General features: G+C 37.6%; 5 protein-coding genes across 5 annotated transcripts; 2 read left to right on the plus strand and 3 right to left on the minus strand.

The window, feature by feature from the left end:
* The first annotated feature begins 17,645 nt into the window (after positions 1 to 17,645).
* On the plus strand, positions 17,646 to 22,081 carry LOC145045752 (heat shock 70 kDa protein 14-like). The gene is made up of 10 exons (XM_078994076.1): positions 17,646 to 17,810; positions 18,484 to 19,715; positions 19,796 to 20,023; positions 20,110 to 20,208; positions 20,292 to 20,477; positions 20,560 to 20,754; positions 20,842 to 20,988; positions 21,067 to 21,216; positions 21,320 to 21,450; positions 21,550 to 22,081. Exons 2-10 carry the CDS (start codon positions 18,546 to 18,548, stop codon positions 21,746 to 21,748), a joined length of 2,505 nt encoding a protein of 834 aa, XP_078850202.1. The 5' UTR covers positions 17,646 to 17,810; positions 18,484 to 18,545; the 3' UTR covers positions 21,749 to 22,081.
* A 9,124-nt stretch (positions 22,082 to 31,205) lies between these two features.
* Positions 31,206 to 33,072, minus strand: LOC144997037 (ras-related protein Rab7-like). Its single transcript, XM_078956856.1, has 7 exons — positions 32,849 to 33,072; positions 32,595 to 32,621; positions 32,407 to 32,506; positions 32,154 to 32,300; positions 31,961 to 32,041; positions 31,744 to 31,889; positions 31,206 to 31,600 (listed from the first exon to the last, which is right to left on the minus strand). The coding sequence occupies exons 1-7, from the start codon at positions 32,899 to 32,901 to the stop codon at positions 31,531 to 31,533; spliced, it is 624 nt and encodes a 207-aa protein (XP_078812982.1). The 5' UTR covers positions 32,902 to 33,072; the 3' UTR covers positions 31,206 to 31,530.
* Positions 33,073 to 34,646: 1,574 nt separating this feature from the next.
* PERK15 (Protein kinase superfamily protein) lies at positions 34,647 to 38,177 on the minus strand. Its single transcript, XM_078994078.1, has 8 exons — positions 37,688 to 38,177; positions 36,313 to 36,849; positions 36,013 to 36,099; positions 35,862 to 35,932; positions 35,707 to 35,783; positions 35,465 to 35,609; positions 35,232 to 35,393; positions 34,647 to 35,159 (listed from the first exon to the last, which is right to left on the minus strand). Exons 1-8 carry the CDS (start codon positions 38,001 to 38,003, stop codon positions 34,890 to 34,892), a joined length of 1,665 nt encoding a protein of 554 aa, XP_078850204.1. The 5' UTR covers positions 38,004 to 38,177; the 3' UTR covers positions 34,647 to 34,889.
* Positions 38,178 to 65,423: 27,246 nt separating this feature from the next.
* LOC145045757 (beta-amyrin 6-beta-monooxygenase-like) lies at positions 65,424 to 67,215 on the plus strand. The gene is made up of 3 exons (XM_078994080.1): positions 65,424 to 66,375; positions 66,533 to 66,720; positions 66,814 to 67,215. The coding sequence occupies exons 1-3, from the start codon at positions 65,424 to 65,426 to the stop codon at positions 67,114 to 67,116; spliced, it is 1,443 nt and encodes a 480-aa protein (XP_078850206.1). The 3' UTR covers positions 67,117 to 67,215.
* A 49-nt stretch (positions 67,216 to 67,264) lies between these two features.
* Positions 67,265 to 68,127, minus strand: LOC145045756 (large ribosomal subunit protein eL37z-like). Its single transcript, XM_078994079.1, has 4 exons — positions 68,026 to 68,127; positions 67,801 to 67,936; positions 67,624 to 67,725; positions 67,265 to 67,522 (listed from the first exon to the last, which is right to left on the minus strand). The coding sequence occupies exons 1-4, from the start codon at positions 68,026 to 68,028 to the stop codon at positions 67,476 to 67,478; spliced, it is 288 nt and encodes a 95-aa protein (XP_078850205.1). The 5' UTR covers positions 68,029 to 68,127; the 3' UTR covers positions 67,265 to 67,475.
* Positions 68,128 to 72,089: the final 3,962 nt, after the last annotated feature.

Raw genomic sequence — 72,089 nt, forward strand, 5'->3', positions numbered from 1 at the left:
CTGGGTTCTTCAGTCACTTCCTGAGTCGTATAGTGAGTTCATTAAAAACTACTATGTGACAGATCACGACATGACCATAATAGATCTATCTTACGTGCCTGTTGCTGCTAAATCAGAAATGATTTGGCGCAATGGTCAAGCAAATATGGGTGGAAGGCCTATTTCTCAACCTTCCATGGACATTGACAATGGTAACATTGGAAGTCCATAAAAGTTTTCTCTTCCCAATGGAAAGGGATCGGCCTTGGTCAACCCGGTTGACCAAAAGGTAAAGGGAAAGGCTAAGTCTGTGATAGCCTCGTGTACCATTCCCAAAGAGTCTATATGTTTTCATTGTCAAGATAAGGGGCATTGGTTGTGAAGCTGCCCTAGCTACCTGAAAGATCTGAGAGAAGGAAGAATCAAAAAGTTTGACTCTACTTCAGGTAAGTGCACTATCTAACTCTGTTAAGTTCCTAATTGATTATTCTTAGTACATGATGTGACTAGGTTGCATTTTGATGTTTGACAGGATCAAGAAAAGGGAAGGAAACTTAAAGGAAGAGTATGTTGAATCTAATCATGAAGATAGATTTCAATTGCATGGTTCGAATATCGGATTTTTGAGCTACCACTTAGGAGTTATGATAGATTGCTAGGAAATATGTAATATCATAGTTTTCATTTAAAGTTGCATTGTAAGAAAAAAGAATTTCCGCATTTTACAAATAAATAAAATTTTGTTTTACTTTATTTTATATCGCATTGCAATGTCATTTATGGAAAATTGATGTTTGTATGTTTCTAGCAATATTGGAAATATGAATTTGATTCTTTCATTTATGGTAGTGTCTAAATTTACCAAATAAATGAAAGATTCTCATCATCCAAGTTTCAATTGGACCGAAACTTGGAATCATGCAAGTTATATTGTATGATGAATGAGAATTTCATCTTTGGAAAATTAAGACTAATTCCTTAATCACATGTATATATGAGTCAAGTGAAGGACTAAGGGGTCGAGTACACCTTCTTGTGCACTGGTCAAAGTCCACCATAAAAGATCGATAAGACTATTCGTCATGATTTACTAAAGTTTAGTAAATATGGTTATACTTACAAGCATAAGTATAATTCTGAAACATTGGAAATTTTTCAATGAATGGCAGAACGAATGAGAAGAATCAAATTAGGCAGAAAGATAGAAGGTTCTCAAATCTGAAAAGATAGGAGAGTACTTTAGTATCATGTTTTATGATCATCTTAATGATTAAGAAACCATATCACAATTAGTCCTATAAGGACATCTTAGTGCATTCTTATGGCTAAGAAGAGGAGTCATGAATTGCTGCAATGGTTTAATCAAGAAGATGAGTCATACTTCGTTCCAAAACAAGTCTTAGAGTCATGCTTTAAGATTGTAACTTGAGTGACACATCTTAAAGAAGGTTTATAGCACTTGTCAAATGTAAGAGTAAAATGTGTTCTACTCTTGTACATTTAAAATTGGTAAGCTGTGATGTCTTGGATAAAACAAAGACCAACTAAGGTCAATTGTGTGAAGTGTTTGTCTTGATAAGAATCTGCACTGTCTCTTGAATATTTGTTTGTCAATGAATGGTTCTTGGCAAGAGAGTCTTATATGTCAAAAGGACAGTGGGAGTCTTAAAGATTCTGCAAGAGTTTCAAGAACTAATCAATAATAAAACATGTTGTTTATCACTAGCGCACAACTTGAGGTTTGTAACCTATCGTGTTGATATATTCTTATTTCTGTGCCCATTCCAGTTAGAGTTGACTGTGCATCTGAGTTCTACAAGTTCTCAATTGTTTGCATAACAACCTAGAAGCAATGGTAGGCCTTGTGTTGCCAAGTGGTGAGGAAACGCTTTCACTGAGTAGATTTGAAGTAGATGGTGAGGAAACGCTTTCATTAAGTAGATTGTAAGTATATTGCAATTGTAATATTTGCATTCTCAAATTTGTTAGTGGAGTGTGAGTGGTTAACTGACACACTAACATGGACTTGTGAGAAATGGCAAAGGTCTAAACAATTGAGACTATGATTACGACATCCCTTTTCATAGTTCTAAAATTGTTTAGACACACATATGAACTATCTAAGAAAAGATGTATGATTTTGATAAAGTCTTATCAAAGCATCTCATATCAGAAATCTGAACTTTGGTAAGAAAGTCAATAAAGTATTGATTTCTAGAAGTCCAGCTGATTTCTAGATACATGTCAAAGATAATGGGAGCATAAGTGTTATGCTAATTATCATCATGTTAGTGGGAGCATTATAATTATTATAAATGTTGCAAGTTAGCAATGTTAATTATGGAAAACAAAAGTTTCAATTGGGAAAAGTTGTTTTGTTATAATTAAAGGAGAGGAAACTATTCTTCATTTCAATTCTAAAAGCTTAGATTGAGATTTTAATCATCTTTAGTCAAGGATATATATATATATATATATATATATATATATATATATATATATATATATATATATATATATATATATATATATATATGAATTTTATGTTGGAATGGCTCAACTTAAGGAAAGTCTATATATATTGCGTTCTCAAAATTCGATTATGATTACGACATCCCTCTCCATAGTCGAATTATGAAACATGACAAATAAAAAATATTGTAGCAAAATACTGGTCTAGGATCATGTATTTATGTAAGACATCATGAATCGTGTCCCACATGCTTCGGGTATAGGATTGATTACATGTGCTATAATATTTATCCTTTCTAAATTTTCCAAATGCCTAGGGAATTAAGAGGGGAAAAGGTCTAGAATTGGACATGACTAGAAATGATTAAGCAATTGTCGAGGATAATCTAAGGCTTTCCAAATATTGGTTACTCATGGACAGTTGAAAGTATAGTCTAAAATTTTGAAGGACCATATTGACATATTCTGAAAAGAGGCAACTCTTGTTCAGAAGTGATAGTCAAAATAAGAATCTGGTAATGTCTCCGTAGGTGGAAGTTATTCAATCTGTGTAAGATTAGAAAACTTGATGCAAGAAGGATGTTCAAAGCAATGTACTTTGAAGATGAGATTTCGTTTCCATGGAATTGATCTCCATTGGAATACTCTGTAATGTCTGTTGACAAGTCTTTGTGACTTTGTGCATAATCATTACCAGAGGATCAGTGCATATAAATTTAAAATCTAACAGATTTCGGTAAATGGCAGGAATTTGGAATTCTTACATTTATGGTAAGGATTTGGGATTGTGAAATGAGAATCATTGGAATTATGTTCAACCGATCTATTCCACAAAGTAAAGATCATAGACAAACATAGTGTGCATACTTGGTGTATGACATAACTATTGTTTGGACAAACATAGTGTGCATGCTTAGAGCATGGGATGACTATTGTTTTGATTCAAGTATAAAATTGATTAATTGAAACATTATACAATGAATAATGTGTAATCAATATGGTGATAAATAAAATGTATTTTATTAATATTCATAAGTTCTAAGACCATATTGGATTCAATTATTCTTGTGTTTCACTTTGCATGTTTTGAATTCCAGAATAACTAGGTCATTCTTCCCGAATGACTAAGTATTCAAACCATTCACAACCGATAATACGTTGGATTTAGGTATTAAGGCAAGATTGTCATGAAGTTGGCTTGTAGATGTCTAAGGTGTTGAACATAGCGACAGTTGCTACAACATTCATGAGTGCTCATAAGTTCTAAGTATTGGATTAAACCCATGCTCATTTGAATCACTTCAAGGATTTTATCACGTGTGATCATGAGACTATAATATCTTATATTCTTCAAACCTAGAGATATGAGTTGTTGACTATGAGTTGGTTATACATTGATTGTATGAAAACGCATTGGTAACTCGATGTTATAAAACGTGCCTTTATGTATGATTCAACGAGTAGTAGAACAAGCATATGAGTCAAAGTTTATCCATTCCTTTTACACTTGGAGGGATAAAAGAGATATATGTGGGCCCCTCGATGATTTAGTGATGACACCCCTAAGTGTTTGGCCAAGCTTGGACTGGTTTGATTTGCTTAGTTAGTCAGTCGTCATAAATCGAAAATCGGGAAATAACAAATGGACAGAGAGAATGATTATAATCCATGTCTCAGTCGATATGATATCTAGAATGGATGAATATATGATCGCTTATCTAATGGACACGTCATTTGACTAGGTTAGAGTTCGACATCAAATTTAAGAAATGTTTCAATGAATGACAACAACTTTAAGAGCTACGATTGCTAGTTGGGATCTTGGAGTCGTATGCAATAATAGTTTTAGACTTATCCATGTGAGATACTATTGGATTAGATATCTAATCCAATAACTATTATTGGTATGTACTCGACCCGAGAGTAGCATGGTCCATTTGGGTTGCATGGCATCGGAACAATTGGATAGACTAAATGAGAAAAAGGATAATTACGATTTATATTAATATATTATAAGTTCTAATATATTAATATGAAATCATATTATTTAATTAGTATTGATCAATAATTAATTTAGTGATAAAAAAAGGAACTAATTAAATATGGACTCTTATATATATATGGTGGGCCAAGTTCATTTAGGTTGGGCTAAGCTTACATGGATAGTCCATGAAGTTTTTAACCCATGTATCCTATGGAAATGAAAGGTCATGGGTATTAGGGTTTACATGAATGTAACCATAATCCTCCACACTATATAAAGAGGACTTTGGTTCATGAAATTGACAGTAGTGTGTGAGAAAATAAGAGTGGGTTAATTTCAAGTGTGAACCTAAGTATCCTTATTCTCAAGTTATTCCATGTTGTTTTGGTGTTGTGTGATTCCATTTGAGGTGCAACACTTGGGGCACTAAGCTCTTAAAGGTTCAAGACTTCAAGCTCCATCAAAAGGTATGTCATCTAACTAGGCTTTGTAGTATAGTTGCTTCATATTATGGTAGTTAGGATTAAAACCTTGGAATATCAAATATTTTCATGTATAATAGATAAAACATAGATCAAAGGTTTATAGGGTTGCATGTACACCATAGAAGTGTTAGAATGCTTAAAATCAATCAGCAAGAACAAAGGAAACAGAAAATTCGCAGGAGACAGTATTGGAAGAGTCGCATTCCCATATTAATTATTCTTGGAAGTCACGATCTCATCATGGCACGAACTCGCCGGTAATTAATCACTCACCATGTGAAGAAAGTAGGGCGGCAGATAACACCAATTATAAACAAATAAGAGGTGGGTCATCCCCTTTATTATTTCCAATGTCATCCAAGACATCCATTGCATAAAAGGGCCCAATTCTTACCCCATATTACCCAAAACTTTGGAGCCCAGGTTTATTATTCGACCCATCATATGAGAACCCAAAGTTAACCCATTCACAAACTCGCAGCTTCTCAGGAGGATAACCAATCTAAGCAAGACCCAATTTTACACACTGATAAGGATAAAACCCAAAAAAATATAGATCTCAATTTCGCTCCCATCTGCTCAAATTCTTCTCAACCGCATACAAAATCGCTACCTTCCAATCATCTTAATAAAGAACCAAACAAGAATTTAACTTTGATGGATACAAATGAGGAGGTGTTGCAAACAATGGTCATTGGTGAGAAGATTGGGTTCCAAATCAATGGCTATGAAGAGCACCTCAGGGATATCATCAAGAAAATGAGAGTTATCATCGATAATCAATGAAAATTCTTACCATTAACAGTAGAGGGGTTGGGTGTGAAATAAAATGGGATTGGATAAAAGAACTAAGGATCAAAAATCAAGTATCTTTTCTAGGAATTCAAGAGGTGAAAACTAGTGAGTTTGTTGGCAAGCACGATAAAGCAATTCGGGGCTCATCTTCTTTTCTATGTGAAATTGTAGATTCGGTTGGTCAATCAGGTGGAATAGCCTCTCTATGGGATCCATCTCTCTTCAGAACCTCTGCTATCATCAAAGAATGCAACTTTCTCGCAATTAAAGGCACGTTGGTCGCATCAGATGTACCGTATGGTTTTATAAATGTTTATGCACCAAACGACCATAATCGCTGGAAAATATTATGGCGTAAGTGTGACAACCTGTAATTTTTTTGCTTTGAAAGCTCAGTCAGTTAACTCAACTCAGTGACAGACTCACTCCTGCTATCATTTAGCACAATGTGGAGTCTGTTTGAGTGTTCTGAGCCTAGTACACTTAAGGAATAAGTGTTGGGATTTATCTGCTAAAGCCAAAGTATAAGATTCAAGTCCTAAACTCCAACATGTGGAGTTTACGACCGTAAACATGGAGTTTACTCCCGTAAACTCAACCCTGGCCGAACCCCCCCCCCCGCCCCTATAAGACTCAAACCCTTCATTCTTCTTTCATTTCTCACTTCCACCTCAAGAACACTTGAGTTTGCTCTCAAGTATCATCGACTTTTCATCCTAGATTCATAAAAACGTAAGTGTTCTTCCCTTGATTTGTTGATACATCTCATTATCTAGTATCAATACATGATTCCATCCATGAAATCATTCCATTTTCTAGATCTTTAAGTTTCACCAAGAACACCAAGAACACATACTAGTGTTCTTGGCCAAAATCAACCATTTCAAGCTTCAATACCGTAAGTATCTCCTCATTATACTTCGTATCTACTAGGAAGCCTTGAAATACATCATCTAAACATGCTTTCCCCATGAAGATCATGAGTTTACGGCCCAAGATCTCCCTTGGCCGTGAACTCCATATTGATGCAATTTTGGACCTTAAACCCTTCCTAGAGTCCAAGCCCTTGACCTAGAACACTTCCTTGATGCAAAAAGGACCTTAAACTACTCTCATTTCAATATTCCCATGGGTTTGTATTCGTAAACTCCTAGTTTCGCTGTAAACTCATCAAGAGCCTTCCTTATGATGGTCTTTTATCATCCTTGTGTAGAGCAATAGTCTCTCAGGCTTCCCTAACCTTCAAACACCCACTTATGCATGTTTAACCATAAGTTCACGGCTGTAAACTCCTTTATCCGTAAACCCATGGCCATAAACTCATGTTAGTGCCATTCCACATTCCTTTAATCAATCACATGTGATTCGACACTTCATTCCAAGTGTTTCCTAGTCCCGTGAGGTGTTTCCTTGCCTTTGGTTACCTCTAAACCCTATATATATATATATATATATATATATATATATATATATATATATATATATATATATATATATCATTTAGGACTTGTTAAGTCTCGGGACTTCATTCGTGGAGCTTCTCATCCTTACACGTGTATTCGTTTGATTCACCCACATCAGGTGAGTTCATACCCCATAATCTGTAACATCCCAAAATACGACCCATTTTTTTTGTTTAATCATTACTAATATCATTAGATCAATACCATAGAATAAAACCCATACGTCAATGTATCAAAAGTCAAAACCATAACAAGGCATCACAAGAAAACTGTAACAAGATTGTATCAAATCATGTCAATGAAAAGCTAATCAACTCCCAGGAAAAAAACTGAAGCTGTGGTGTGTGCGATGCCATAATCCCGAGCTCTTCCCTTTACTTGCGGAAGTACCTGAAACCAAAAATGAAACTGTAAGCACGAAGCTTAGTGAGCTCCTCCAAACTACCACATACCATACAATAACATATAAACATATACTGGGCCTTACCCATTGCATCAGACCGAAGTTCGGAAACTGCATCGGACCACAGTCCGGAACTAACTAGGGCCTTGCCCACTGCATCGGACCGAAGCCCAGAACTAACTGGGACCTTGTCCCCTGCATCAGACCAAAGTCCAGAACTAGCTGCATCGGATCAAAATCCGGAACTGACTGGGACCTTGTCCCCTGCGTCGGACCAAAGTCCGGAAACTGACTCAGCATAACATGGCATAGCATAAACATATCAACTAACATAAGCAAATATACTGCATACTGCATCGGACCGAAGTCTGAAACACATAATACAAAACACACTTGAATCACAAAGACATCAAGCAATCTAACTACTGCATCGGACCGAGGTCCGGAACTACTGTTAACTAAACGGGCCGGCATTGTGGTCGTAGACCCGTTCCTAATGGAAGGAAGACTCACCTCGTAGTCTAGCTGCTGAATGAACTGCTCTAGAATCTGTCTGCTGCTGCTCCGGCTTCACCCGACTACATTTTTTTATAAGTACACTCAATCAAATACCGATAACTATATTGAGGGTAAAATGACTATTTTACCCCTGATCAAAGTCAACCTCTTGGTCAAAGTCAACATACAGTTGACCTGACTCGTCGAGTTGGGCCACCAACTCGTCGAGTCCCTACTCTCATTTCTTAATTCTGCTTGCTACTACTCGTCGAGTTTGGCATTGACTCGACGAGTTCCTCTTTGATTCAAACACTTAGTCAATCTGCATCCGACTCGCCGAGTTGTATGAACAACTCGTCGAGTTCTCCTTCATCATATGAACACTCCTACTGGGACTCGCCGAGTTGTATGAACAACTCGTCGAGTCTGTTCTTGAGATATGAAGATTGCCTTGGACTCTCCGAGTCAGGGCATTGACTCGCCAAGTCCCTCCATGGATGAGTCCGATCTCCGACTCACTGAGTCCCCCTAAAACTCACTAGTTCCACTCGACATAATACATAGAAGGGGAAAACTCGAGGGCTCGCGACCCGACTCACCGAGTCCGAAGAATGACTCGCCGAGTCGCATGCATGCAATCACTATATACTCGATTCTGCTTGAACCCAATGCATTCCATCCATAGATCTGGGTTCTTAGGGCTCGATTAACACGTAAAGTTTCCAACTATACATGTAGATAAACACCAATGACAAATTTAAGGCTCAAAACACACTAAAAGAGTAGATCTAGGGCTTTCATGCAATATGGCTCCATAAAGGCAGTAGATTTGGGCTCCTGAAGCTCAAACCTAACTAGATTCAAAGGCCATTACACTCAATATGATCTCTATATTACAATCAAGCTAGGAAATGGGTAAAGATGGCTTAACTGGGGTTTTCTAAAGAAAATCATCATGGCAACAAAAAGGATAGGAAATATACCTTAATGGACTTTGGATTGAGTTCTAGATCCTTTCTTTTCTCCTTCTCTTTGGTCCTTCCTTCCTTCTCTTCTTCAAACTTCAAGGAAAAACACACAAACACTCAAATCACAAAGGGGAGGGTTATGGTTTGATAAAGGGTGCTCTGAGAGTGAAGGGGGAGAGCTTGGGGAGCATAAGGGGGTTTAAATAGGGTGCAAACCCTTGAAGTTAGGGTTTCATCTAGACAAGCGGCCTCGCCGAGTCCAGGATATGGACTCGTCGAGTCGCCAACTCAAACGTGCTTGATATCTCGCCTCTACTCGGAGAGTCGGGACTGCAACTCGCCGAGTTCCAGCTAAAAATGCAAAAATACTTAGGTTAAAATACATACCAGAAACCAGGTGTTACATAATCAATCTTTTAAACTGTTTTAAATGCCTTTAGGGGGGATACAAGTTGAACACAATTGTTAATTGTGTAATTACTTGTTAACACATCTTTCAAAGGTCACTTATATCTTTGATAAGTGATCAAAACATTTCAAAAACTCTTTTAAAGTTATCTTACTTTTTAGTGTAACAAAACTCCATTTTTAAAAGTACCAACATAACTTAGTAGTAAAATGAGTCTTTTCAATAATAGTTAAAGTAAAACATTAGTAAACTATAAGGGATATAGTTTAGAGGTTCACTTCATACTAGATACAATACACGATAACATAAGAGAACATACAATAAAGAGAAATGGGGAGGAAGATACAATACACGATAACAGAAAGAACATACTAAGATACTATAACAAAACAAACATAATAAGGTGCTATATCAAGAAACAACTACAGGATCTAATTATACCAATGAATCACTAACGCATTGTTCTAAACAAAAGGTGATAGTTATATTGGGTATACATGATTTTAGTGTGAAGTTACACGGCCTAGCAACTCGTTTGTTGAAGTCGCGTTTGGTTCCCAGAATCTTTTGACAGGGAGAGCGTATATTATGAGATCTAGCCTTCACATTATGACCTTAATAAAACAAATATGTTTTAAGGTAATTAGTACGTTTAGTGTGTCAATTTATAAGACAACTGAGTACTTATATTTTCCCATTACTTTCATAAAGTGACAGTTCCACTTGAGAGTTAATGCAAAATATTTTCGAGTCAAGATAGTTATAAACTAGGGAAAAACTTACATCTTTTCAAAGTGACAAACAGAACTTTCGGGTCTAGTACATTTAGTATCAATGGACCATATTGCTAACCTTATGATTCCCTGATGTATACATCAAAGGATATATATATATATATATATATATATATATATATATATATATATATATATATATATATATATATATCAATAGGATTTGACAAGTAATAGGATGTGTGCTCTCCGCTTCATTTCATGTTCCTTGTTTGGTTGTGGGCTTGGAACATATTCACACAGTCTATTATCTATTCGATTATATATATATATATATATATACACACACACACACACACACAATATGCATTAAGTCATCATAAGGGTACTAGGTATGGGTCAGGTCATAGGACACTAATTCAATGCACAGTTTCTAGTACAAAACATACTTTTCAAATCAGAACTTTGGATATACAAAACTGGAAACTTACCAGTAAAGGGTTTAGTCCATGTTATTAAACCATCGTTTTTAAAGGACCTTAGGTAGTTAACTCTATGATACCTTAGTTTATACATCGAAGGTTATATATAATTAATATCGAATAGGTAGTTGGATGTGTGCCTTCAGCCGCATTCCATGTTCATTGTTTGGTTGTTGGCTTAGGGCAGATTCACACAATTAACTATCTGTTCGATATTAGATTATATATAGCTAGTATAAACTAAGTGATGATAGAAGGAACCACTGTGGTTACTATTTTATTATAAGAAATAAGGGTTTTCTTAAAGAATATTTTCATTAAATATAATGGAACTATTACAATTAACTCCATGAGTAACATGTGAGTACACCGTGGTTATATACAATAAGGATCTAACAACCAACGGGATGTGTGTCATCCGCCTCATCTCCTGTTCCTTGTTTGGTTGTGGGATTAGGGAAAATACACACAATCGATTGTTTATTTACTCTGGGTTTTATATAACTAGTATCCATTTAGTACTCATAGAAAGGATTGCAGAGTCATTTTTACTTATCATTCATCAAAGCAGGAACTATAGAATTTTCTAGAGGAACATGCAAACTTTTCTAAACATAACTTATAACTTACAACTTACTACATTTTTTTAACTACACTTTACAACAACTTTCTACAACTTACTTACATCACTAAAATCTTATGAACTCACCAGCTTAAGTGCTGATAAACTCTTTCAAACAACTTGTATTCTCAGGAAACTAGTAGACATATACTCGCGATGGGAATTCAGAAGATGGAGCTTAATAACTCCAAGTATTGTTTTGTTATTTGATTATGTATTCTATATTTTGTGAACACACACTTTGTAAATACTTTCTTTATAATGAAATTGTTGTTCATTACTTTGATTACTATGATGCATGTCTTGTGATACTAAACATGATGTCCTCCACCCCCGACGTTTCCGCCATTCCGGTTTTGGGGTGTGACAGTAAGTTAGAGAATGTCATTGGCTCAGACAACAATACCCGTTGGGTGATATTCGGTGATTTCAATGCCGTTAGGACGGTTGATGAGAGAACTGGTTCTATGTTCTGCTCTTCAACCGCATTCTATCTCAACAAATTTATAGCTAATGCGGGCCTTATTGACTTACCCATTGGTGGGCGGAAATTCACATACATGAGCTCAAACTACTCGAAACATAGTAAACTCGATCGTTTTTGATTTCATTAAATCTCTCCATTGACTGGCCCCAATTGACAGTAACAACTTTACCTAGATTACACTCTGATCATTGCCCTCCGCTTCTTTCTTCAAACATAGCAGATTTTGGTGCCCCTCCCTTCAGATTTTTCAATTCTTGGTTGTTGGATGAAGAACTTGAAGACGTAATCAAAGATGGATGGGTATATGACACATCCTCAGGTAATTTATATTCTTTGAATCCTCGACATGCAGTGGCTGGAAAATTGAAAAACACAAAAGAAAAAATAAAAAAGTGGAGAAGACGTAAAAATGAGATGGCTAGAGAAAGAGTGGTGGAGATACAAAAGGAAGTTGACTCGATTGATATCATGGCTGAAACACACCCAATAGACTCTAACACACTAGAAAACAAAAGGGAACTTTACAAGGAGTTGATGGACCTGGAGTATATCTGTATTCTTGATCAGAAACAGAAATCGTGACGTAGATAGGATTTAGAAGGAGATGAAAACTCAAGATTCTACCATGGTTTGATAAATAGAAACCTTCGCTCGCAAAAAATGACTGGTATTAATATTAATGGATTTTGGAACTCTGACCCAAAAGTAATAAAATTGGAAGCCTTTAACCATTTCTCCAAAAAAATTCACTGAACAATCGCATCCCATACCACAATTTCTCAGCCACAAGTTCAGTAAACTTACTTCTGATCAGAGTCGAAACCTAGAAACCTCAATCTCACTCGAGGAAATCAAGTCAACGGTTTGGTTATGTGGAAGTGACAAGGCTCCGAGACCCGATGGTTTCACTTTTGCATTCTTAAAGAAGCACTGGAGCACGGTGGAGAAAGACATATATTTAGCGATTAAAGACTTTAAACGTACAAGTGTAATCGAACGAGGATGCAATTCATCCTTCATCATTCTAATTCTAAAAACATCTGATCCAATATCTTTCAGCGAATACCGTCCGATCATCCTTATCAGATGTGTATACACAATTATAGCAAAAGTCTTGGCTGAAAGATTAAAATCAGTCATCTCACATGTAATTAATCATACTCAAACGGATTTCACCAAGGATCGCAACATCCTGGACAGACCCTGATCATCAATGAAATCATCTATTGGACTTGAAAAAACAAAGCTAAAGCATTCATGTTCATGGTCGACTTCGAAAAGGCATTTGACTATCTTAACTGGGGATATCTCAACTCAATCATGACACAAATGAATTTTGGGCAAAAGTGGTGTAACTGGATCATGGGGTGCCTCTCCTCGGCTCGAGCCTCGGTAATAATCAACGATGCGACATCCAAGGAATTTCTACCAAAGAGGGGAGTGCGGCAGGGAAACCCTCCATCCCCTTTCCTGTTCATTTTAGCTGCGGAAGGTCTTAGCATCTTCATCAAAGAGGCCAAGGAGAAAGGTATATTCTAGGGGATCCAATTGCCCAATAATGCTCCCATCATATCGCATCTACAATATGCAGATGATTCCATATTTCTTGGTTCTTGGTCAATGCCAAATGCCAAAAACCTTATAAGAATTCTACGTTGCTTCGAATTGGCCTCAGGTCTGAAAGTTAATATTGCTAAAAGTAGGATTTTTAGGCTGGGAGTTAGCAATGTTGATATTGAATGGCTATCGAGAAGCGTGTATTGTTCAATCGGTAATTTCCCCTTCATATATTTAGGAATGCCAGTATGTGCGAGCATGTCTAGAACGGTACGTTGGAACCATATTATAGAGAAATTCCAATCAAAATTGTCAAAGTGGAAGGCTTCTACTCTGTCATTCGGGGGCAGATTGACATTGTGCAAATCAGTCCTAGGAAGTTTAGGATCATTTCTATTTTCATTATATAAAGCACCCGTCAAGATAACGAAGACTCTTGAAAAATTGAGATGTAAGTTCTTTTGGGGTGGTTCAACCGATAAAAGAAAGACGTCATGGATCGCTTGGGATAAAGTTTTGTCTAAGAAAGAGGATGGGGGACTTGACATTAGCAGTTTAAAGGCAAACAACTTTGCACTCCTAGGTAAATGGTGGTGGAGATTCAATTATAGGAAGTAAGAGCTTTGGAAGGATGTTATCAAAGCAATATACAGGAGGGATGGGGATTTCAATGCCCCATCCAGAGCCAAAAGAAAAGGGCCTTGCTGGGGAAGTATAGTCAACTTGGGTAACACCCTCGCTAAAGATAACATAGACCTCTATAGTCTTTTCTTTGTCTCACAGGATGATAAAGATTACTCATTGAGGTGGAGGTTAGAATCTTCGGGGATATATATAGTAACCTCACTAAGGAGACACATCTACGAAAAAATATTACCAAAATTCGTAGCAGGTGTATGGGAATGGAATAATCTAGTTCCAAGAAAAGTGAACATCTTGGCTTGGCGGATTTGTCACAGGAGGGTACCAACCAGAATGAACCTAACCAAGATTGGAATTGGAATCGTGACTACCTGCCCATTAAGCAACAACGCTGATGAATCAGAATCTCATTTTCTATCAGAATGCACAGTTACACTAGAAATCTGGAAATAAGTTAAGAAGTGGTGGTACCTATTTCCCTCTTCCTTTAGATCCTTATCAGATGTGCTTCAATGCAAGAAACTAACCACAAACAATAATCTTGGCCAAATACAAGAAGCAATTATGTTGGTATTTATCTGAGTAGTATGGAAATTCCGAAATGAAAGGATACATTCCATTCAAACAAATCGCATTGTAACCTGGCAAATGAAATTCAAGTTCTGGGTCACATGTGGATTAATTCCATATGCAAGGCCAAAAAAATCAGGTGGTGGGAATGGTGTTGTAATCTAGTAAGCGAATGCAATATTTGAGGCAGTGTATTGATGATGGTAGGGGTTATGGGTTGGTGTGGGTAAAACTTGGTGTCATTGGTATCGAGCCTAATTATAGTAGTGTGTGTTTGGTGTGAGTATCTTTGACTGGGTAGACATATTGTAGGTGTTACTATAATTAGGCTCTCTTTCGTGTTCTCTTTCGCGATGGTTAGAGGGGGGGGGGGAGGAGGGGGGATGAGTATAATTTCAGTGTGTGTTCTCTTTGTTTTTCACCATATATTTATATATAGGATACATATGTTCCTATTTCTATAGGTCTTATAACGTTTGGTGCAAATGTCCAGCTTCAAAGGTTCATGCTCTCAAAAGATGTCTACGTAGTTGCATTGCAGAGGCTCTGATGAACATATGACCTTTTTCTCTTGACCAGTCGGGAAATCGAAACATAAGGTGTACTCGACACATGGCAAGATAACATGCTTGACAAGTTGGTGAATTATTCGTAATTGATACTACCTGATGTTGGTGCGGTTGCAGTCGCACAAGTAGAGGGGAGCCAAAACCTGATCGTCTCTGAAACTCAACACACTCTGAAGTAGTTGCTGATCTGGTGAAAATTATTGGGCCAAAACTGATCGTCTCGTATGTGGCTTGACCTCTTGGTGTCTGCTGCTTAATCTTTTTTTTTTGGTTGTTTGTTGATTCCTTTTCTTAGTTGATTTAATTATTCATGGCTCCATGCTGGATCCTTGCTGTTTTGTAATCTGTTCAGCTTCACGCTTGATGTTTTTGTTTTTTTTGTTTTTTTTTTTTTTTTTTTAATTTCAATATTATCTTGCCGTTTAAAAAAAATACTATTGGAGCACAGAGAATGTGTGATACCTTTAATTAATGATATGTCATAGTCTCATTTTCAACAAAATTTTGTCTATAGGTGCTGTATGTTAATTTTTTTTTTTTTTTTTTTTTTTTTTTTTTTTTTTTTTTTTGCATAATACGGTGTTCTACTTTCAAGTTTTTTTTTTTCTTATTATAGCATTATACTTGTTTTATTTATTTGTCTTCAAGAAACGACACTTTTAAGTTTTAAGCATTATTCTCTTGCAATATAGGCATTGTCGCAGCTTATATTCATTTGTTTCCATCGTTGTTCTTGAAGTTTAACTATTGCTTTGATGACATTTATTGGTGTTTGATACCATAAAAGAGGAATTGAGCTGTAGGTATTTGTTAAAAGTTCTATTATTTCCTTATTTTTTAAATGCATAGATTTAAGTCTTTCTTTTTTTTTTTTTTTTTTTTTTTTTTTTTTTTTTTTTTTAAATATTACTTCAAGTTAACATCATTTAATGCGAAGTAAAAGTGTAAAACATCATGGCATTTTTTTTCGTTAGGCACCGAAGAACATTTCAACCATTGGGATTACTTGCAGCTTCGGTTGATATGCAAGAGTGTCTACCCGTATGATATCTTTGATACTAAATTGTATCTTAGGACTTACAATTATTGTTATCTTTTTATGTATTCATTGAGCTTTTACCTTTTATTTATTTATTTATTTATTTATTTAATACAGGGGCTACATAGGAGAGGATCGTATATGGGAGGGTTGGGTATATATTGGCATATTGGTAGCATAGTTAACTTTGGTTTTACTCACCGACCTAACTAGGAGAATTACCAAATTGCCCATCACTTATCTTTTTATTACATCTCCTTACTCCTACTTATTTGCCTTGAAGCTACTAAGAAGTGCAACACATTTGTGAATGAAAATGTAATTATATTGCTTAAATGTTTGTTATGTTTAAGTTTCATTTCTGTTTATTAAAAATGGTATTTAATATTATTGTTATTGTTATTGATTTTTATGGTAATTTTTGTCTACCTACAAAAATGGTATTTGATAAAGTATAGTCACCAAAATAGACATTTTCCAAAAAAAAAAAAAGCAAATGGTTTGTAAGAAAAAATGTAGTGGAATCGGTCATGAACCGGGAGAATCATAATAACTTTCAGCAAACACGTATAAACCCGCGACAACACGCGAACCTTTTTACTAGTTAAACTTATGTTGGTAAAATTGAAATTTAGACTTTTTCTTTACGCACATGTCTTTATATAAAAAAAAAAAATCTCCGATTGCTTGTTGGGGGTCCTCGGTCCCAATCGAAGGGGGTGGGGGGTTAGGGATGAGGATTGAGGTTCATGATATCCTACGACCCGATTTCAATCTTTAACGATGTCCAACATATTGATGGTAATTCCTAATAGACGTGAAGCTTCTAACATTAAGCTACTTTCATACCATATTTTGTAATGAAAATCTTACTTTAATAAAGATTTTTTTAGGGAACAAAGATAGATTGAACTAAATGAGATAAATTGCATGAACAAAAAGATTGGTCTCTCATTGGTTCGAAAAAAAATCAGGACCAAACTGGTCTAAAATGAGACTGGACTGAGAAAAAACCAACCCTAAAAATGACCGGCCCAAGATAGTCCGAGAAAAACCAAATTGTTTAGAGACCGGTCCAAAAAAGATTGGATCATTTCGAGACCGCACATGACCGGTCAGATAAATCCAAAACTTAAAACCGAAAAAAAAACAATATCAAACCTAATCAGAAAAATCCTGAAACCGAACTGAAAAAACGCTAAACCAACTGCAAAAACCGACTCAAGACTTGATCAGAAAAACACAAACCATTTTGAGACGACACTAATGTGTACCTCTAGATAGCTCTTGCGGAAAAAAAATGTATATCTCTAAGATAGAAGATTCATGAATATTTATAATTTCAGTGGGCCGATGAGTCATTTAGCGAGGGCAAGGCACTGAGCTATCTTAGGTCATGAAAACGAAACCCAATTAACTTTGGCCCCTAGCCCAAATTAGGTCAAAATGTAGAAGATATTTCTAGAAGCTGATTTCTGGACGAATCTAGTTCTGAAAAGAGCCTTCTATTAATTGTGAAAAATTCAACATAAACCCCTCCCTCTCGCCCCCATCCTTTTACCAGTCCACAGCTCGGCTTTACCAAAGTATTTGGAGAATTCAAAGGTTTTTTCTCTCACGCCGCAGCCTTACTCGATCTTCGTCTTCCCTAGGTTCGATCTCCATCTATAATTTATCAGATCGGGTATCGCTTTATAACTCTTTGTTACAATTAGCTTCCTAGATTTAATCTAAGTATGTTTACTGTTTTGTTAGTTGTGTTTGATTTGCTTTTTGATTTAGTAAATGCTTTTTCAGCCGTTTAATTTTACAGATTTAGTAGGTTTTGTGGTCGATTATTCTTGCAGTAGGAAAAGGTTAGGGATGTATACAGAATCGGACCAATGTCTTCTCGTGATGATTACCGTGTTGTGTTAGTTTGATAGAAACTGAAAGGGATCCCATTACTTGTTTCTCAAGTTTTTTTTTTTTTTTTTTTTTTTTTTTTAAAGCTGTACGATATTAAAAACTTTGACATGAATGTATTGTTATATTTCCAAGGATTGAAGCTTCCTGCTTTATACATATGAACTGCACACATCACAGTCTGTTTACATGTTAAAATTGCAGCAGTAAATCTGTTTGTTCGTATAGTCTCCGTCTAGAAAGAAAGGTAAACGTGTGAGGGTTGTAGTTCAAAGTCAAATCAATAATTAATAATGTGAAAGCTAATACTAGTACTATTGCTTACGTAAAGGAACTTCAAATTTCATCACATGGTGTGTACATATATAGATGAGTAATCGAACAATTGTTGACAAATCTAATTACCTTTCATCTGTGCAGATTGATTCCTGTGAGGCAGAGTAACTTCTCATTAATTAAACGAGTTACTCTACTCAGCAAAGATGAGCGTAGTTGGATTTGATCTTGGGAATGAGAGTTGTGTTGTGGCAGTTGCCAGACAAAGGGGAATTGATGTTGTTCTTAATGACGAGTCAAAACGTGAGACTCCTGCTCTTGTCTGTTTTGGTGATAAACAGCGTTTTCTTGGAACAGCTGGTGCTGCAACCAGTATGATGAATCCAAAAAACACCATTTCCCAAATTAAGCGGTTAATTGGGCGTCCTTTTTCTGATCCTGAATTGCAACAAGATCTCAAGGCATTGCCTTTTTCAGTTACTGAGGGACCCGATGGTTTCCCATTGATCAATGCAAGGTATCTTGGTGAAACAAAGTCATTCACCCCAACACAAGTTATGGGAATGGTTTTCTCAAACATGAAGACAATAGCTGAAAAGAATTTGAATGCAGCAGTTGTGGATTGCTGCATTGGGGTACCTATTTACTTCACTGATCTTCAAAGAAGAGCTGTAATGGATGCGGCTACTATAGCCGGTTTGCATCCTCTACGGTTGATGCACGAGACAACAGCCACTGCTTTAGCTTATGGAATATACAAAACTGATTTACCTGAAAATGAGCAGCTCAATGTAGCCTTCATTGACATTGGACATGCTAGCATGCAGGTATGCATAGCAGGTTTCAAGAAAGGTCAACTGAAGGTATTGGCACATTCATTTGACCGGTGTCTTGGAGGGAGGGATTTCGATGAGGTTTTATTCCAACATTTTGCTGAAAAGTTCAAGGCAGACTACAAAATTGATGTTTTCCAGAATGCAAGGGCTTGCCTTAGACTCCGTGCTGCTTGTGAGAAGCTAAAGAAGGTGCTCAGTGCAAATCCAGAGGCACCTATGAACATAGAGTGCTTGATGGATGACAAGGATGTTAGAGGGTTTATTAAAAGAGATGAATTTGAACAAATCAGCGCCCCAATATTCGAACGTGTGAAGAAGCCTTTAGAGAAGGCTCTTTCGGAGGCTCAACTCACAGTTGATAATATTTATGCTGTGGAGGTTGTTGGGTCGGGTTCAAGGGTGCCAGCTGTCATCAAGATTTTGACAGAATTCTTTGGGAAGGAGCCGAGGCGTACAATGAATGCAAGTGAATGTGTCTCTAAAGGTTGTGCTTTGGAATGTGCTATTCTCAGTCCTACATTTAAAGTTAAAGAATTCACGGTATGAATCTTTTTGTTTATACATGGCCTAATTTGTACTGTATTAAACGCTAATTTTGATTTTGTTTATTTGGTCTGAAGGTCCAAGAAAGCTTCCCTTTTTCAATTGCATTGACATGGCAAGGTTCTTCCCAAGAATCTCAGAATGGAAATGTGGAGAATCAACAAAGCACTATTGTTTTCCCCAAGGGAAATCCAATCCCAAGTGTCAAAGCTTTGACTTTTTACAGGGCTGGCACTTTCACAGTAGATGTGCAGTATGCTGATGTCAGCGAATTGCAGGCACCAGCAAAGATCAGTACCTATACGGTAAACATTGGTCACAGATTCAAAAAACTTTATAAAAATTATGCTGCTGATTGGTTATTGACTTTTACATTGACAATGGTGTCCAGATTGGTCCCTTCCAAGCAACAACAAAAGGTGAACGTGCCAAGGTGAAGGTGAAAGCCCGTTTGAATTTGCATGGAATTGTGTCTGTGGAGTCTGCACAGGTGGGTGTTTGGAGCTCCACATCCTTCAGATCTTGATAGTTAATATGAAGATTGTATTTTTAATATCTTTTTTGTGATTCCAGCTTATTGAGGAAGAGGAGGTTGAGGTTCCAGTGACAAAAGAAGCAACAAAGATGGATACAGATAAGGCTACAGCTGATGTGGCATCTGGTAACGAAACAGATGTAAATATGCAGGATGCCAATGTGGCTGAAAATGGTGCTACAGATACTGGAGATAACCCTGTTCAGATGGAGACTGATACTAAGGTTGGTATAATAATAGATCATGTGTGTGTGGGTTTAAACTTTAAAGTATAGATATAGTAAGATCTGTTATGTTGTTGTACAGGTGGAGGCTCCAAAGAAGAAGGTGAAAAAGTCAAACATACCCGTTTCTGAGGTGGTTTATGGAGCAATGCTAGCTACAGATGTGCAGAAAGCAGTGGAAAAAGAGTTTGAAATGGCATTACAGGACCGAGTCATGGAAGAAACCAAAGACAAAAAGAACGCAGTGGAAGCCTATGTTTATGACATGAGGAACAAGGTAATTAATTAATTACTAATAGTTTATTTTTTACATCTGAAAACTATATACATGATGATGAATGACAAATGGTCTTGTTTGATTCAGCTGCATGATAAACTGCAAGAGTTTGTAACGGATTCAGATAGAGAAGCATTAATCGGTAAGCTCCAAGAAACCGAAGATTGGTTGTATGAAGATGGTGAAGATGAAACTAAAGGCGTATATGTTGCCAAACTTGATGAGCTGAAAAAGGTGTGTTTTTGTTTTGTTTTCTGCACTTTTTTATTATTCATTTTCAGATGAAAATTAATACATAGAACACACGTGCAGCAAGGTGATCCAATTGAGCAACGTTACAAGGAGCACTCAGAAAGAGGATCAGCTGTAGAACAACTGTTTGGTGTTATTAATGCTTACAGACAGGCTGCAGCATCCGGTGATTCAAAATATGAGCACATTGACTTGAATGAGAAACAAAAGGTTTTAATCGTAAATTCTGTATTTTTCTATGCACCATTTTTTTTTTTTTTTTTTTTTTTTGTATTCTATTCTGACGTGGGTCCTCTCCTTCCTTCCTCCTTAGGTGTTGAATGATTGTTCAGAAGCTGAAAACTGGCTAAGAGAGAAAACACAACAGCAGGAGTCCCTTCCAAAACATGCTGATCCGGTTCTTTTGTCATCTGATATCAAAAGAAAAGCCGAGGCACTTGACAGGTAATTAATTGATCATTGGGTTTTTTTCTTTGTAAAATTTTTATTTGTGAAGAATATATTTTGAAAAAAAAAAATAGTTATTTATTTATTTGTTTACAGGGGATGCAGGCCAATAATGTCGAAACCGAAGCCGGCCCCACCGAAGGCCGCCAGCCCACCGGAGGCACCACCTTCACCAGCACCAGCCCAGGAAGGTGAGCCGCAAGCCACCACGAGCCCAGACCCAAACGCAAATGTAGACAGCAATGGGAACCCTGATGAAGCTGCAGTAGCCATGGAAACAGAGAAGCCTGAATAGAGCCAAAAGGTTTTGTAGTTTTGTTGATGGTGTGTGTGTGGGGGGGTTTCAATGGTTGTTTTATTTGTATACTATGGATTTTGGTGGGTGAAAACTGGAAAGGTGTCACTGGTATTTTTGGTGATGTCACGTATGTCTTGCTGTGGTCTATTTTGTTTTCAATTTTCATGGTTTAGTAGGTCTATGATGGTGATGGTAATGGTAATGGTGATGGTGATGATGAGTGTCTGTTGAAGTTAAAAAGTGCAGGAGTTTTGGTGTTTCTTTGGACGCAAATGAGGCCTGTATCTATTGTCCGAATTACTTTTTATTCAATGCTACTTTCATGTGTAATGAGATTGCCTAATGCAAGAGGGTTCATGTTACCACCAATTTAAAACGTTTTATTAACAGCACATAAATGGTGGAAATATTACTTACTAAGGTAACCAAATAGTGGAATTGATAGGTTAATTAAAGGGAAGGTTTGGCTATTGCATAATGCTTTTCAAAATGGTTTATTTTGACATGCTTTATAAATGAGGTTTCTAAATTTAAAATGGCAACACTACCATTAATGAACTCCTAGCGCTCTCATTTTTTTCCCTTCTTTCTTTTCATGCGTTTTTAGTCATTTTACAAGACTCATTTTGCTACTACCATAAAATCAATAAACGTTTTTGCCCAAAAAACACTTTTGAAGTTTAAAAAGCTATCCAAAACAACCCCTAAAAGAGGATGTGTTAGGGTTGTTTCTGATGTAATTAAAGTTGGCAATTATTTCATTCTCCTGTTTTTGCACATTATCTATTTGCCACGTAAGTTCCTTAAATTTTGTTATTTATTAAAAAAGCTACACTTGCCATTATTAATAAACAACTTTTTAAAAAAAAACCACTTAAATTACATGTTCCAACTCAATTATATGGCTAGACGTTAGTCAAAATGTGCCAATGAATACTGAATGGTACCCACTAATCTACCACCTTTTTTTCAAGTCAAAATGTGCTATTGAACACTTTATTTATTTATTTATTTTAACATTATGTACACATAATGTATTCATTTTTTTTGTCCCAAATCAGAATATATTTGACGAGAATAACCGATGCAAGCAATAATACAACGACAAAGATTCCGATTTTTTCTGAGAAAAGTAAACTTTGCTTAGTTCCTCAATTCTCACTAATTAGTGATTATTATCAAGACACTTTCCACAAATTAATGATGGTTAATGTATAACATCCCAAAATACTAATGTGAAAATTTCATTTTTAGTTCAACCATAAGCACTATTTAGTATCACCAATCATTCAAAAATATAAATTAATGATGGTTAATGTATAACATCCCAAAATACTAATGTGAAAATTTCATTTTTAGTTCAACCATAAATCACTATTTAGTATCACCAATCATTCAAAAATATATTAATGTAAAAACAATTATCAGAGTACAATCTATAAATCATAAAATTGCGAAAACATGGATGGATGCAGTGCAGTCATGTCGGGCCCTTTCCTTTTGTACCGAAAAAATTTGAAACCATAGAAATAAACTGTAAGCATAAAGCTTAGTGAGTTTCTCCAAAATACCACATACCAAAACATACAAGTGTCATGGGCTACCCCCGTGATCTTTCCTTGCAATGCCGAGGGCCAGATCCTGGTCTTACATATAAGAGCCATGGGCCAGATCCTGGTCTTTTATATAACTGCCAGGGGTCAGATCTTGGTCTTCTATATAATTGCCAGAGGCCAGATCCTAGTATTTCATGCAAGCATCACAGAAACAACTAGCATTCCACCTAACAAGTAATGGGTCGATATTAGTGCCTTCGACCCATGGATACAGTGAGAAGACTCACCTGAATCACAAAACCGACTTCAACTAACTGCTTCCCTGCCAAAAGACAAGTGTTCGGTACCTTTTATCAAACCACACAAGGCAAACGCTAAGTCTACCTTCTATAAATAGAATTTTGACCCAAAAGTCAAACCAAGTCCAAAAGTCAACCGTCAACGACAAAGTCAACAACCTAAAGTCAACTTGCCCATTCTCACATCATGTCCAATCCTTGGTAACATCGAGAGATCCCACTCAATCTGCTTCCAACTCATCGTGACTTACCCTGGCCAACCTAGTCAAGAAAAGTCAACGAAGCCGCCCTCACGTCGTGAGCTCCAATAAGATAACCCGAAACGAGGTCACTCATCCCTCACGTCATGAAACCCCCATGTCTCACGTTATAAGAATAGTCTGAAGAAAAAAGTCCATCTTTTAAGTCCTTAATCCATTAAGCCATGCACTCCAACTTTTCAAAGGGTCTTATAACTTCTTAATACACTAGAAAGTCGATACTTTTAAGACATATATGTCTAATATATGTCTAGATCTCATTTAGGTCAAAAGTTGAAGAAAATACATCCAACTTTCATGCAACGCTCTAAAAACTCAACCATTTTCTAGATCTAAACTCCAAGACACCCCTAAGGTCCTCATAACTCATAAAGTTGCCAACTTCATGGTTTCTATTCACTCAACATGTAACGACCCAATTTTCACGTCCAAAAATTTCGTTTTTAAAACATTACTTTAGAAAACGTTAATAATTAAAAACACTGTTTGATCAACCACATCACAACGTAAACCATGTCTAAAAGCCAAATCATACAACCAATCAAAATATCAGAGTATAAATCCCAGAGAAATCCAATAGATGTGGAAAACAGTGTGTGTGCATGATGTACCGCTACCGCGCCAGCTCCTTCCCCTTCGATGAAGAGGTACCTGAAACCAAAACTGTAAAATGTAAGCAAAAAGCTTACTGAGTTCCCCCATTGTACCACATACCATATAATCACATAACATACATAAATTTTCAGGCATATCTGGGTGCCCGACCTACCCCTTCGGTCCTCTCGACCGGATACTGCCTAGCATATCTGGGTGTTGGCCTCCCCTTCGGTCCTTTCGAGTGGATACTGCTTAGCATATCTGGGTGCTGGCTCCCCTTCGACCCTCTCGACCGAATACTGGGGACTATTTCACCCCCTACTACTACCACATAACACATATATCACATAGTCTATCTAGCATGGCTGGGCATGACCGCCCCTTCGGCCCTATCGACCGGTGTTCTGGGGGGACTATCTCCCCCTACTGTCACTAACACATAAACATAACACATGTAGTAGCAACCCTAGATGAATATCACAAAGACAATCATCTAATCACACATCTCCTACCGGTGGGCCGGTATTGTGGCCTTAGACCCACCGCTACTGGAAGGTAACTCACCTCGTAGTAGCTACTGATCTGTGTGGGAATAGTCTGTCTGCTGCTGCTGCTGCTTCGGAAATCCTCCGGCTGTAATTCCCACCAAACACTTAGTCAAATACTGCTAACTGTCCTTTGGGTAAAATGACCATTTTACCCCAGATCATGACCTAAGTCAAAGTCAGAGTCAACTTTCAGTTGACCCGGCTCGCCGAGTTCCTGTCCAATCGATTGACCTGGATTCTGTTTCTACTCGTCGAGTTAGGCGTTGACTCGACGAGTTCTCCTTCCAAACTGATGTTCAAGTCCTTCATCCTACTCGCCGAGTTGTATGAACAACTCGCCGAGTTCATCTTCATCCGATGAATAATATATACTGTGACTCGCCGAGTTGTATGAACAACTCGCCGAGTCTGTTCTTGATTCTAAGAAGATTGCCTTGAACTCGCCGAGTCTGAGCATCGACTCGCCGAGTTCCCTTATGGGTGAGTTTTGGCTTCCAACTCACCGAGTCCACCCTGGACTCACTACACAACTCGGCACAACGAAAAAGGGGACAACTCGGAGACTCGCGACTAGACTCGCCGAGTCAGATGAGCGACTCGCTGAGTCTGCTTCATGCAAGAGCCATAAACGCGATTTTGCTCGAATCCAGTCCATGCCATTCATAGATCTAGGTTCCTAGAGCATGAATAACACGTAAAGTTTCCAACTTTACGTGTAAATATCCATCCATGAGGTTTTAGGGTTCAAAATGCACCAAAAGAGTAGATCTAAGGTCTTCGTGCAACATGGGTCCATAAAGGTAGTAGATCTGAGCTCTTGGAGCTCAACCATGCCTAGATCTAGAGGTTACTCAGCTTATTACGAACCCCCAACCATACACAAGCTTGGAAATGGTTCAAGAAAGACTTTAATGGAGCTATAAGGGACTATAAGCATGAAAACAAGGGGAAAATCGAGTCATACCTTAGGGAACACACTGGGATAGCTCAAAGAAGCTTGACCTCCTCTTCTTCTTCTTGATCTACTCTTTTTCCCACTCCAAAACTTCAAGAAGGCACACCAAATGCTTCAAACTCACAAAGAAACAACTCTTGAACAAGGTATAGAGCTCTGAGGGTGAATGGGGGCGAGATTGGGGCGGAATGAGAGTTTAAATAGGGTGCAAACCCCTGAAACTTAGGGTTTCATCCAACAGTGGTGACTCGCCGAGTCCAGGATACGGACTCGCCGAGTCGCCAACTTAAAACTTATCCCGGGTCCCGGCTCTACTCGGCGAGTCGGACCTATGACTCGCCGAGTCCAAGGCTAAAAAAAGAAAATACTCAAATAAGATTTACATACCAGGAACCAGGTGCTACACAACATGCTTAATCAAGAAGAAAAGTAGGACAAAACTTAGATCTAGACTTATATAACCATAAAGGTAAGAGCTTTATCACTTACAATGGTCCAAAAACAATGTAAGGTCATATTGATGATGATTCCTTGCAAGCCACAACACAAGACCACCTTCTTCTTCTTTCCTCCTTCTTTCGATCCAAGAAAAGCTCCAAAACCACCAAAGATCAAGCAAGGATGTGAATTAGGGTTTCTATGAGGTGAAAGAGGGTTTTGGGCTGATAGGATACCTTAAAATGAGGTTAGAGATGCTTAAATACGAAGGAAACCCTAAAAGAGCATGGGCTTGGGCTGCAGCGCTCCTCACATCGTGAGCACTTTGTGTTGGATTAGGTGTCTAAGCCCATAACTATAATTAATATATACTTGAATTGATAGTAGCACAACCCTTTTGGGTTGTCCTCATAACTAGCAACTAGATAGGATGACTTTTGAAGAGAAAGGTTGAATTTATTATTTGATTAATAAATTTGATAAATGATTTATTAATGTATTATGAAAATAATATATTAATTAGAAATCATATTATTTAATTAATAATTAATCAGAAATTAATTGGAATTAATTTCAGGAATAAAAGAATTAATTAGAAGTACAGGGATTAAAGCGTAATTATTCAATTGTTGAATAGGAGGTTCCAAAACCTTCCTAGGAAGATGGTGAGCAAAATTCAGATAATTAGGGCTTCTAGATTATCCAATGTGGATAATTATGGAGGTGGATAATTACAAATTTGAATTAATAATATTTTTATTCAAATTAGGGTTATCCAATGTAAATAGACCTATAGGGCTTCATATTTTCAGCCACTCAAAACCCTAGAAGGATAGCCCAAAATCTCAAGCCTCCTCCCCTCTCTCCTCTCTTATCCTCTTGCTTAGTTTGGGTGTGAACCATTAGAGGCGTGACACTTGTAACGCTTGCTTGCAAGGTTGAAGAAGACTTGGATTTTGATTGTTATTACAACATAAAAATCAAATGTATGTTTACTAACCCTAGTTATTATTTTCAAAATTATAATAGTGTAATTAGGGTTTTCCTTTTGATGTTTAATACTTGTATGTTTAATTAGAGAAAACAAAGATCTACAGATATTAGGGTTGCATGCACACAGAGAGATTGTTTGTTTTCTATTGAATTTGATGCAATTGGTTGGACTTGATCAATTAGGGTTTATCGCAATTAAACCCTTTGGACTTAGGGTTTTCGCAATTTAGGGTTTGCTAAACCTAGATTTTGAAAATTTGGAAAAGGGTTTTAACCCTTTCCTTTTTCCTTTAATTTTCGAAAATTAGGGTTTCCTAACCCTCTAGATTTTCGAAAATATGATAAGGATTGAAATCTTTGCCTTCCTCAGAAGACATCCTCAGGGATTCTCCCTGTGGCATTGTATCGGCCAAAAACTTACACCAACTTAAAACTCTGGTATTTAGTTGTCTGACTACAAAGTCTATTTTTTGCTTATTGCTGTAATTGCAACTTTCAAATACCATCTTCATCTCGGAGATCTAGTCCATGATCTCTACTGGCTTTAGGCTTCCAGACAGACTTGGTAGATTGACACCCAAGAAGCTCTTGTACATACACCTATCTCTGTCAATCCCTCTGTCCATATCATTCCTCCTTACCACTCAGGGTTCAACTTGACTCACGATACGACTGTAATTTCCCTCCTTCGATAGTTCTTCATTCAGTTCGAGCTGCACCATAGGTATAGTAGGTTCATCCCTATTAATAACATTTGTCTAATCTTTTCCCTTTTTTCGGCCATCATAGCCCGAATCATTGCTTGGACTCCTGCCATTGTGATTGGATCGGGTGTAGCTGCTACCTCTGGTGCACGTTCAATCCGTCCTGGCTCAGGCTGTTGGTTTCCATTAGTGTTTCCTAATCCGCTGCGTGTTCTCACCATGTCGATGTATACACCCAAGCAGATGTTTGGTGTACAACGACAAGAATAGGGAAAGTTTTATTTATGATAGGCGCATACATCTTCTTATTACTCCGAAAGGTTACATGCGAGTTCTAATATCGAAATTAAACGTTTAGATATGTGAACATCTAAGGTTTCTAGATTCAGTCGACAGTAGACCATAGATCCGATCAAATAATAGCATCCTGAAGCATATAAATCATTTTATAGCTATACATAAATCATTTAGCACATAAAAGCAATTTAGACATCTTTTCTAAAATAAGCTAGTGCTTGTGTCTGTTCAAGTTTATTTCCAAAATATAGTAGACACTCATCTCACAATCATCGCTTAGCAATCTATGTTAACTCTAGAAATCCTACATATTCCTAGTTCATTTAAAATAATGCTCTGATATCAACTGTGACATCCTCAATTTCACAGCCATAAAAGACTGATTTGTTTATGCTTTATTTAAAAATCAGAGTATCGTTTTAAAGAACAATATTGTGGAATTTGTTCCCAAAAATATGATAAAGATATTATCAAAGCATTTCTGAAGAAATATATTTTAATTATATTAAAAACGTTAGGATGCCATTGTCATTACAGTACATAAGCGTAAACGGAAATAGTATTGGGCTTACACACATCTATTATTCTATTGGCCTATAATCCATAATTCTCTCAACTGTCTTTTCCTTTGACGTCACATAGTATCATTATCACAAAGTCTCAGTCTAATATTTATTGTGACTAATTATTAGTATAGATTCATCGTTAATTCAAAGTCTAATTCAAGATCTATCAAGTAAGGAACAATCTGGTAGGAGCATATCAAAGGTAGAGTCCGTTTGGTATACAAAGTATACTATTTGGAAATCTCACTTTAAACACCTCACTAAATCCAACGTAGACGTCATCCACGTAAGTAGATCAATCAATATAACGACTTGAAATCAATGATAAATCTTGTTTATAGGTTCATAATAATGATAATGCACTTAAACATAAGTTATACTTGAAGTACATAAGTTATACTTGAAGTACGATAAGCATAACTCAACTTACAGGTAGTTTAGCGAGAAACCAGACTCTATACGGGCAGAACTTCTAAACCGAAAGCTCTACTTCTCGGGGATTTATGGCGCTCAGGGGCTTCACTACTAACACCTAGGAAGGGCTAGAGAAAGGCATTGGGGCATTAGGGGGGGGGGGGAGTTGGATAGAAAAGTGTGAGGAATTGAGTTATTTTCGTCATGTATTTATAGGCTGGAAAGGGCCCGTACGCTGCGCGTACTCCATCATTACATTGGATGTAATGTGCCACGTGTCACAATCAAGTGGCTGGAAAGGGCCCGTACGCTGGGCGTACTCCATCATTACGACTTCCTTTTAGATCACTAAGGCTAAAAAATATTTTGTCAAAAATCTACGTTTTACAATACGCATAGCCGTGTCGGTTTAATCGCGAAACTCCGACGGATTATAACTTCTTTGTTATAAGTCGGATTTTAGCGTTCTTTATATCTTCAGAATCTTTGTTATAACTACTTCAACTTTCTTCAAAGATATTGGGTTTAATTATTATTTTATTTTAGGCGCGTATTTTATCCCTATTTTATTATATTGTTATAAGCATGTATATTGCACATAATTTACACGTAATCACATAATATTCAAATAATTCTTCCTCATTACTTCAATATAGGTTACAATTGTTGACCTTAACTATTACATCATTATAATAATGCTTAGCTGGAAACGCGGACATTACATTATCCACTATTGATGAAGAGTTACTGAGAAGCGGCGCTCTGAGCACTACGCTTGTCGTTCTGGGGAGCAATTTGGTACCATTTTGGCCTGTTATGGGCCTTAGTGTTAGGACATCGGGGCCTAAGCACGAGGCCACGATGGCGAGGGTCTGGGCCTAACACTTACACCGGGTAACGACTGTTAGCTATGTCGTCCTTTGGATAGTCGTCTCGTTATCTTTGGCGTATTCCCAGATGGATATGTTAACAATCACGTATTTATTTAAATCAACGATTATAATTTTATATAACTAAAAAATATCTCTTAATTAATAACTTATTTGAATTAATTGGTTTAATAATTATGAGTTTTTACTATGAAAGTTTAATTAATTTTGTAATCATGGTTTTCACGGGTTATAAACTAGTTTATACAATCAATATAGGATCTTATTTTTGAAATTAAATAATAAACTAATTTAGATTTAGATTATTTAATTAATTAGTCAATAAAGATTACTATAATGTCCTTATCATTTGGGTTTATTGTTACCCAAAGAGGCTTTATTTTAAAGTTTAGAGATACAAAATGTCGACTTTCCATAATTTGGGGGCAGAGGACCTTAAAGCATTCAGATGTTTAATTTGATGCTTCTTTTGAGATTGATGATATTTGCTATTATAGGAGAATGATGGAGCGTTATACTGAGACACTACATGTTTCCTTCCTATACCTTTGTGTGAGTTATCTGATGAAAGATTATTTTATAAATCTTTAACACTTAGGTTGAATATTATTGAAAGTTCTCTAACTTGGCACATTTGTTGTAGGTTATTTGGATAAACAAGTAGTACCCAAATGGACATTTGCGTAAAAGAAAGACAATAAATGGATTGTTTTATTTGTTTATTTTGTTACGATCCTTATCAAAATAATCTTTTAATTTATTGTATGAGTATTTTATTCATTGTATGGACTCGATAGAGTAGTTGTAATAGAGGTTAGACTAGATAAGAAAAATATTATATTACAATTTGTAAACAAGTGATTACCATAGTCAACCAGGAAAGTACAACAAAGACTAGAATCTTGGAGGCTTCCCGACATCTGGTGTGGATGGCGAATCAAGTGGGATCCATGAGGTATGTTTCCTTGTTGTCATGTTGCCTTGATATTGTTAGGATCATATTATCATGTTTACTATTTTTATTTAATAAACTACGACCTATAGGTCTTTGTAAAACACTTTAAAAGGCATTTCTAATACTATAATAGTTACATGTATCGTTGCCTAACTATGTCACCAGAAGGATTGGAACATTATTATCTTTGTCAAATAAAATAATGACAGCTGTAAAAAAGTAAAAAAAAAATCCAAAAATTCAGGGTAACATTGATATCAATGAAGGGATAGCATGAAAGCTTCATAAACTCCATATACGATGTGGTTTAACATTCACATCCATAAGACCTATGTTGACGCCCTTCTCCAGTAACATCAATCGTCTCAGGAAAATACCTATAACAATAACCAAGTTACTCACATGTAAAAATTAAAATGGTATTTTTTTTTTCTCATTCAAAAAGGTGGAACAAGGCGTTAATGCCCTCCTTGTAATCATCAAAATGAACCCTAGAAAGCTTCTTATGAGTAAAACTTACGTTTCTTCCTCTGGTTCGTTCTTAACAGCATTTGTTGCTATACATTGGAAAGCAGCTTCCACATTAATTCCTTCTTTTGCAGAAGTCTCAAAGTAAGGTATGTTTCCCTTGGATGCACACCATGCTTTTGCTTTCTTCTTAGAAACCTGCAATCAGTAGTTATGTTACTTCTTAATGCCTTTTAAACATATGGTATAAAAGAATTCCATTAACCTACCACTCGACCATTGGCTCCATCAATGTCTATTTTGTTCCCCAATAGAACAAAGGGAAAGTTATCAGGATCAGATGGACTTGCCTGAAGAAGAATGAAGACACATTTTTTTTTTCTTCAGAAATTTGGTGAAGGAAATCGGATACAGAATATCAGAAATAAATATATAACATGGTTGGATTGAATCAATAATCACCTGAATTAAAAATTCCTCACGCCAGTTGTTAAGACTATCGAATGATTTCATGACATTTACATCATATACAAGAACACAACAATCAGCACCCCTGTAGAAAGCTACACCAAGGCTTTGAAACCTTTCTTGTCCAGCAGTGTCCCATATCTTATAATCAAAAGACTATAATCAATGGTAACATAAACACGCAAACAAAAATTTATACAGACACACAGTGATAACAAATGGAATTGTATTGGAAGCTTCATCTCACCTGCATTGTGAAGAGCTTGTTTTCAAATTGAACCTCTTTTGTTAGGAAATCAGCTCCAATGGTTGCCTTGTACTGATTGCTAAACTTACGATTCACATACCTATCAAAATTATTCAATGTGAAACGAAATCAGAATCCAGAAAACATCAACATACTTGAAAATAAGGAGATCGGTAATTAGAATTTACTGGTTCATCAGAGACGTCTTCCCAACCCTACAACAGATTATTAAATAAACGTAGATTAGCACAGATATTGAGGAAAGCTTCTATCAGATACGTATTAATCTCCAAAGTCCAATCAGAGATCAGACAGATTCAATCATAAGTTTTCTGCAATAAACATGATTTGAATCTCGAAAATGATCAAACAGAAACCTCAGATTCCAAACATTTATTCGGTTTTTTATTTGTTTTGCATTTGATCGCATTTTATTATTTACCCGCTGTCTCCGAGGATGATGACCTTGAGAAGCATTCTCCTTCGAGAAGCCATACTAACACTGATCTATCTTCACGACCAGCAATATCTGTGTGTGTTTATGGTGTAGAGACGTAGAGAGAACGAGAGAATCTGCAGTTTCGTTTGTAAAAATGCAGATGATGAACAAGAACACGCGGCAAAATAACTGTAGAAATTAGAAAATTAATAAATGAACCAGCGATAACAAATATGTTATTGCACTTTAGGGCATACATGATTAATCTGATGGGGTTCTTCAGACTTCAGAGGTCTAATAAAGTAATAAAGTAACAATCAATGGGTGCTATAGTTTTCGTACTCCTTAAATCCTTAATTAACCTTTAATTACCTTCTAATATCACTCACATAAAAAATGATTGACTTTTTTTTTTTTTTTTTTTTTTTTTGTTTATTATTATTATTATTATTATTATTATTATTATTATTCCTAAAAAAATAACAAAGTACGATTTTCTATATTAGCGGGTAATTAGCATAACTCCTATTAATATTTGTCTTGATCCACCCAATCTCTTTTCCATATATGTTCTCTTACTCTTTTTTCATACAAATACAAACGAACACATGGGCTATTTTATATCACACACAATTAATATGAATGCCATTTGATTCCTCACGAGTTCATAATTGACAAACAAATTTCGGGTTATAAAATAAAATGAATCGAATGATAATACAAATCAAAAGTTTTCACCGTCATCAAACTAGGATAAGAAGTATCAAATCAAAGGCTTTCACCATTCTATACACATCCAAAACCTTATAGAGACAATGAATAGTTTTCTCATTGACCGGATATTATTTTTTATTGATAGCTTTAATATATATTTTTTGATGTCTTATCAAATATTATATTTTGATTTTTTTTTTATCTGTTAGATGTTTAACAATCGTGAAAGTTTAATAGAGAGTGGGTGCAGAATGTTGCACGCTCTCTTAGGTATGTGGTTGTTATTAAAAGAAAAAAAGACAAAACCAAGTGATAGTGTCGAAAATTATTTTAATGTGTGATCGGAGTGATGTGTTTGGAAGTATAGATATGGGACAAGAAAAACAAATTGTCTGCTTGTTAACATAATCATGAAAAATGAATTACAAGTTAACGTAAATTTGAGAAAGAATAGTCTCCATTGAATTTTTCTTTACCTGATCATCTTGGCCCAAATTGACTTGGTTTATGATTTTAATTTGTGACAAACATTATTTAAAGTTGGCCGAAAATAATGACACAATTCCGGGAGATCGTTTGTGATTGATGGATTTTCTTGTGACATAAAATGACAAGGTGATTTTTAGTCAATGACATTTTCTTTATTTTATTCATTCTATAATACAAAATAAATTTTCAACAATCTTAGATAAATACCACCAAAAGGTTAACAGCCATCGTAAAGTACTTAGATTTAATTCAATCGTTGAGAAAATAAATCTTTAGATAAATAGCACCAAAAGGTTAACCCTTTGTATCATTCCATATACTATACTATGAGTTGGTGTAACCAACAAACATCTTTTTTTTTTGCTATTTTCTGAATAATATAAATATGTAACGCATTATTACAAATTTATATATACGTATTTGATTACAGTTTTTAGCGACCTTGGATTGATTCATTCAGTTTGGCTTATTTCGTTTTACCTACGACTGATTGTAGACAATACAATACAATACAATCGAAATTGAATGGCACAGAATTGCAAAATAATTTTACATGAAAATGAAAATGATTTTTATACCAATCTTATCTATACCTTCGTTTGAGTTCATTTCTTTTAATTCTGATTATCATAACTTGAAATAACATAAAGTCACAAACGCATCCAAATATTGTCCTAGAAAACCTCCCACAGCTAATATCACACCAAAACATTGGGGTCCTCAACTAATCAAAAACCAAAATCCCGAGTCTGTTTCTGTTTCTGTTTCTGTACAACGATAAAGCTCTATATAAACACAATCATATCTTATCTCATCCAAATAAACTCTAAAATAATTATAATTATTGTTTAACTAGTTTGGTCGAGCCTAGATCATGTGTCGAACTACTAGATCCAGATGGCTGCTGACCAAAACTTGTGGTGGGTGCACTCCATACACTCGAGTTATTTTGACTCTCAAATGCCATTTTCTGAAACTTTTTTAACTCTTCTCTATACTGTGCAGTATCAAAATCAGAGCTCTCATGAGAAGCGTTAAATTTTATGTGCCCAGGTTTCAAACCCTCGTCTAAATCCTCTAGTGGCAGGTTCCCTTCTAACGCTCTTGCTATCTGCAACATACTCTTTGTGTTTCAGTTATATTGTTATAGTCAGGCAGGTTTTTAGAAATAAATAAAACATACCTGGGTCATTGATGGCCTACGCCTTGCCAAATGACGTACACAAACAGCAGCACAAGCAATCATCCGAGACATTTCACCAGAATCATAATCATTATTTAGCCCCGAATCCACTAAAGAGCTGAAGTCACCATTTTCTAATGCTTCATTTAGCAATGGTCTTGCCTGTATCAAGCACAATTTTCAGAAAACCTTTACAAAAAAAAAAAAAGGATAACTCATTAGTCGTTATTTACCCAGTCGACAATGTTATCATCCAAGAATTGGGCTTTGTCGATAGGTCGGCGTCCAGTAATCAATTCCAGAAGCATCACACCAAAGGAAAAGACATCTGATTTTTCTGTTAGTTTTCCGGTAAGAGCATACTCTGGAGCTAAATAACTGCAAAACAAAAATGTGTTTTGTGTGTTTAAGAATATATTTTAGTATTAATTATGTATTTCATTTTTTAAACTGGGAGAAATTATAATTATCTGACCCAAAAGTTCCCATCACGCGAGTCGAAACATGGGTATCGGTTTCAGAAGTGAATCGAGCAAGTCCAAAATCGGCAACCTGAATAAATTAAAATAAAAAATGTTCATTTCACTAAAACATATTATTATTATTATTATTATAAAAAGAAGTTTCTACCTTTGGCTCAAAATTGATATCCAGAAGTATATTTGCAGACTTGATATCACGATGAATGATCTTAGGTTGACCTGAAAATGCAATTTAAATTATTTCAACTAAAATCTATGCTCAAAATAGCTTTGTAAAGCAACAAAGAAAGAATACTCACAATCCTCATGCAAATATGCTAATCCTTTTGCAGATCCTAAAGCAATCTTCATCCTCATTTCCCAATTCAAAGGCCCACGTTCCTTTCCTGCCATGTTAACAACCTATTAAAGCTTCATACATTTTTCCAATTTAGCCTTTTTTGAGTTTTGGAAAAATAAATATCATGTTTTTTGTAATTCACAAAGCAGAGGGTATGTAGAAGTCTAAAAAGGAGTCAAGAAACTTGTATTTTGCATATTTATTATCCTATGAAAAACTTTCCGGAGGATTATTGGTTATTTAAGAATGTTCTTTTTACCATGTAAATGGAACTCAAGGGTCTTGTTTGGAACAAACTCATAAACGAGCATCCTTTGAATCCCAGAAATGCAGTATCCAACAAGTGTTACAAGGTGTTTATGATGAACACGACTAATTATAGCAACTTCAGCCTGAAACTCACGTTCCCCTTGTCCACTTCCAACTTTCAGTTGTTTAATGGCAACTATCTCACCATTTGGAAGGACTCCTTTATGGACATACCCAAAACCACCTTGACCAAGGAGATTCACTTGTGAAAAGCCTTGTGTTGCAGTTGCTAATTCTTCATAACTAAATATGGTCTTGGAGTTTGGGTAACCCTGACCCATTGTTGATTGTGGCTGTGGGTTTTGCTTTTCAGACCCTGCACTGCTTGTTGAATGTGGTGGAGGAGGGGCTGAGGAACCCAGTGAAGATAACTGAAAACATGATGCGTTTAGTGGCGAATTGGTGGACTTTGGTGGCAATCCGTTTGTATTTTCCTTTGATGAAGGAGCATTGTGTTGCCAGTTTTGAGGTGTGATCCCAAATTCATCTACAAAAACAAAACCACAAGAAATTGTTAATGTATTAAACCACTGTATTAAGTTAACACTAAGACACTAAATGGTGTTGTGTATTCTGTAGGGCAAAAGATTAAAATAAATATTTGTGAGAAAAAATTTGTTGTGAAAGCACTTATTAGCCTAGTCCAAAGTGTTAAATGATACGGCACAAGATCGAGTTTTATTCATTTAGAAATTACAGTCTAGTAGTCTACTGCAACATTTGAATTTCTCAGAAGAGTTTCATTACCCTTTCTTCATTGAAGTCAACAACTCATAGTATAACTTAATAATTCACTAAATAGGTTAGGCTATTTTATGTATAAATTCTTACAGGAAATCCTGGATCGGGAATTGATGTATGTGGTGTAGTTTGTCTTGCATGAAATCACATATAACATTCATTTCTAAATCTAATCCTCTACAGCATCAGTCCATGAACTATATGAGGCAATCAGGCAATTGCTCTATGAATTGTAATGCATTTACATTTTTTTTATCTATTCACTATTCACTATGAGATTCAGATTTAGTTAACTAGGTCACCTCAAAATTGAAAGTGAGTATTGTGGAACAAACAATTAATAATTGAAACTACTCATCTAACATCTACTCTGCCCCAAAATAAGTCCAGATTCGATTTACGTGCTTTCTTCTCAAATTTTTGATACGAAAAACATCATGTCTGAGAAAATCTATGATCGATAGTAGGCAGGAGGGAGGAGGGAGTATCAACTATCAAGCACCGAAACAGCCATTAAAGTCGACAAAATACTAAAATAACCTATCAAAAATCAAATGAAGACATGGCATCATCAAACACCTAACCTTTAAACCCTAATGGAGCAGAAGACTCCGACAAGGCAAGACGACGTCTCTTCCGTCTCTTGTACCAAACAACGAAAACGCCAACGAAAACAAGCACAACAGCACCGCCAATGCCTATTCCGATTCCAAGCGCAACCAATGCACTGTTACTACTAGATCGATTTTGAGCCGGCGGCGAAAGAGTAGGTTCAGAACCAATAGAAGTTGCATTTGTTGGAGGAAGGAGGGGAAAGGTCGCTGTCGGAGAGGCAGTGGTGTTGGTTACTGACGGATCGAGAGGTGACGGCGGAGAAGTTCCGGGAGCCGGCGAAGACATTGGCGGCGGAGCCACCAGACCTACTAGCACTATAGGTTAACAATCGATTATCAGAGAGAATAAAAGCAAAAACCCGCTTTTCAAAGGACACATTGCATTTGCTCACATGATCGAGAAAGATGGCAGGAGTGTCGTAGAAGCTGAAAGCATGAGAATAAGGCTAAACGACATCGCACCGGATTCTAGTCTAGCCCTTGAGATTCGTCAAATTGTCTGAAAATTTTCATTTACATACTTGGCATTCTCACAATTTTTAAATCGTGCCCATAACTTTCTTCCAATTACTATTAACTACCCGTATTGGCGTATCATTTATGAAAACCATCAACACTACATGAAATCAAAATTAGATGTAACAAAAGGAACAAAATAACAAATCTAGATGTAAGAATCCAAATTTTATAAAATTAACAGCTATAGAAGATTTTAAGTACATGTATCAAACACTCGATACATAACCGCATCAATACCATAAAATATTGGAAAGATAATTCCTATAAGTAAGAGAATCAACAAAAATAATCATTACTTTCTGGTTGCAACTCTTTTGGAATGCCTCATTACGAAATCTAAAAACACACAATCCAAACTGAAAAAGTACATTTCGGGATGTATAAACCTTCCAAAGTCAAAAATATAAAATATTTCTATTGTCATTATTTCTCCCATTTTATCAGAGTTTTTGCAAAAATTTTAGAAAATTTACACATCTAACGCATATCTAGCTTTCTGTTAGTGAAAATGATTTCTTATAATCACTATTTTAGAATATATGTTTGCAGTGGATGACAATAAGAGCGAATAAACGAGTCTATGCAATATATTTCTTCAGACTACATATGCATGTATAGATTTAACCATTGGTATCAACTTTCTTGGGTTAATTAACTTGGTTGTTTTGAAGTCCATATTAAATACTAATTAGATCCATTTGTTTTTATAATGTCCTAGTCAAACATAATTATGTAGATTATAGATGATAATAATATCAGATATTTTTTTGGTTTTGTAAATAATATGTCTCATAACGTAATACAATTTAACATAATACAATTGTTTGTTGTTAATCATGGTGTAAAAAGTTCAATCCATTTGTAAGGAAAAACCATTGTGGTGGCAGTTGTGCTGTTGGAAGTAACAAATTATGTTACCCTTAATGTTACAGTCAAAGGGTTGGAAATGTTATTCTGAGATCTGGTGGGGACCAGTAAATCCAGATTAGGTGGCTAGTCCTCAGAATTCTCCCTTAAAATTTTGGTTGTCTTTTTAAATAAACATAATGTTTAGTTAATTCCTTTAAGGTCAAAATAAACATAATATTTGGTCATTTCTTTTAATATTAACTTAGACTGTGGTCATATTTATCAGTATCCCTTATCTATTGACACTTGACAAATAACAATCATTATATGTACAATCTACTACTTTTTCCTGTAAAGACATACATGATCGGGTTATAAAAATACTCTAAACAAAACTAAAAGTCAAACTCGTCTTTCCGCACAAAAACACCAAAACTCATTTGGTAGTGTGCTGCAATGATGGCTAATGACAATTATGAAACGCCACACCTTTTGGGTCGGTGGCCACTTCCTAATGACATGAAAGTAGGAAACATGTTCAGGGGTGACCGGTGAGATAATGATTAAAGTTAATGTATAGTATTTTTAATTTAAAATGTAATGCATATGTATTTCCACAGTATTGCTTTTGATCTATGATTTAATTAAAATAAGTCTTTATTAAAAATTTATTAAAAAGTCTTTTTTTTTTCAAAAGTTTTAATTTAAGTCATTTGATTTTTTAATCGAACAATTATGATGTGGATTGTTTTGAACTCATGAACAAAACTTAACAATAATTCGATTAGCATCAAAGGTGCCAACCATTGACATTCTATTTTTAGCGTTACCAATTTCCCCTGCACCCCAGGGAAAAAAAAAGACGTTTCTATGAGGGAAAAGGTAGTTACAATTAATAGAAAAAGTATCTAAGGTTAACCTAAATGACTAAATAAAAGTCCAATGCAAATATAACTCTATTTATATACCAACATTTTCCATCAAACTCACAATACGATAGCAATAAACATTAAGATTATATCAAACACAAAGCAAAAACGAGAGGCCGAGTGGGATTTTGTGAAAATATTGACAATCTATAAGACTGATCGAACATACCGTACCGAGATGGTTCCTAGCTATAGATGATGGCGAATGAACTGAAAACCAATCTCAATATGTTTTGTCTATTTATGAAAAACATAATTGCTTACAATTTGTATCGCATTGTTGTTGTAACCAGAAGATATGATGAACACTATCATAATCATCAAATCAACATACATAGAGCTCTTATACTATGTAAGCCGATAATAAAATAAAAGGAATAAGCTAGGGTTTATTATTGAGGAAAACCAGTTACAATGAAATAGAAGACAACTATAAATATAATAGTTATATACGGTTAAATAAAAGCTCGATATAAAAATAACTCAATATTTTTTATTATGCTAAAAGTCATAACCTAATCACTCCCTGAATGTGTTCTTATGTGAATAAAGTTACATGCACTTCGATTTTGCCAATTGATATTGGTTGTGTATGTTTCAGTTAATCTAATCTTCTGTTGTTTATAATTGCAACAAATTGATTCTTTGAATTCAATGGATAAGTGAAATTGAATTATTTTTGTAACCGTAACATTTTTTTTCATGTCTTCCTCCAAATCGATAAAAGATTGTTTTTTGTATGCAAATCACATTCTTCATGGTAGGGATGTAAATTAACTTGTCTGGAATTGGCTCGAACCGGACGGAACGGGAAGACCCGAAAAACGAATTTGGACAAAAATAGAAACAGAAAACCAAACTTATTATACCAATATGGGACTGGTTCTGGTTTGGTTATTAACTGGAAAGGACCGAAAAACATATACAATTTGCTTTGGAACTGGAAAGAACCGGTTTAGGTTCTAGAACATGAAAAACCGGGTTGTTTTAGTAAAAAAATATGTATTCAGGGGCTGTTTGGTGCTCTTTTTAAAATCAGAAGCTGTCTGGTACTTTTTTTAAACTGAAGGGGCAGTTTGCATATTTTATCTTTGATACAATACAAACAAAAACATTTCTTTTGCCCAGTTACAGTGGAATGGTTAATAGGAATAAAACGAAAAACCTCATTTATGGTACTTTTGGAAAAGTGCAATACGAAGTGGGCTACTACATAATTGATCAATAAAATCCAACCACACATTAAGTTCTTAACCAAATTCATAAATCTATAATCCATAAATCCGTACGAATTGGGTTACTACATGATACAATCCAACTAAAATATGAAACTTAAGTGTTTTAACTATATCCATAAATCCATAATCCATATATAAACATTAAACTTTTAAAAAATATAAAATTATTATTCATAAGTATTTGTTGGTTTTTTCCCCTTTCCACCTTCATTGTATATCGCATCTTCCGACTCTTTTGCAACATGATCATCTTTTAAAACTTCGTCAATATTGTCTACAATTGACTTTCTTGATTTTCTTACCCAATCTTATCTGCAAACTAAAACATATACTATATTTGCGAACAAATTTGTTCGGTATAGATCTAATATATGTCTCCTTGTACTAAAATTGCTTATGATGCCACGGTGTAAAATTTGAATTCCCAAAATATCTATCAACGCAAATATACATGTTAAGTATAAATTGTATGCCATTAGCATATGTTCGGGGGGTTTTATGTAAATTACATATTAGTTTGTTGCAATTCACTTTGGTAGTGAACGGTGTGTGTGTCTATATATATATATATATATATATATATATATATATATATATATATATATATATATATATATATATATATATATATATATATATATATAAAATAGATTATGCAATGTGAAAATCCGTTAATTGGGGTTATTGTGTATCGAAACAATATATATATATATATATATATATATATATATATATATATATATATATATATATATATATATATATATAATAAGATCAAATGAGAACACCTAAAAGTTTGAAAATGCGAGAACACATCTGAACCATTTTAAAAACTAAATCTAAGGCTATTATCGACTAGACCATTTATATAAATTCTTAAAATTACAGGAATTAAAGTGTAACTTTAAAACTGTCATAAGGGTAAAATGGTAATTGATTGTTTACTTATGTTTAGCAATTCCTACAATCTCTCTCTCTCTCTCTCTTTCTCTCTCTCTCTCTCTCTCTCGTATCTCTCCCTCTATATCCCTGCTTCTGCACTTTTCACAACCCTAGGGCCTCCTCTCATTCCAGCCGCCGATGGGCGTGAAGAAGCAGCGAAGTTTTGCTCATTTCTTCCGGCTGAGAGGTATGAGTCGTCGGTCTTGGTGGGTGCTTTGCTCCAGTCGTTAGAAGATAAGCGGATGGGATGTTCGGTGGTCACGTAGCCACGAGGAGGGGAGACGATCAATCATTGGGTGGGAGAAGCACCTCCGGTGCTTTACTGTTTCGCAGAGCAGAAAATGAAAACAATAATGGCGGCTGGAGGGCGCTTCTTCTGTCTCGACTGGAATGAGGGAAGGGGTCTCGATGGGACAGTTGCTTCGATCGGTAATGATTCTCTTCTCTTTTCTTTTTATTTTGACTGTAAATCAATGAAGTTTAATAAATAGATTTAGATGGGTGTTTGGGTTTGGTTGTTTGACATAAATTGATAGAGATGAAAAGAAGAACAACGAAAATGCATTTTTCTTTGTTTGTTTTGATAGAAACTGATGAAGGTATGGATATTTGGGTGTTGATGTTTTACAGTGAATCGGTGGGTTTTTATTTACCTAACAAAATTAATATTTCCTTTTAGTTAATGATTTCCTAAAATCTAGGGATCCTCTCCCTATATATATATATATATATATATATATATATATATATATATACTAGCCGTCTACCCGCGCAAAGCGGCGGGGCACGTGAGTTCTTTCGGTGATATGTTTCCATTACAAAATTGTTATGTTAAAAAAAAGTACATGTTGAAGACAATATAATCAAACTATGGTGTTATTTGTTACATCATGCATCAAATAACCAATAAAAAGCAACCAGTCAAGACGACACAAAATATTAATCGTGCAATACTTCTTTATACACCACATTTGTTGTATAAACCCCATCACCTTTTGAATTTTCGTTAGGCTTTACTAATACTTTTGTATTGCAACGTGAAACCCCTCTGGACAATGCAACATAAAGTTGTCCATGCGAGAATACTGGTTCTGGAAGATAGATACCTACATATGGAATTGTTTGTCCCTGAGCTTTATTGATTGTCATTGCAAAGCACAATCGAATAGGAAACTGTTTCCTCATTAGAGGATCGATGGTTGCTACTAATTGCTTGTAACTGGTATTGGTTTCATATCGATGGATGTGGATTCGCATATGAAATCAATTGTGTTCGCATCTATGAAATCAGTTCGCATATGACATCAATTGAGTTCGCATTTGGTTTTGTGGGTCAAAACAGTTCGCATAAGAAGTTCACGATTTGTTTGAGGTTAATTGATTTTGATTTCGCAAGCTTGGAGTCGGAGATCTGGATTGTGTTCGCATCTATAGAATGCGAGGAGAATTTAATGGTGATATTCAGTTCGCATTTGGTGACACAAGTACGTGGTTGATGATTTTTGGTTGGTTCGCATTTGAAATTAGTGGGTTTCGCATTTGGCTTCGTATCTGGGTTTCTCAAAAAACTGAAATGCGAATATGAGACAATTGATTAATTTCTCAGTTAATGCGATGAAATGCGAATGAACTCAAAGACGGATGGATGCAAGATGCGAAGAATTTGAATGAAAATGCGAAGTTTTTAATGTATAAATGCGAATTGGGGAAGAAAGCTTAGAGTTTCGCATTTGGCACCTGATCTTTTCAAGAAATAATATAAGTGGTCCAACTTCGCAAAATGGGGTCATTTAATCAGAAAATCGATCATTCTTCAAATATGACATTTAATCAGAAAATCGATCTAAAAATGAGACATTTGGTGTTTATCGATTTTTCAGGGTCGACGGGTTGTATGAAAAGCGAAGGCTGAGTAATTGAAAATTAGAGGATCGATGGTTGTTGCTACTAATTGCTTGTAACTGGTATTGGTTTCATATCGATGGATGTGGATTCGCATATGAAATCAATTGTGTTCGCATCTATGAAATCAGTTCGCATATGACATCAATTGAGTTCGCATTTGGTTTTGTGGGTCAAAACAGTTCGCATAAGAAGTTCACGATTTGTTTGAGGTTAATTGATTTTGATTTCGCAAGCTTGGAGTCGGAGATCTGGATTGTGTTCGCATCTATGGAATGCGAGGAGAATTTAATGGTGATATTCAGTTCGCATTTGGTGACACAAGTACGTGGTTGATGATTTTTGGTTGGTTCGCATTTGAAATCAGTGGGTTTCGCATTTGGGTTCGTATCTGGGTTTCTCAAACAACTGAAATGCGAATATGAGACAACTGATTAATTTCTCAGTTAATGCGATGAAATGCGAATGAACTCAAAGACGGATGGATGCAAGATGCGAAGAATTTGAATGAAAATGCGAAGTTTTTAATGTATAAATGCGAATTGGGGAAGAAAGCTTAGAGTTTCGCATTTGGCACCTGATCTTTTCAAGAAATAATATAAGTGGTCCAACTTCGCAAAATGGGGTCATAAAAAGACAAAAGTGCAGAATTTTCATTTCGCATCCCTGTAGTCTTCGCAAAATGGAAAATTTTACCCAGTTTCGCATTTGGGGTAAATTTTTTTGAGAAATTGGAATATTTTCAAACTTTTTTTCTTAAAAAAAACACATTGTCTTCGTCTAAGAGAGGGAGAAAAACGATTAGGGTTTATAAGGGAAATACTTCATGGCAGTGGGATTTATAGCAGGGTTTATAAGGTGGAGAGAACAAACACACGTCTGCTATGAGATATTTTAATCAGCTGCAAATGCAACATTTAAAGGATATTTGTTGAAGCGTATTAGGATGAAAAGGTTTTAAATTTTGAATGACCATGAAATTAGGATTTTGCTGAGAAATATAAGGAATCAAAACAAATTTAAAATTTAATATTATTTTATTAATGGTTGTTTGTAATATTAGCTTAATCGTTTGTACGTCTTAAAAAAATAATATTATTATATTCAATCTATTTATAGAAATAGTTAGATTTCTTTTATAAGTAGTAAAGATATATATTAGCACCCCCCCCCCCCCCCCCGGGTGCTACAAGTAAACTGCAAGTGCTCCATATAAGCTGCAAGTGCGCCATGTCAGCTGCAAGTGCTCCATGTTCAGTAAGTGCTCCAACATCTGATTCTTCAAACACTTGTTGAATCTTCAGGATCTTTCCAACCTGAAACATTCTGATAATGTTTGTTAGAGTGATATAGATATAAACTCAACTTATTTCAAGTGACATATACATACAAATATTTTCCAACAGTTTCCCCCTATGTGATGGTTACTGAAATAAGGAGTTGAAATAAGAGCAATATCATGCACGATGCAATTAACAAAAAATAACAAAAAGCAACAAAAACACACAATCTAAACTTTGTTTCGTAAATTTAGTAACCACTGTCGAAAACTTAATAACCAAGTAATTTCTTGAATTATCTTCTCCCTTAAGGGATTATCTTGGTCTCTAGTTCTCTTTAACAAACCAATGGCACCTTGAATAAATTTTGAAGAGAATATGTGTTTCTGAGAGATTATTATAAATCTCAATCGACCCTTAGAGGAAAATACAACTCCTCTATGTGGTTATTTAGTATGTTTCCAGGCAACTCATTTTCAACATTCAGATCCAAATCTGATTCATCAAATTCCTTTTCTCCAAGTTGTCCAATTTCCCAGTCGATACTAAAATTAACAACCATATCTAACACATATTGCCTCAAGCGTTGTAGGGAATCTATATAAGCTTTATTTGTACTTGCCCTCTGCTTTAACCAAATAATCAATGATCTGATATCAGTCTGATTTATCCTAGGGAAATCAGTTTCAGAAAACATGAAATCAAAGTTGTCCGTCCTTTTTCCTTGAAAGAATGCATATGAGATCTTTCGAAATTCTTTGATGTCAATTTTACCAATTCAAGCGATTTTAGACTTTCCAGACTGGGACAACTTGAATTGGTTTCTCCAAGAGGAATATTATCTTCACTTCTTCAACGTCTATACCATGCTTAACTGGATATATTACACTTGGCCATAGATTGAACTTTGTACCATTTAGGTGTGCAGGGATATCCTAGTTTTCCTAAGAAGGGTTTGAAGGAGGTGTGAAGGACTTTGTAGGCTTGATGACCTTGATCTGCTGATAAGAATATTTATCAGGATTGAAGAAGATGGTCCTCTTTGGAGATAGTGCTCGGAATTGTTCATCGTTCCATGTGTTCCTTTTTTCAAGAGAGATATATGAAGATTTTTTTTCCAAGAAGCACATCTTGATTAGCCTTTAATTGCTCTGCATGAAGATCCTTTGCTATTTCTTCATCCACCTTTTGTTGAGCCTATTTGGCTAACTCCTTCTTAGATTTGAAGACAACCTTGTGTTTTCCTCTATCCTTAGGATCGACTTGAGAAAGCTTTGGTTGGACGATTAGTTGTGATATGATGACAGGTTGGTGATGTAAACTTCTTTCCTTCTTGGAACCTTTAAAGTTGGATCCTTAATCCATTGCTTACGAATGAGTTCCTTTTCTGTTTCTGGCATATGTGCTCTGTTTTGTTGAGCTTTTAGTCTTGCTTCAGCAACCATTTTGTTAATTGAGTCTAATTTCTCTTTTCTCCTTTTCTCAAACTCATTTGGTGAGTCTTGAATTTGATGAATGATAGGATACTGACTTGATCTGGACTTATCTACATTTTACCCATCTGGTTCAGGTGGCCTATCATTTAAACCAGATAATTTTGCTAGGATCAAGTCGAGCTTGTAATCAGATGAAGCAAATTTTTACTGAAGCTCACATACATTAGATGAAGAAGATTGTGACTTAATACCCTTAACTTCATTGACTAGTAGTGTAACACCCCATTTATTAAATAAATAAATAAAATTAATGAAAGAATACTAACCCCAAATCAATAATTATATAGCAAGGTGTTGGTTTCAATGAGTAAATTGGCATAATTTAGTAGCTGGGGGTTAAAAGTGTAAGTTTCGTATTGGTTTTGTAAATATTTATGAAGGTAGGGACCACTTGGTAAATTATTGGGACTTAAGATGGATATATAATGAGAAGCAAGGGCTAAATGGTAAATTTAAAACTTAATTTGTAAAGAGTTTTGAAGGCTGGGGTTAAAAGGGTAACACCTGGACTTTATTGAGAATAATTGTAAAGGAGGGGTTGAATGGTAACTGTGGGACTAAATATGTCACACCTCCAAACTGAAATGGCGGAAATGTTCGGGGGTGGAGGACGTCATGTGTAGTATCACAATAATTGCATCATAGTAATCAAAGTAAACACAACCATTACAATATAATATGAATATTTACATTTGTTTGTTTCATTGTTTGTATACGTCAAAAGTAGAAAAAATATAAAGACAAGACTCTGAATGCTCCGTCTTGTCAAAAGTCGGCGAGAGTACCTGTCTACTGATGCCCTGAGAATACAAGCGATTTTGAAAACATATCAGCAGAAAGCTAGTGAGTTCATAAGAATGTTTTGTAGTGACAACCTGTTAATGAGTCATAATAATGTATGCATGTTTCCCAAGAAAATCCAATATTTTATAACATGTTTGTTCGTCACTGTATGTATAGTATGTTCTATTTGAAAACTCTGGCTACCACCAGTATGTATAGTAGTTTTATCAATTTAAAATAAACCGAGTAATGTATCCCTGGAATTATCCTGTGTAATGTATGTTAATTTTATTAATTAAAATAAAACTAATGAAGAATGAAATCCTGTAAACAAAGGTTAGTTTATACTATTGTGAGTTCGTAGAACCATGGTTGATATGACTAGTGACCTCAACGATGTTTCTTCAGGCGTCGTACGGTATGATATTTGTCACCCCAAGCATGCATGCCTAACTGTAGCTAGCAGTTTAGGTGTGAGATTGTCAGTCCCGAATAGATCTATTCACAAATCTCAAGCTCTCCTTCCAGGAGACTCTGGTTATACTAAATGTTGAGGATTTTACTAGTACTCCGAAGGGTCCAAATGAAGAGATGTCTCACAATCCTGTATTAACTAATTTACGTATTGTTCTGTATTGTGTTCTCGTAATTGAAACCGTTTGTATACTTGGTAGAGTATAAATAATTATACGAAAAATAATTATTTAGTGTTATACTCTTGTTATCTGAACGTAGTAATTAATATCATAAACTAAATCTGACATAGTTTATATGATTGACCAAGTAAGTAGTGTGTATCGGTAAAACTGGTGATAAATTCCCCAAACTATACCCATTATAGGTTTACGGAAATGTTATGTTCGTGATTTGATCTGAAAACTATGCAATTATGTTTAGAAAACGTCCCTTATGCTCTGCATAATACAAAAGGGATAAAATATCTACATATTTTATGGAAATCGTTGGATTGTATCAATTGCATAAGTTTTAAACTGGTTGAAAACCTTTTGTTTTAGTTCACAAAATCATTTGTATTTGGCTTGTATTTCCCCTGAAAACGAATAAAAAACATAAAAGTGTAGGGGTATGAACTCATTGTTTGTTATATGTATATGTTAAACTGGAAGATCCTCGAGTTGTTGTATGTGGCACTTAACGGAATCCTAATATCAAATAAGTACATATATATATATATATATATATATATATATATATATATATATATATATATATATATATATATAAATTAGTAATTTCGTTAGACAAAGTGTTAGAAAAACACTTGCTTTTGGTTAAGGAATGTTATCGGGACTTGGTTGAATCGAGGAAACGGGTTTTTCACCACTTAAGAGGTGTGTACGGTTGTGAATGGGGATTACGGTCGTGAACAGGGTTTACGGTTGTGAACTGTATTTTGAAGGGTTTACGACGTTTGAAGGTTAAAGCGTTTACGACCGTAAACTCAAGAACAAGGGTGTTTGATTTCGAAGAAAACGTGTTCTGGATGCTCCAATCGACCCCAAATGACGATTTTTGATGTTTTTCGGAAGAAAAGAGGCGTTTTTGGTGTTTACGACCAGAGGTTCTAGAGAGAGAATGAGAGAGTTTTCGGCCAAGAAGGTTCAAATGAAGGTGGGGATCCTATATTTATAGGCTGAGGGTATGGTCAGTGGTGGAGTCCACCTGGCACCAACCGTATACGGGTTTACGACCGTAAACAAGTGTACGACCTTAAACAGGTATATAGCCATAAACAGGTGTATGGCCGAAAACTGTTAGATTTTGAGACTTTTCATGTTTTTTTCGCGCGACTTTTGGTTCCGACTCGTATAAAATTTTCCCAAACCAAGGAATTTGATTGAAATCCAAACAAATTCAAATTTTATTAACGGAAATCGGTTAAATGATAACGGAAAAAGTTTCGGGTTTTCACAAAATATGTAAGGAATTATGTGAGCGGGGGTGGAAAGAGTAAATTATGAACTTCCTATGAAAAGAATCCTATAGGGAGGGACCATTTGTGACATTATGGAATGAAGTTTGAGTGGGTGTCGGGTATTTATGCAACGTGAACCCTAACCCTAGTGACCATGTTACAGCCGTCTCTTACCTTATACCTCCTTACTGGTGCCGCTACCATCCCATACCGTGACCACCGGACTTCCATCATGTTTACGGCCGACAAGGATAAGTTCAACGATTTGAGGATGTTAGATGACGGGGCTGTGGAGTTGAATAGGCGGCATCACCATTCATTACGTCCGTTCTCCGACCACCTAGCACCGTCAAACAGCCTCCGAGCAATTGCTACTTCATCAATCTCCATCAGCAACCAGTGTTGTCGAACCCCTTACCACCTCGCTGTTGTCGCTGTAATCAATTCCGATGAGGAGACGAAGCTACAGATAGTCGTCACTGTTGAAGACAAGGACGAAGCGCCTCATGTCGCCGCTTCTATCGCTCACAGTTCCACCATCCCTCTCGTCCCTTCGCTCGGTGATTCATTCCAAGCCATAATCACCATCTGCCGCCTCTCAGATTGGCCGCCAAGGGTGCTGTCAATCATTAGGACTGCTGTTGTCGACTCTCCGAGATTCCGCCATCAAGCTGCCACTGCCAACCACTGTTGTTAAGTGATGGTGTGTGCAATGCATGTGTGTGTTAGTTTCATACAATTGTTTGGTGTAGTATATGTTGTGTGTGTTTATCTAGCCAGAAGACCGAGAACAGCCACTACCACCACCGTGAGGTGGTGGTTGCCACATTGTGCCGCCAGGTGTATGTATCTTAGTGAGTAGGTATGTGTTTAGTTGAGACTTTAGCATTGTAAATTGTAACAAAAAAATAGAATAATGGAAAGAAACTCAAAACCACCACCGTAAGGTGGTGGTTGTCGCCACCAGCCGCCGTGTCGGGTGGCGGTGTGCTTAGTTGTGTTTGATTCGTTGGGATGCTTAGACAATTGGACTAAAACCCTAACGAGCCTGATAAACCCTAAGTGGTCTAAGGAGTTGGTTTTAGGCCTATTGGGCTATGAATGGGTTGGAAACCCTAATTAGTGTTTAGAAAAACCTAACATTGGATTTATGGGCCTTGGACTTATCGGGACCCACATTTGAGTTAGCTTCCGGTAGAAGTGAGTCTAAGGCCACAATGTCGGTCCACTAGTAGGAGATGTTTTATTAGATGATTGTCTTTGTGATAATTGTATGGTTTACCACTATCTGATATGATTTATGTGCTAGGATGCTATGTTATATGTGTTAGTAGTAGTAGGGGTGAAATAGTCCCCGGACACTGGTTGAAAGATACCGAAGGGGTAGTCAGTACCCATGCATGCCTAGCAGTATGTTCATGATATGTTATAATGTGGTAGTGGTAGGGGTGAAATAGTCCCCGGATATCGGTTGAAAGATACCGAAGGGGTAGTTAGTACCCATGTATGCCTAGTAGTGTGTTGATGATGTATTAGTATACTATAGTGGTAGGGGTGAAATAGTCCTCGGGCCTGGTTGTGACTAACCGAAAGGGTAAGTCAAGCACCCTAGAACTACTTGACATAGGTAGGTCAGACACCCCAGAATGGCCTGACAGGGTAGGTCAAGCACCCCAGAATTGCTTGACATGGGTAAGTCGGGCACCCTAAAAATGCCTGGCAAGGTAGGTCGGGCACCCCAGAATTGTCCGACAGTATGTATGTTGTATGGTATGTGGTATGATGGGGGAACTCACTAAGCTTTGTTCTTACGGTTTACAATTTTGGTTTCAGGTACTTCATTTCAAAGGAAATGAGTTGTCTCGATCACAACGCATCACACTATGTTTTCCGCACATGAGATCCTTGGGATTATACTCTAATATTGTTTTACGATAATATGTTTGACTATTGACACTTTGGTTTTGATGTAACGACCCAAAATTTAAGACCAAAAATTTCTTTTAATAAATCATTACTTAAAGTAAAGTCATCATTCCAAAACATAATATGAGTATAAGTTTTCAAAACACATGTTCATTATCAGAGTAAACATTCCTATGCTGTCTAATCTATGGTGTGTGCCATGCGATCACCCCGAGCTCTTCCCTCCGCTACCGGAAGTACCTGAAACCAAAACTGAAAACCGTAAGCACGAAGCTTAGTGAGTTCCCCACCCTACCACATACCATGCATAACCACATACTGCACATACTGGGCCACGCCCCCTACCTCGGACCTCGCCCGCTACAACGGCCCCGCCGCTCCAGGCCCCGCCTGGCTTCGAGCCCCGCTCGGATATAGATATGTTTTACTTAGGCCTCGCCTGTCACAGGACCTCGCCCGCCAACAAATAATAACACATAAACATTTCACAACACATAACTAACACATACACCTGGTTCTGTCCTAAGGCCTCGCCTATCCCGGGCCTCGCCCATGTCCTACTACTGATGAGTCATGGGACCCCATCCACGCTCCTAATGGTAGTGAGGTACGGGCCTAGCCCACTCTCACTCCTGTTCTAGTTTGGGCCTCGCCCCTATTCTGCTACTAATGAGATATGGAACCCCATCCACACTCTGCTATTGGTGAGATACGGGACCTCTCCCACACTCACCTCCCTACCAGGCACATACATGTATCACACAGACAACAAGTATAAACTATCATATAAACAATTCCTTGGGCACCCGCCCGCTATTACTGGACCTCGTCCTGAAAATAATACTAGCATACTGTGCCTAGGGCTAACCCCCGGGTCTTCTACTCATAACTACATGGGCCGACATTGTGGCCTTAGACCCATTCACACAAAGGGAAACTCACCTGCACTGGCTGAACTTGCTGATGATCTCATTAGTTGTTGCCCGACAACTCACGGAACTCCTGCTCCCCTTGCTCCCCGAATTACCAATATCAATGCAACACTGAGTCTAACTGACCCTCGAAAGACAACCAAGTCCGCCCTGGTCCAAGTCAAAGTCCTGGTCAAGGTCAAACTTCCAGGTCAACCCTACTCGCCGAGTCACCCTACTGACTCGCCGAGTACATAATGTTCAGATTTCTTCCATTCGCGACTCGACTCGCCGAGTCAGTTCATGACTCGCCGAGTCTACCGATTTCTGAGTCCGGACCTGTCCAACTCACTGAGTCTCCACCCGACTCACTGATTCGAGTCTCAACTCGAAGGGTTTGGGGTTTCGCGACCTGACTCGCCGAGTCCAAGAACAGACTCGCCGAGTACAAGGCAATCTTCATACGAATCGACGAGTTGTTCATCCCACTCATCGAGTTTCTCCACAACTTCATGCTACTCGCCGAGTCCACTCAAAGGACTCACCGAGTGCCTTCATATCTCCTTACATGCAAAGGACATTTGAGTCATGCATGAACTCCAAACTATAGATCCACCCTTCCCAAGCCTTTTCCCCACGTAAAGTTGCAAACTTTACGTGTAGAGAAGGAGATCTAGGCAAATATGCTATAAACTAGGGCTTAAGGCAAAAAGGCTCCATGATCCACTCAAGGGCTGATACTTTACGAAATTCTAGACCAAAATAAGCATGGATCTGAGGTAGCAACCTCAGATCTGAACCTCTAGCTCAAAGGTTACTCTTAAGCCAAGAATGCCCAAAACACACACAAAGATCTAGGTGCAAATGGGGGGAGATAGCAGCTTGTTACCTCCAAGATGAACACCACTGAAGTAGATCTCAGATCTACACCTCCTCCTTGAAGCAACCTACTTGCCCTTCAAGTTCCTTTCCCCAAAGTTCCTTCCTCCAAGCTTTAACTCTCAAAATGATGGAAGCTCTCACGAAATCAAGGGTGCACTGGCTCTCTAGGGTGATATGGGGGCTGAGGGAGGGACATAACACCCTTTAAATAGGATACAACTCCCGGGATTAGGGTTTTCCTCGTTCAGACCAGACTCGCCGAGTCACCTTGGCCGACTCGCCGAGTCGGTCGCTTACTCCTCGACCCGGATCCCGCTCGGACTCGCCGAGTCTACCCTTAAATTAGAGCTTTTCTTTCCTTTCTTGGCCTTCGAAACTTTGGGTGTTACAACTCTCCCCCACTTAAACTAAACTTCGTCCTCGAAGTTTACTATATTCCACTGCCTGCGATCTGCCTCCAATACCTCACCATTCGTTCTAACACCAGCTGCCTAACTTTGATGGCCCTCCACTCAGTCATTCAGACTAACGTCAATCCTTACCGATAATGATCTCGGGTGCACCCTGACCCTGAACATCCTGGAAACATGACTTACTCAACCGACAATCTTTCTGGTATTCTCCGGGTACTGCAACATAGGGGTTCACCCCTTCTTTCCTTGCGCGATTTCCTTGCCTTCCCAAGGCAACGCTCCATAACCATCTATCTCCTCTGCCACCGTGAAGACCCTGTCTTCACCCAATCTATTACTCCCGCTACTCAGTACAGGTCATCATTGCCAGTATCCACTTGGCGTTCTTTCTACTACCGTTCGGTGTCGAGCAACTCTCGACCAACTAACTGAATTCCACCATACTCTGCATCCCCGCACCACTACTGACTAGAAATTCTGCTATTCCTTATCTGGCTTCCGGATGAACTGAGACCATCCTGTTCCCTACCAAACTATCAATATCTGGATTACAGACTCTCACCGATTGCTGACCCAACACAACCACTAGTCGCTCCCAGCGACATTCGAAGAAACTCCCGCCACCTATACTTCTCAATCTATTCTACCAGGCTGGCACTACAATATTTTGGGATCCTCGACCCCCCTATCTAGACACTAAGATCCTTACCAGGTCCCACCTGCACTGCTAAAACTCACGGGCCTCGCCCACGGGTCTCACCCAACCATACTACTGAGCAACCCTGCTCTCAGGTCTCACCTATTCTGCTATCCTCATACGGGCCTTGCCCACGGGTCTCACCCGACTATATCCTAGAGCGGCCTCTTCCAAGGTCTCATCTCTCAATGGCTATTCAGGCAACTCCATACCATTCTCATCCATTCCCGATTCCCGATCCCTATCTAAATGCTAGGAGATAAGGGCCTCGCCCCGACTCCGCCAACAAAGCTACTAAAAAATGCTACGGCTGCCCCGTAGTCTGACAACACTTCCACCACTGACTGCTAGTGAATGCTACAAACGCCCCGCAGTCTCACATCACTTTCCACCACTGACTGCTAACACGAAAACATCTCCTGCTATTTGACCTCAAGATCTCCATTCCGACTCATACAAGTCCTACATGCGACCCTTTAACCTGAATCTGAACCACATACCCACCATTACCCTTTACACGCATGCACTGATGGGAAGTTCTCAAACCCCCAACCCTGAACTACTCAATCCGTCAAACGCTGAACTACCTCCTTTCCTTCTCAGAAATCATATACCCGGTCTGGATTTGCGTGCCCTTACCCTTATACACTCGGAGGATTCTCCCCCACTTTGATCCTGCTTACACCTCGATGCTCGATGAAGAGAAATCCAAATCCTTGCTACCATAATCAATCCGCTGAGGAATCCCAAGCTTACCATAGCTAAGGGTCTAACCTGACCATTCTAAAACTTATACGGCTCCGAACTAGCGAGACATACCGCGTCTCTCCAAGGCATGCTACAGATACTGCACCCTAAGTAACCTTCTTCGATACAACCCATCCCTTAATTACTAACCAATATCCAAGGTATGCAGATGGCATATAACTCGATCATAATCAATCCGCTCAAAAATAAAATACTCATACAGATAATGATGCAAAACCATAACAATATAATCATGCACAAAATAAAAGAACTGAAAACGGAAGTCGCATACCTGCAACGTCTGGCGCTGCTCGCATCTCCAAAGTAGCCATCTGAAAAGCCCTGCCTCCAACTGCAGGCGCCTCCGCACGGCCCTGACGGCCGTCTGTGATCCTCAAAGTTGCAGGGGCAGGTGCCATCACCCGTCCTGCTGAAAGCAAACTGGGGCACTGGGCCTTCTTGTGGCCCCACTGATTGCAGTGAAAACATATCAAGTCTGATCCCTGAGTGATGGTAGCAGTACAATCTCTGCTAAAATGACCAGTCTGACCGCACCTGAAACAACCAGACTCACCACCACTACCACTCCTGCACGCGCCCCCGTGCATCCTGCCACACCTTCCGCATCGACTGCGGTCCTGATAATCCCTCGATCTCGACTCCGATCCCTTGGGCCTTTTGCCCGAACTTGCGGCTACCTGAACCTCATCTAGCTTCCTCTTCCGGATCTGCTCCAAATCAATTTCCCTCTCCCTGGCCCGAGAAATCATATCTTCCAGCGTCTTACAACCGGACCTGCTCACGAACTCCCTGGTGTCATCCCTCAACATCTCGTGATATCATGCCTTCTTCATCTCCTCATCCACGACATACTGCGGAACAAGAAGGGCTCTCTCCCTGAACTTGGCGGTGATCTCCACCACAGTCTCAATAGTCTGCGTCAAATCTTGAAACTCCCGGGCCAACTGCTGCACCTAAATAATCGACAAAAACTCCGCTCTGAACCTAGCTGAGAAATCACTCCTAGTCATCGCGTCCAACGCGGCGTCATCACCCAAAGCATGACCAATCTCTTCCCACCAATCCCTCGCTCTGTCCTTCAGAAGACAGGAAGCGAGTCTGACCTTGTCCTCCTCAGGACACCGGCTCGTACGGAATACGTTGGCAACATCAGCCAACCATCTGCTGCTAGCGATGGGGTCCCTAGCCCCATGATAATCTGGTGCCCCGCAAGCCCTAAACTCCCGAAATGTCAAGGTACGCGCTCCCAGCAAGGCCATCATCTTAGTACGGAAGGCTCCCAGCCTCTCATCCAAAATCTCCAACATACCCTCCTTGACCGTGCCAAAGATCACAGGAGTCTGAGCTAGAATATTACGCGTCACCTCGGCTGATATCAACTCTCTCATCCGCTCCTCGAGCTGCTCGGCCCCTAAACCCGAGCCCAATCCCTCTCCGGCGCCTGATCCGCCCGTTGGTCCCTCTTGCAATGTCACCATACTGAAACATATAACATAACCATTATCAGAATACTCCTCACTGCCGCGAGACCAAACATACTCACTACCAGGTTCCTGGTCTTGTCTCGGCCTTTCCCGAATCGAGTACAGATCCTCTGCTTTCAGTAGTACGGGCCCATACTACCTTCCACATCTATCCATACTTTCCTCAAGAACTGCTTTGACTCCACCAGGTCCCTTTTCTACTACTACTGCTCCCAGCACTACCTCATCCTAGGCTTACCCTAGGGAAACCTTTGACTCAACTCAAACTAGTCCTCAGCTGCTGAAGGCCTCCTTGCAATGCCAGTTAGCCATTACCTGGATACCATCACATGTGATGAGGCTCAGATAATCCTTCAAGTAAAAGACTCGTTCCTACAACGGTTGGACTCAAACAAGAGCTGCGCAATAGGACCAAATCCAACACTCTGAGATTATCCAACCCTGATCACATGCGACGTGACGTATCCACCTAATGGCTAACTCCCATCACTTAGAATCCCACAATGCACAAAGCAAGCAACATTCAGACAAGGGAAAGTCTAACCATAACATACTCAAGCAATCATATCCACATAGCAAGAATCTTAACTAGCATGAAATACAGCTCATAAACTCAAGCATAACCTAATCAGGCTATCCTACTACTGACTATTCAGCACTATCATGCAGATCAAAAGCACACATAAGGCATCCTCCCTAGATCCTTAGTCCTAATCTAGCATGCTGTTCTATTAACTGATAATCAAATCATAAACTCGTATGGGTATTTTGGGGTACTTACTTGAGCTCGGTTGATTGCATGCACCACACCTCTTTTCTCTTTTCAAAGTTCTTTTCTTTCTGAATTCTTTTTACTTTTCTAAAACCATTTTCTTTCTCAAAACTCTTTTTTTTTTTTACAAAACTGTCTTTCCATTTTGAAAACTTCCTTACCAATTCCTCAGTTTAAGTTCAGACACACCCGAGAGCATGTCCGAATCCCTCAAACCAAGGCTCTGATACCAACTTGTAACGACCCAAAATTTAAGCCCAAAAATTTCTTTTAATAAATCATTACTTAAAGTAAAGTCATCATTCCAAAACATAATATGAGTATAAGTTTTCAAAACACATGTTCATTATCAGAGTAAACATTCCCAGGCTGTCTAATCTATGGTGTGTGCCATGCGATCACCCCGAGCTCTTCCCTCCGCTACCGGAAGTACCTGAAACCAAAACTGAAAACCGTAAGCACGAAGCTTAGTGAGTTCCCCATCTTACCACATACCATGCATAACCACATACTGCACATACTGGGCCACGCCCACTCGCCCCCTACCTTGGGCCTCGCCCCCTACCTCGGGCCTCGCCCGCTACGACAGCCTCGTCGCTCCAGGCCCCGCCTGGCTTCGAGCCCCGCTCGGATGCAAATCTGTTTTACTTAGGCCTCGCCTGTCACAGGGCCTCACCCGCCAACAAATAATAACACATAAACATTTCACAACACATAACTAACACATACAACTGGTTCTGTCCTAAGGCCTCGCCTATCCCGGGCCTCGCCCATGTCCTGCTACTGATGAGTCATGGGACCCCGTCCATGCTCCTAATGGTAGTGAGGTACGGGCCTAGCCCACTCTCACTCCTGTTCTAGTTTGGGCCTCACCCCTATTCTGCTACTAATGAGATATGGAACCCCATCCACACTCTGCTATTGGTGAGATACGGGACCTCGCCCACACTCACCTCCCTACCAGGCACATACATGTATCACACAGACAACAAGTATAAACTATCATATAAACAATTCCTTGGGCACCCGCCCGCTATTACTGGACCTCGTCCTGAAAATAATACTAGCATACTGTGCCTAGGGCTAACCCCCGGGTCTTCTACTCATAACTACATGGGCCGGCATTGTGGCCTTAGACCCATTCACACAAAGGGAAACTCACCTACACTGGCTGAAATTGCTGATGATCTCACTAGTTGCTGCCCGACAACTCACGGAACTCCTGCTCCCCGAACTACCAATATCAATGCAACACTGAGTCTAACTGACCCTCGAAAGACAACCAAGTCCACCCTGGTCCAAGTCAAAGTCCTGGTCAAGGTCAACCTTCCAGGTCAACCCTACTCGCCGAGTCACCCTACTAACTCGCCGAGTTCATAATGTTCAGATTCCTTCCATTCGCGACTCGACTCGTCGAGTCAGTCCATGACTCACCGAGTCTACCGATTTCTGAGTCCAGACCTGTCCAACTCACTGAGTCTCCACCCGACTCACTGATTCGAGTCTCAACTCGAAGGGTTTGGGGTTTCGCAACCTGACTCACCAAGTCCAAGAACAGACTCGACGAGTACAAGGCAATCTTCATACGACTCGACAAGTTGTTCATCCCACTCATCGAGTTTCTCCACAACTTCATGCTACTCGCTGAGTCCACTCAAAGGACTCACCGAGTGCCTTCAGATCTCCTTACATGCAAAGGACATTTGAGTCATGCATGAACTCCAAACTGTAGATCCACCCTTCCCAAGCCTTTTCCCCACGTAAAGTTGCAAACTTTACGTGTAGAGAAGGAGATCTAGGCAAATATGCTATAAACTAGGGCTTAAGGCAAAAAGGCTCCATGATCCACTCAAGGGCTGATACTTTACGGAATTCTAGACCAAAATAAGCATGGATTTGAGGTAGCAACCTCAGATCTGAACCTCTATCTCAAAGGTTACTCTTAAGCCAAGAATGCCTAAAACACACACAAAGATCTAGGTGCAAATGAGGGGAGATAGCAGCTTGTTACCTCCAAGATGAACACCACTGAAGTAGATCTCGAATCTACACCTCCTCCTTGAATCAACCTACTTGCCCTTCAAGTTCCTTTCCCTAAAGTTCCTTCCTCCAAGCTTTAACTCTCAAAATGATGGAAGCTCTCACAAAATCAAGGGTGCACTGGCTCTTTAGGGTGATATGTGGGCTGAGGGAGGGACATAACACCCTTTAAATATGATACAACTCCCGGGATTAGGGTTTTCCTCGTTCAGACCAGACTCGCCAAGTCACCTTGGCCGACTCGCCGAGTCGGTCACTTACTCCTCGACCCGGATCCTGCTCGGACTCGCCGAGTCCCTCCTTGGACTCGCCGAGTCTACCCTTAAATTAGGGCTTTTCTTTCCTTTCTTGGCCTTCTAAACGTTGGGTGTTACATTTGACATGAGAGGTTATTATGGATATTTTTACACTTATGGTTTTATAATAACTTATTTAAAAATGAAATTTTTAGCCATAAATTTCGGGATGTTACAAGTAGCTAGACATTTTTCTGAAGAGAAGAAATCTCACCATAGTAGTCATGGTCCTTCTGAGAATTGGATTTTGAGATATTTGCAATGTCATATCACAATGAATTCAACTGACGTCGAACTTGCTCACTAAATGCTTGAAAGGTAGCAGGGAAGATGATTATGAAGCTTTAGAGAGTTCTAGTACTGACTTTTCAAGAGTGGCCATATATTGGTCTTGAGCAGTGATATTACTCTACAGATGATCTAGTTTAGCTTCATGGACTAAATCTAGATTTGATAAACACTGAAGAAAATCATCGATCTTTTGATACATCGGAGAGAGCTGATCTTTGATGGTATTTTAAATTTTCAAATCTTGAATTTCAATCTGCCGCATGTTACGAATAACTTTTCCCTTGATATACACAGTTGTGCCATTAAAGTCTTTAATGGTTACCTTAAGTTTTTTCACATGTGCATCTATTGTCTCATTAAGGATACACACATTGTCTGTAATATGTTAAGATACCATTGAAATTTGTCCAGATATTCAGAATGAGAGATTGTATGAAAGTGGATTTCCTCAATACCGTCAGCTACCATCTAGTCAGTTAGTCTAATATGTTCAGGCTCAGGTTCATCTGTATTTGCTTCATTTATATCTACTGGATTACCATCGTCCCAAGTATTATCTGGATGACAAGTAGAGAACTTTGCTTCTTGAGTATCATCCTTATCTTGAGACTCTTTTTGAGGTGAGGAGGGGTAATCATCAAGATAAATGTTGAATGTCCTCGTAGATGCTTTGGAGTATATGATGATTGATATATAATTTGGTTCATCATCAAGTATCAATCCTTCACTGGTAGGTATGTCTACCGTCTGCATAGGAGTGTCCTCATCTTGATTATCTTGTACTGGAGAGCTTTTAGTGAGATCTTGAAGTTCAGATTACTTTTCACCATCTTGGTCATCATCCCCATTTGAATCATAATCAACCATGGAGACACAATTTCTTGGACCTTCTTGATCCGATTGAAAGCATGTTGATGAAACTGGAGTTGGAGATGATGATTTAACATAATCAGAACTTAAAATAAGGAATCTAAGAAAAGGAGTGGCTTAGAGGTTGCACCAGATTTAGGTGGAGATATAGGCTCATCTAAATCTTCTCCAATATTACAAGTCGGTATCAGAGCCTTGGTTTGAGAAAATTAGATGAGCATTCATGTGAATCTATACTCCAACTAAGGACTGCAAAAGATTTAAAATGATTTTCATAATTGTTTTAACAAGTAATCAAGGAAGGATGTGATGTGTATGATCAGCTGGAGCAAGAAAGTATACCTGAAGTTACCATATTGTTATTTGATATGATGTTTAGAATAGAACAGCATGTTAGTGATAGGCTAGGGACCTTCATGATTTGCATGATAGAATTTCCTGATATATGATGGCTGATAGCCTAGGGTTACTTCTTGTATGAAGTTGACATCATTACTGTAGTTGCTTAGTGTATGCATCATAGTTATACATAACTAAGATTTTATAGCCTGAGAATGTTTGATTTAGCCTTATTTCATGTTCCTTGTCTGGTTATGGGCTTAGGGTAGAATCAGGTATTCAACTATCTATAGGATCTAGTGTTATGTAAGATTGGAATACATGAGTGTTGCAGGGTTGGTGGAAGTTTCATGGATGAGTATATGCGTGAGAAGTCGGCCAGTTGAGGAATGTTTAGACATTCTCGAAATAGTGAGGATATGATGTATGTGTATCCTAGATGTTGTATTGTTAGGGCGATTTGTGATGATCCTCTAGGACAAATACAGGTAGGTATGTAAGGTAGTATGGGCCCTAACTACTGGAAGCACAAGACTCGTACGCATAACAAGAAAGTCACAAACCCAATGGTTTAGTTTATTTAGAATAGATGTTATGGTATGAAATGCGGCATGTCTAATATATTCTGGTTTATTTTCAATATGGTGCTCACGAGGGGATCAAGTTCAGGATCCATAGTGGGTGGCCAGGCTATGCCAAGATTGACCAAGGATCATATTCGTGAGATGATTGCTGCTGAGGTGGTTACTGATGTCCGGGGATTGATTCCGGAGTTGTTTGGGTCTATCAAGACCGTCATCATTGAGATTTTCAATGATCATTATGCTACACTTTCTAAGGCTGTTGTTGTTGCAGCTACCGCGAGTATTGTTGTCCTGGGGATTCATAGGGAGAGAGTTTTCAAGTACTGAGACTTCGAAAATACAAATCCCCTGATGTTCGATGGAGTTCAGGACCCGATTGTGGTGATGAGGTGGTTGTCTGATGTGGAGGGGTATTTCTTCACATGCTCTTGCCCTACTGACCAAAAGGTCAAGTGCATCCTGAACCTTTTCCGGTCAGGGGCGAAGGATTGGTGGAGATTGGTGAATGGCTCGTACACTCCTGAGCAGAGGGCTGATGTGACTTGGGAGCAGTTCTCCGAGATGTTTTGCATGAGATATATTCCATTAGTGGAGAGGGAGAGGCTAGCTCAAGAGTATTTGGATCTGAGGCAAGGGACTGAGATGGTGACGGTGATCACCAAGATTTTTACTGAGAGGACCTTTTATGTCCTGAGTTTTCTGCTTCTGAGCAAGCTCAAATGACCCGGTACTTAAGTATGATCAAGATGGATATCTGCCAGTTTGTGTCCACCCATCATTATGGTACTCTGGATACGCTACAGGAAGTCGCGATGAAGAGGGAGATTAAGATAGAGCTCTCGGAGAGGGTGCTGAGGCAGTCGTCTATGTAGTCACATCCTATGGAAAAGCAGTTTAAGCCTGTTGATTCAACACCTGGGGGCAGAGAGGTTGCACTTGTGGAAATTGCGGCAAGGCTCATGATGGTGCTTGTCGATTTCCAGCTGGATACCACAAATATGGAAAGGAAGGGCATTATACCAAGGATTGTCGTTAGTAGGCCCCAATACCGATCACCAAGATATGTTACCGCTGTGAGATTATTGAGGTAGTTCCAAATTTAACCCTAAGTGTGAAGATTATTGCATTGTAACCCTTGTGTATGAGAAATGTTGCAAAATGTCCCATAGTGGCATTTTTTTGTAAATATTGGGCATGGGCATGAACATTGGGCGTACGTGGTAAGATCCCAAACCCGAATTTTTAGGGTTTGGACCCTATTTAAACATCCTTATGGCCTCCAAATCTCTTATCCCAGCAACCTCCATCACCTCATTCGACCTTAGTAAACCCTAGTCCCTTGTTTGAGCATTCTTGACCTTTATTGTGCATTTTGGTGACCTTGAAGGAGAAGGAAGGAAGTAGAATCACCTTGGGATCATGAAGAAGCTTTAGATCTGGAATCTTGATCTGCCTAGCAACCTCCAAGAGGTATAAAGTTATGAACTTGGCTGCATTTCTTTAGATCTTGTTAGTTCTTGATTCATGAAGCATTTTGGTCCCAAGTCTTGACCTTTATGAGTATGGCATGTTCTAGCCCATATTAGTTGTCCTTTCAGACGTTTTGAGATGTCTAGAATCATAAAAATATGATATTGTCTCTTAGTTCTTCCCCATGCATGTGCTAGGATGTCCTAATGGATTAAGAAGTTAGGGTTTGTTGGTATTAAGCACTTCTAGCCATGCAAACATGTAAAGTTGGAAACTTTATGACTTATAATGTTATTTTGGGTTTAAATCTGGATTTGGACGTAAGGACTTGATGTATTAAGATCTTAATAAGAAGTTGAGGTGACCAGGTGCATACGTTAGGCGTACCAAATGGTATGTTGCACGTACACAGTCAAGCCCTAGAGTTATATTTTCTTTTCCTCTTCTTTGTTGTTTCACTTGGTCCGACATTTTCATTTTGAGTGTTGTCAACCAAGACATCTTCATCATCAATCTAAAGCACAATAATGCATTGGTTTTAATATAATAGAAGGGCAATGTAGGTTCTCTACATTCACATAATACATTGAAATAGTGAGTGACGATAAGCTAAAACAAAACACATTAAAACCATCGAAATTTAAGTACTCAATTAACATAACACATTCAAAGAGTAACATAACACATTAAAATAATAACATTTGGGTAGTAGATTAACATATATATGATGCTTACTTGAGTTTTTTTTTACTCGGAGGCCAACTATCTGACTTGACAAAGTGGGAATGTTGTTACTTGAATGATTATTTGGTGAAGACTCACCGAAAACCAAAAGGAGGCGGACGATCAAAAATGGAGATAGAATGTATGTTGTACTCTTCAGACGAGGGGGAAGAGTAACTCTTCCATTGTTGGTTCTGTTTTTATACCTGATTAAGACCAAAACCGGAAGAACCAACCGAAATACTCCAATAACCGAATAAGCCCAATATACAAAACCGAACACCGAACTGGGTAGCTTATTCAGTCCTAATCTGGTTCCGGTTCCGGTCCAATTTGGTTTTCGGTCCAAACGCTAATCTGTACTTCGTGATGAGGATGATATCACCATGAATGCATTTATATTTTTTATTTTAGTAATCAAAGTTCCATTTGTGACATAGCAGAACTGTCATTATGATCATGTAATGTGTTGTCAAACTGTCATAAAGGTTGGCATGAGAAAATCCATAACTGGGTTCTTTAGTTCATGTTTTAGGGACTTTGTATACTTTCAGAGACTTCGTGATTTACTTGCTCCATATTTGGTTGTGCAGGATGGTGTTGCCATGAAACGTAGTCTCTTCTCCAAAGCAATGACGGTTTAGTGTTATTCCAACATATATATATATATATATATATATATATATATATATATATATATATATATATATATATATATATATATATATATATATATATATATATATATATATATATATATATATATATTTGGATTTCAGAAATAACGTCCATATATGCGATTATAATCTTTTTAATCAACAATTCATTTTGCAGTTTTAAAATACAGCAATTTTCATTTTTAATCAAAAGAATCATTATCTATCTCAATATAATCCATAATGTTTGTACAATAAGAGGCGACATTTCCACTTAGAATTTGAACATTTAAAAAATATAGCTCGTTATGATTCTTTCATTTCAATTAAAATAGAAGTATAAAAGTTAAATAAATTGATAAAAAAATCCTAACCGCATCTCTTTTAAAACACAAATATTATGTGATATCTTGACAAATTATTATTAACCGTTTTGGAAAGATTCATTCAATAGATAAAAGGACTTGAAGAAAAAACAAAAATATCATTAAATTTTCGAGAATGTCTTAGGAAACTCAGTAGCACATCAAACACGATTTTTTTTTTTTTTTTTTTTTAATGTATGAGCTCCTCGACGGCATCAAATATGCCCCACGACCAACATTTATCCGAAAGCAACGTAAACCTCCAACAACTACAAACGAATCTTAATCCAACAATTTTCCCTTTATAAATACCTTTTCGTTACACATCCTTTTGATCCCAAAACCATGGATTCAATTTCAACTCTCACATTTTCACTACCCCTTCTTGTAATACTCCTCTCTTCATCATTCATTTACCTATTTTATCTCAAAAGAAATTCTTCCAATCCGGAAGCACCACCTGGCTCAAACGGATGGCCGATCGTGGGAGAAAACATCAATCTCGGCTTATTGGGCCCACCTAAATTCATCCAAAAAAGAATGAAAAACTTCTCTACCGATGTATTCAAAACATCTTTACTCGGAGAAAAAATGGCCTTCTTTTGTGGCCCTCAAGGAAACAAATTCGTATTCACAAACGAGAACAAACTTGTCACCTCATGGTGGCCTAAATCCGTAACAAAAGTTCTTCTCTTCACCGAAGTCATCGATCAAGATCAAAAAATCGTAGCCCCATTACTAGCAAACTCCGTTCATGAAATCCTAAAGCCAGAAGTTTTGAAAAAGTACATTGCTATAATGGATACCATGGCCCGCCAACATATGGACACCGATTGGGCTCCAAACAAGGAAGTGAAAGTTCACCCTCTTACACAAAAGTACACTTTTGCCCTTTCGTGTAAACTATTTATGGATGAAGACGATGGTGAGAAGGTCGCAGAAGTGTTGGATAATTTTAGAATAGTCACGAATGGGATGATCTCGGTTCCTATAGATTTCCCTGGCACTGCGTATAACCGCGCCATCAAAGGAGGGAAAGTGCTACGCGATGGTTTGATTAAGATCATCAAGACACGAAGAAAGGAGTTGACTGAGAGCAAAGAGATTGTGAGACACGATGTATTGTCAAAAATGCTACTTGTGAGAAAAGAAGATGGAAGTCTTATGAGCGAAAAGGAAATCTCAAATAATATCATTGGTTTGTTGGTTGCTAGCTACGAAACTAGCAGTGTCGCGATAACTTTTGTCTTAAAGCATCTTGCAGAGCATCCACATATCTATAACAAAGTTTTCGAAGGTAACCTTCAACTCTATAATTCATTCAAATTCCAATCCCTCGTATTCTAACTCCTTTGACATATTTCATTCCTTCCGAAAACATTCTCCAAGCCAAACTACGACTATTGTCTATATGAATAACATTTCTATTTTTGCTTGTTTATGTGTTCTTGCAGAGCAAACAGAGATAACAAAATCTAAAAAGCATGGAGAGTTGCTAACATGGGAAGACATCGAGAAGATGAAATATTCTTGGAATGTGGCACGTGAATCTATACGTTTAGCACCACCTGCTCAAGGAGCCTTTCGAGAAGCTTTAACTGATTTCAAATACGCAGGCTACACAATTCCAAAGGGATGGAAGGTATGTTGTTAAACCTTAAACACCTAAAACATGAATTGATAGGTGGTGGATGAAATTAAATCAACTAACACTTGGGTTCTTTGGATTTTACAGATATTTTGGAATGTTAATACGACTAATAATGATCCAAAATACTTCCCAAATCCGGAGAAATTTGATCCTTCAAGATTTGAAGGATCTGGTCCTCAACCATATTCGTATGTGCCATTTGGGGGAGGACCTAAAATGTGCCCAGGAAAAGAGTATGCCCGATTAGAGATACTTGTTTTCATGCATAATTTTGTGAAAAACTTTAAGTTGGAGAAGATGATCGCAAATGAAAAGATAGTGTATCTTTCTACTCCTGTCCCTGCAAAAGGTCTCCCAGTTCGCCTTTACCCTCATATCAAGCAATAGAATGTTTATTTTCAAACTGTGTTCTTGGTATTCAAACAGAGATTGAGCAAGAAGTTTGTAAATTTAAGAAACCTGGCTTAATTAGAGACTGGTTTTATCTTGGACAGAAGATCACAAAAAGATCATATTGAAGAGTAGAAAGGATCAATAAAGAGCAAAAGGTGTTTAACATCAATAACACTTAATTCAAAATGCATCATCATCCATAAATCAGAATAACAGATTTCTCAAAAAGAAAAAACTTAGAACAGACTACGGGATTAATAGCTCAAAACGATGTTCACCTACACTAATTGCCCTAAAGGAAATATGCTTGATTGATACCCGTATAGTCGATTTAGATGTGATTCCTTGGAGGTTTATGTTGAAGCTGCAGCAGCGATCTTCCTAGGCGCAGCTTGAGTACCTAAAAGAAGAAACCAATAGCAATTTCTTAATTAACAATCGACACGAGAAATCCATTATTGACAAAATTAAATGCGATTTTTGGTAACACAATTAACATACCTTCTCTGAAGTTGCTCTTGAATCTGCGGGGAAGATTACGGAGATACCTCATGCGACCAGTTCCAGTCGTCTTCCTTCGGATCGCCTTGACGCTCCAGTTATCTACGTTCGTTGATATCAATCAGCAATGCATCGGATCGAAACACATACATATAAACAGAATTACGGACAACTTACATTTCCTGACGCGAGCAGCAGGATAAGCACAAGCAGAGCATCGACTCTTCTGAAGATGGAAACTCCGACGACCACACCGGACACACAGTGTGTGGGTTTTGTTCCTTCTCTTACCGAAACTCCCTGTACCCTTACCCTGTAAATTTAATCACACGGAGTTACTACATATACATATAAACACACATACGCATTGATTCATAAAGAGTATATCGGTGGAGCAGTCACCATTGCTTGCCGTTGCCGAGATCCTGCTTCTGCGAGCTTACCCTGTGGCCGGAGGGAAGAGACGATGGCGGCTATATATCAATTCAATATCAAATATTTCAGGGTTTTGCTTGCATTCGCTAATTGGGCTTTTATATTTTAATAATGTATTGAGTAATTAATAACTTAGCCCAACTAAAATTACAGGCCCACTATGCGCTTAAACAATTATGGACATAATAAATCTTTTCTTTTAATTTAATAAGAATAGGTATTAACAAATAAAATTTCACGTCTTCAAAGTAATAATCTATATAATAATAACTCCGGTAAAAAAGCCATCCAAATTACCTTTCAAGATAAAACATTTTTCTTGAACCATATTCATTAGAAACTCTCATTTTTGTTTTTTTTTTTTTTTTTTTTTTTTCAATTTATGTTAATTATTTGTAACACCCGTTTCTCAAAGAATGTTGACTAAGATTAAAGGAATCAAAATAAGGTTTTTGGAGCAAACCCTCAGCCACGACGTGGGTATGGATGCCTACGATGTGACGTGAAATTAATAGATCGTGTGTCTAGAGGGTCATCGCGACATGGCAGCGGTAGCAACCCAAGCCCATGTATTTTAGGGTTTCTCCCATATTTAACCCCCTTAACTCTCGTTCTAGGTCAATTCATTCAGCCTCCATCTCCCATTCCAAAACCCTAGCCCCCTTTCCTTAATTTTGAGCTTGGTGACTCTGTCTTGAGGTTGTTTGCTTTATTTGGTGAAAACTTGGGGAAGAAGGTGCTTCATTTTGGTGCAAGGAAGCAAGGAGCAAGCTCGGATCCATGATCTTCTTCGCATTTCTGATTTATTGGAGGTAAAAAGTCCATACTTTGTCATTTGCTCTTCTCGTATCAAGTATGAGCACATTTTTGGATGTTTTGGTCCCATTCTTAGGTGCTCTTGGAGTTTGGGGAACTCCAGAGCTTGATGTGGTGCTCAGCTAGTCATGAACTTCTGAGTTAATGAGAAAAAGGTATTAACTTGAGTAGTCTTAGCCCTATGGTTGAGTTTTCTTCATATTAAGGTCTTTATAGTCTTAGGGCTTAAGATCTTCTCTTGTAATGAGGTCCTAATGGATAAAGTTGGAAACTTTATCCATTAAGTAAGTATGGAGAAGTAGTTCTGGAAGTATGAGCTTAGATCTAAAAGGATTAAATTCTTAATGAGAAAATGGTGATTTTCCCATTGTGAAGGTAGTCACGGCGTGGCGAAGTCAAAAATCGCGAATGGCTTGTTCTAGCATTGCCACGGCATAGCCAAGGAGGACCACGATGTGGTAATGTCCTGCATGTTGACTATTTGACTTTGTGACCCCCATGATGTGGTCAAGAAGGGCCATAACATGGTGTTGACTTTGACCAAGTTTGACTATTGACTTTTGACCAGTTTGAATTAGGGTTAAACTTAAGGATTTGGGTTGTTTATTAAGGTTCTTCCATGTTTTAGTACTAGAGGGTTCGTGGGAGCAGGCAATGCAGAAAAGGGATCACGTTGTTGTGTTCCTAGATTCTTCGATTCATGTGAGTTTTCCTCATTGTAACTGTGGGTTGAAGGCACCAATATTAGCCGAGTAGCTTGTGTATCATGATATATAGGATGTTGTTATGCTATGATGATCTGTTAGATCAGTATCCTAGTATATAGGGTGTTGTTGTGTCATAATGATCTGCTAGATTTGTGTTTATATCCTTATATGATAGGATGATGTAGTAGTGTTATGTTGGTTCGAGTGTTAATGGATTGGTTATCATCTAGTGAAGTGCCCTAGGGGTTGTATGTAGTCATGTAGGATAGCCTGAGAACTCTTGATCTAAGCTTTCTTGCTTATTCCTTGTTTGGTTGTGGCTCTAGAGTAGGATCATTTGTTTGGGTGGCTATCTCACCTTTGGTTACTTATGGTTACGCACTTCATGGAGGTTTGCTGGTAGCGAGATAGTGTGTTGTGAAAGGACTAGTAGGCGGTAGTGAGCTGTATGATTGATGTTTACTTGTGTAATGTTCCTACTTGATCCTTTATTATTTATATGTCGACATATGGTGGTAGTGGGTTGAGGCGGTCCTGCTTTGTGTTGTAGGCCAAGATACCCAGTGTAGGTCGGTTGTAAGCCATAGGCACAAAGGCTTGGGAAGAGAAGTTGGGTTGAGGCGATAGGCCAACAAACCCAGGGTATTCCAGTTCGATGACTGATTGGATCCGATGTATGTTGGCATTCCAGTCTGAGGACTGACTAAGCATGGGTATTCCAATCCGATGATTATGGGTCGTTATGCATGCTTGTATGTTTATCATATGAGGTATTTCAGGGAAAACTCACTAAGCTTTGTTCTTACATAGTCATTTATGTTTTTCAAGTTTTATCGGTGATCATGGGAAGGTGAGGGAGGGACTATACACACTCATTAGCAGCATTGATGATTTTGCATTTCTTATAATACTCTGATTTTCAATAAATATACTTTTGGAATAAACAGTTTTCTTAATAATGGATTTATAATTGGGAAGTTTTACTTTAATAAAATGAACTTTTTTGGTTGTGAAAATGGGATGTTACATTGTTGCTTGATTTTCATAGAGGTGGAAGCCTCTTAGATTGGAGGTCCCGAATTAGGCACAGACAAATTAACTAACTTAGTGAATTTTGATGGGTTTTACATGTAATAATGTGGAAAATACCTTAAAATTTTAAGGGTACATGCAACCTAATTTGATATTTGTCATAACTCTACTGAAGCAACAAAACTTTTAAACCTTAATATAAATCGAAATTTATAAAGAGATAACATACCTCTGATTTTTTATTGTAAATAAACCCTTTTGATCAATCTAATAGTCTCTTGAAAACTAGCTTCGATTGTGTGCAAGCCTCTAATGGTTGACACCCACAACACAAGAACCCTAAAAGATTTAGGAGAGAGAGGGGAGATAGGAAAATTTTCAGATTTGATATGTCTAATAGCATTGGCTGAAAATTCCAAAGTGTAAAGCCCTATTTATATCTGATTAGGAAACACAGAGAAACCCTAATTTGAACATAAAATAATATTATTTCAAATAAGGTAATTATCTAGTTCCTTAATTATCTACGTGAAGGCTTCCATAAGACTCCAAGAAGAGCCTCCAAACTGCTAACCATAGGAAGGTTTTGGAACCTATCATTTGCTCAACTTTTGAACAATTAGAGCTATAGTCCTTCAACTTTTAATTAATTATAATTAACCCATAATCAATTCTAATTTAATTATGATTAATTCTAAATTAATTATAACTATTTATAATTAATATATTAATCATATAATATATTAATAAAACATTTAACTCTCTTTAAAATCAGTCTAGACAATTTCTTGGTTACGAAGGCAACCCAAAAAGAACTTTACTCTTATTCGTCAATATTATGCCAATTTAGTTAGGACATTAGACACCTTAATCCAACAGTCTCCCGATTAGATAAGTCGCTAACTATAATTGATCGTACGGATCTGAATAACCAGTAAAGACTATATAGTGTATTCAAGACACTACCATACTCTGTTGGTCCTAAGATAAATGATCACCTATTCATTCGTTCTTCCCGATATCGTATGAACATGAGACATGGATTAGAATCTATCTTTTGTCCAAGAATCTATTTCCTAATAATCTCGTTTTTGTGATGATGGCATTAGACTACCAATTGAACACATCAATTTAGTATTGGATGGGCCCAACACTATAATGTCAACATCAAAATACTAAGAGGCCCAATGATATCACTTTTCCTATTAAGGCAAAAGGAACGAATAACATTCAGCTATATAATCATATAATTTCACTCAAGTTATACATGAAATTACACTTTATAACACCCAGTTACAATGTGTTGGTGTAAACCAATGTACAACCAACTCGTAAAATATGACTTACATGTATTCGTTTTAAGAATAAAGGATATTATCGTCTTAGAATTACCCATGATTAAATCCTTTAATTAATCTCTAAGTGCGGGTTTAACCACTACTCAAAATCACTATTTCTAAGTACTCATGAATTCTA

Source organism: Lactuca saligna, chromosome 5 (genome assembly GCF_052625555.1).
Source record: "Lactuca saligna cultivar CGN05327 chromosome 5, ASM5262555v1, whole genome shotgun sequence".
Taxonomy (NCBI): Eukaryota; Viridiplantae; Streptophyta; class Magnoliopsida; order Asterales; family Asteraceae; genus Lactuca; species Lactuca saligna.

Coding starts and splice junctions, on each gene's coding strand:
- PERK15 (XM_078994078.1), bottom strand. CDS start 38,003: ATGTCTTCGCCGGCTCCCGGAACTTCTCCGCCGTCACCTCTCGATCCG. Junction 35,394..35,464: donor ATGATAACATTGTCGACTGG/GTAAATAACGAC, acceptor TGCTTGATACAG/GCAAGACCATTGCTAAATGA. Junction 35,160..35,231: donor GTAGGCCATCAATGACCCAG/GTATGTTTTATT, acceptor AGTATGTTGCAG/ATAGCAAGAGCGTTAGAAGG.
- LOC145045752 (XM_078994076.1), top strand. CDS start 18,546: ATGAGCGTAGTTGGATTTGATCTTGGGAATGAGAGTTGTGTTGTGGCA. Junction 20,989..21,066: donor AACTTGATGAGCTGAAAAAG/GTGTGTTTTTGT, acceptor ACACACGTGCAG/CAAGGTGATCCAATTGAGCA. Junction 21,451..21,549: donor AAAGCCGAGGCACTTGACAG/GTAATTAATTGA, acceptor ATTTGTTTACAG/GGGATGCAGGCCAATAATGT.
- LOC144997037 (XM_078956856.1), bottom strand. CDS start 32,901: ATGGCTTCTCGAAGGAGAATGCTTCTCAAGGTCATCATCCTCGGAGAC. Junction 31,890..31,960: donor ATGGAGCCAATGGTCGAGTG/GTAGGTTAATGG, acceptor TACTGATTGCAG/GTTTCTAAGAAGAAAGCAAA. Junction 31,601..31,743: donor AACGAACCAGAGGAAGAAAC/GTAAGTTTTACT, acceptor TTATTGTTATAG/GTATTTTCCTGAGACGATTG.
- LOC145045756 (XM_078994079.1), bottom strand. Junction 67,726..67,800: donor TGCTGCTCGCGTCAGGAAAT/GTAAGTTGTCCG, acceptor CAACGAACGTAG/ATAACTGGAGCGTCAAGGCG. Junction 67,523..67,623: donor CAAGAGCAACTTCAGAGAAG/GTATGTTAATTG, acceptor TTCTTCTTTTAG/GTACTCAAGCTGCGCCTAGG.
- LOC145045757 (XM_078994080.1), top strand. CDS start 65,424: ATGGATTCAATTTCAACTCTCACATTTTCACTACCCCTTCTTGTAATA. Junction 66,376..66,532: donor CTATAACAAAGTTTTCGAAG/GTAACCTTCAAC, acceptor GTGTTCTTGCAG/AGCAAACAGAGATAACAAAA. Junction 66,721..66,813: donor CAATTCCAAAGGGATGGAAG/GTATGTTGTTAA, acceptor TGGATTTTACAG/ATATTTTGGAATGTTAATAC.